This window comes from Mercenaria mercenaria, chromosome 8, assembly GCF_021730395.1.
Source record: "Mercenaria mercenaria strain notata chromosome 8, MADL_Memer_1, whole genome shotgun sequence".
Taxonomy (NCBI): domain Eukaryota; kingdom Metazoa; phylum Mollusca; class Bivalvia; order Venerida; family Veneridae; genus Mercenaria; species Mercenaria mercenaria.
In genome coordinates, this window is record NC_069368.1 from 30,217,025 (window position 1) to 30,277,972 (window position 60,948).

Sequence of the window (60,948 nt, forward strand, 5' to 3'; positions counted from 1 at the left end):
ATATTGTTCCAGCATTTACTTATTTTCATGTACTCGAACACATGAATGATTTAATCGTTTTAAATATGTAATCTTGCGATGAAAAACCTATCAAAAGTGTTAAACTGTTTAAAATCATATATACTGAATTGATGATATTAGAACAATATTTATTTTCATTTAGATAAAAGCCGACTCAGAGTCATTAAAAGTTCACATAACTTTAAGTTTCTGTAACCTTTTTCTCGCCCAAAACTGATCATTTCACACTTTTTAAACAACTATTGAAAATATATGAAAGAAGCTAATATTGTATGTTTTAAAGCTTTAGATGTCTATTTATACAGATATAACGTTTATATTTTAAAACGTTTTGTACAAATTTGAATTGTCACGGCCAATGAGAAGAGAAATGTCAATAATAACTCGTATAAATATTTTAACCCTATGAAGGCCGCTTTTAAATAGAAATACACATTCACTTAATAATACGTGACCTTTCACCAGTCCAATTTAAAAAAAAAAAAAAAACATCATATGAAAGTTTGACTTAACAGTTGAACTATAATACTATTATACTATTCCTAAAAGATCTTAATTGGTACCAATGCTGACTTTATGGCCTTTAATCACCCTGACATTATAGTTTTAGATCAAATATTTGAAATCTACATCAAAAAAAGAAACTATACAAATGAACAACATGTCGGCCAAACTTTCAAACTTTGAAATATATCACTTGACTGTGTTTTTATAAAGATATTAGCGGAACATGTTTAGGTATCCAGCGGTCAGACATGACTGAAAACTTTAGTTGAAAGGTTGCTAAATATCTCGCAAAACCCTATACAGTGCAATTTATAAAAGTTGAAGCTTACAATAATTTTTACTCTATTTACTCTATACGTAAATGTATTAAATATGCATCATTATTGTAACCTGATTTCAAACTTTGATAAAGATAAAGAATTAGTTGGTATTCAGTATCTCTGTTAAAAATGGTTGTTAATCCTAGCTTTAAAACTGTATAAGTTAACGCAATATCCATATATTTGCTGTGAAATAACATTAGAGCTTATCACCTATTATATCCATTTTAGACCATGATATAAGTTAGCTACAAATTTCAGCCCAGAGATGTTTAAATGCTGTCATAGATCTCTGATGGACGTGACCATCAGAAAATATAAAACAGCATCAGTTAAGTTATGGTAGCTAGAACTAGATATAGGTGTGTAATGAATTAACAGGTGATAATTGAGCCGCGCCATGAGAAAACCAACATAGTGGGGTTGAGACCAGCATGGATCCAGGCCAGCCTGCGCATCCACGCAGTCTGGTCAGGATCCATACTGTTCGCTTTCAAAGCCTATTGCAATTAGAGAAACTGTTAGGGAACAGCATGGATCCTGACCAGACTGCGCGGATGCGCAGGCTGGTCTGGATCAATGCTGGTCGCAAACCACTATGTTAGTTTTCTCATGGCACGGCTCATATGTAGTCCCATTGGGCCAGGTGTGGTGTAGAATGATCATTTATTGTAATATGTTTGTACTGTATATATATTACATGTCAGGTTAAAAAACAATTTACTTACTTACTATATCAGTCAAATTTAAAGTCTCATAAGACTTTTATTTTACGTTAAAACAGATAAGAGTTTTATAAGTAGAGAGTGCGTTAGAAAACCGCTACTGTCAATATTGTACATGAACTTATACGGTCAGTGCAATAAAGGGAGGTAATCAAAAAGTATTGATTTGATAATATATACCACTATGGGAATCAAATATTTGAATCTTTCACATATATAACACAGGTGGATAATTAGTGGCCTATGTAAAAAAAAACTGTTTTTATTCGAAGACCTCATAATCGAAAGATGTAGTATACAAACATAAACAGATGTAACTATGTAATTTGTAATTGTAATGTGCTTTCCTGTTGTTTTTATTGTTGCTCAATATGCGCTGAAATGCTTCCAAAATTTCTACCCTTACTATTAATTTTCTGACACTAAGATGGCATATAACGTTTTACAAAATTTCATCTGCTAAAGTCTTCAAAAGATTTATCTTTTCGTTATGTCTAGAAAGTACGTAAAGCAATACATTTTTGGAAAGGTATTCCAAATGAAGATTGTTACTGAAGCATATATTATTCACTACATCCACTTGATGCGCGGAGTCAAATTTTCCGTGAACTATAAAATTTCATACCATTCATATCTTGCTCCTGTCGCAGACGACGTACTCTGGTTGCCTGCTTGTCTTTGTAGTTCTTGTAGCAACATATTATTATAGCTGCCACCAGTGCTAGGAGAACCAGCCCACTCACAATACAGGCAACAAGCAGAACGCTGGTAGATATCCTGAAATATTGAATAAAAGGTAAACGTAAATTACTTTTGAAAGTACCAGTCATTTTGATTTATTCAGTTCGATATTAGAGGTAAATGAACATTTTCATTTTTACCTAAGTGGCCTGTAAATTCAGTCTGGTTACTTTTAAAACATGAGTTGTCGGAGGACAGCTACGCTCTACTATTCAACAGCGGAAACAGTCGAAAAAGCATAATTCTGAGAAAAAGCAAAATTATGACAGTGGACAAATATGTGAAGTTTCAATTCATTCCTATTAGTGGGTACTGAGATAAAAGCTTACATACAAAAACTTAATCAAAAACTGCTAAGTCGAAAAAGAAGCATAATTTTGTAAATATGTAAACTAGAGTTATGAAACCTGTGCAAGACATGTTATATCATCACAGCGAACAAGTGTGTAATGTTTCAATCTATTCCCATTAGTGGGTTGTGAGATACAGCTTACATTAAAAAACTTAACCAAGCATTTTGTTTTCATTTTTACCTCAGTGGCCTATAAATTCAGTCCGATAGGCTATAGGCTGATAGGCTATTACTTTAAAACATGGGCTGTCGGAGGAAAGAAACGCCCGACGATACTGAGATACCGGCTTACATACAAAAGCTTAACCAAACAGGGACGCCGACACGAACGCGGACGCCGACGCACGGGCGAATCCAATAGCTCTACATATTTTTGTTTTGAATAATCGAGCTAAAAATCATAAATGTCTTTAGTTCTATTTATCGCCAATTACAATGTGTGTTTAATGAAGATAATATCTATTGAGCATGCTTTACAAAAAAGGTATAAATTATCATCTTCCAAGGCTGTTGCTAGTTTTGGCCCAGTTTTAATAAATCAATAATGTGTACAAATACTTTTCTTAAAAGCATTGTAATATCTTACTCTTAACAGTAGTATTTTGTAACGCCAACATGTTAATTAACAGTTGTAAAATGCACTTAAATATTGATTTTCTATAGATCCAATTGAAATATAAAATATTTCAAACGACTCAATACTTTTTTTCTTTTTTAAACATTCTTTGTGTCAAAAAGGAGGACTGATCCTATTTCTATCCTAGTTACAAGTGATTTCCATTTCGCAATAACGCCGCAAGACTCGCACAGGCATGAAGAAGCCTTCTCCATTTTATGCAAAAATGAACTTTCAAGGTTTCTAATTCATACCTGAAACATTTTCAAATGCATCAAGTCTACATTTTTTTTCATAAACGTCAATACAACAAAAAAGGAGGTGTCTTATAGATAAAGTTTTGGGTTAGGGTACACTGAAAAAAAAAGTTCCAGGTTGCACGATAGTAAATGAATTTGGTCAGTCGGTTTATATATATAACTTGTCCATTAAAAAGACCTTCTTGTCTTATAAACAAACTTGCAGCAACAAAATAAGAATGATGTTTACATTTTATGCCATATATTTCCCTTAAAATACGTGATCTAATAAAATAAAAAAAGTCAAAACAGGGACTAACTCCAAAACGCCTGATATGAAAGCTTTGACATTTTTTCATGTTCACTCTAAACCATGGCTTAACTATTTACTGTTTTACTTCAGACTTCTGTTGAAAGTTTCAAACGAAAAGAAATTGACGTAACAATGTAGAGTAAAGCAGAAAAAAATAGGATATAGGTGTTTCAGGAGAATAACAAAGGGAGAATACTCACGAGCAACATGATTCGTTTCCGGATCCGCAACACCCGTATTCGCAGTATTCTTGTACACGGTGGCTACCTTCCATATGCGAACATGTTTCACCACCATTTACGTAATGTACTAAAGAAAAAAAAACACAAGAAAAACAATTCTGCATGAATATTTTTTATATATTATTCATAAATTATTTACAGAAACATTATTCTTTGTAATTATATTCTGTTTTCTTTTTGATAAAAACGATTCTTCATAAATATATTTATAAAAATCTATACTTAATGGGTCATTCACACAAAACCGTATAGCGCTAACGGACGTCCAACATATTATACAAAATTTCAATTCGTTCGTGTCCGTTCGCATGCGTTCATTTCCGTTTCTCGTGCGGCGCCTGCGCTCCTTGTCCGGCGATGTTCGTTCCATCCAGTGGCAGGTTTTTAGCATGTTCAAAATTTGGAACGTACACCACGGGACAAAGTTGTCCGTTAGATGTACGGTAGCAATGCGCTGGTATGCATTTTGTTCGTTACTGGTACTTTCCTTATTCTGTATCCGGTTTGCATCCGTTCTTGTCCGGTGGACCTGATTCACGGCCGGACTACTATGGGACATGCAACGGATGTAACGTATGTCCAACGGACGATAACTGGCAATACATTCGTCAAACGTTCGAAGAACTTTTTGTCACTTTCTCATGCGTTATCCTTACGTTTTACGCGGTACAAGTACGTTACTATAGTACCCATCGCGAGAACACCGCGCAGCAGCGGGGGATGCCACCGTATAATTTTCCGCCGCAATTTTTCTGTACGTTGGGCGTCCGTTAAATACGGTGTAGTGTGACTGACCCCTAAACAATAAAACATTGTCTTGCCATTCAGTTAAACTTAGAATAAATATAGTTCTCCATTGCATTAGAGGGTAGAAAAAAATAGTTTTTCCTAATTGTAGTGATCATAAGTTTACAGAAAATAAATCGTATAAAGATATAAGAGATGAGAGGATGGGGGAGGTGTCCTATGTTTTCCATTTCCGCTTAACCAGTGTACTTTCAGGTTGGACCATAGTAAATAAATTTATAATTTGATCTATATAAAATATACAAACTTCCCAGAACTTGTGTACATATATACGTGTGTTTGATGTTCATAAATGATCGTTAATCAACACAAGACAACACCAAGGACAGTAGGGGTTATATGTTTTCTAAGAAATAGTCTTGTTTGACAGGCGTTACCATGGAACATTTTTACAAAATGTCAATAATTTAGCTGTCAGTTTAGAAGACGCTCCACCTGTCTCACCTGGCAGCTTAAAAGATACATGGCACCTACTTTTCTTGAGCTTTTTTTTTGCAGTTTATAGGGCATGTATGAACATTCGGTTAGATAGATTTAAAAATGAACTGGTTAAGTAAGATAAAGTAAAGGTCTTGTTTATTAAAGTGTGACCCCTACTGAAATGGCAGCCAATTTGGCTTATGAGACACCTTTATTAAGCGTTCCAAATAACTCCCAACTCCTACCACTATGCCAGGCGCCCGGTAACCATTCATTCAACTAGCTCGCGGCTCACGAACCGGCCTTTTCGAAACAAGTCCTATGACAAACTTCCCCCATGGGGCTCAAACCTTCGACCTCCCAATCTCGAGGTGGACACCTTAACCACTGGGCCATGATGACCGGTTTATCTATGTATGACAGCTCTCAGAAGAGTGTTTATTTTATATAGAACAGAGAGCAAAATTTGCTACTGTCCTACATATTATCTGGAACCCAGAAGTACTGTTTGTTTAGATATTTTGGCCGGAAGTGCTGTTTGATTAGCTATTTGCTTTCAGGCCTTTTGAAGGCTGCAAAGGTGGCTAAACCTAATATTGACATGAGCATTGAAAACAAAGTGTTTCAAAAGCGTAAGATAGTCCGAGACGCTTTTGAAATCATTCACAAAATCATTCTACAGTTTGATATCGATTTGAAAACAAATTTGTCGTTATTTCGTGGTGACTGGATAAACATTCTTTAATTTGCCCTAACCTGTCAAGAAGTAAACACAAAACTAATGCTACATTTAGAAAATCTGTTCACAATACAAATAACTTTAAAAGATATAACTATGTTTGAATTCTAATTTACATAATTGACAGTAATTGCTGGCGAATTCTCTTGTTTAGATAACAGAACAGAAAAATAATAATTATATCAACCAGTATGAACTAATAATATAGCGACTGTACGATTAACAGGAAGCAGTTAAGTTGGGAAATAATTTTTGAAAAGGCCTATGCTTTCCAGATCTAGCATAAAAAAGTTTGCCCTTTCATCATTAGATTTTGGGCGATTTTTTGATATCGTATAAAAAGCATGATTAATTCCTAAGTGAAAAAGGCCGATGTTTCTAATATATAAAACATTTGCCCTATAAGGTCTTTTTCTATCATTAAATATATATTAAAAAAATAAGATGAAACATGTACATGCATATAAACCATGATAAAAAGGAAAAAAAGAGTCGTTTCCCAAAGAAACAATATTTATATTCATACTTACTGCTGTTTAAAACAAACAGAATTACCAGAAACGCAAATAACGCATTTATACGCTTAATTTCCATATTTAATAATTCATTTACAATCCAATTATATAGAATTAAATAAAAAAAAATCCAAAATAATTATTAAAATCATGGCAAAAATCCCATGATTTAATACACGCCATATTTTTCCGATAGTTTACCAAACTATTTTGTTGAACTTTGATTACGTTTTTATTGTTAAAAGAATTATCATGCACGAACAGTTTTCAAAAGACTTTAAAGGCAAACAATGCGCCTTATCTGTCAAAGGTTTATTAGTCTCTTCTATCATTCTTCTTGTTATCAAGGTTTATATATTTAAATCGGGTATATTTACCTTTTTTAAAATTAAGCACATTTTATTATTGTTAAAATGTAATAAGATACTTTGGTCAAGATTAATTTATACTTGACTGTACAAAATTAACAAATGAAGTATTTTTTGATTCTGCTTTTTTTTTGATATTAGAAATAAAATAGAAATATTCTTTTATTCATTTTGTATGTGTTCGGCGTTAATACTGCTTGAATAAAAATGTCAAAGCACAAAGTAAAACTGCTTTAACAAACAAGACACTCAAAAGATGCTAGAATGTATAACACACATCTCTACCAGAAAAAAAAACCTATGAAAGCGTTTCTAAGGCATGAATGCAGAATTCATTTTCAAGTGTAATATTTATTCTAAGCGCTTTCTTCTAATTACAAAACAAAAAGGACTTTGGTGGCTGATGTGAAAGAACTGATACCCGAGTTAATCTGCGGTACCCTGTACTGAAACAGTAATACACATGCGGATGTACAGTGCCCGGAACTGATACCCGTGTCGGTGAACAGTGCCCAGTACTGATACAGTGGTACCCGTGTCGGTGAACAGTGCCCAGTACTGATACAGTGATACCCATGCTATTGTACTATACCCTGTTCTAATACAGTGATACCCGTGTCGGAGCATAGTGTTCTGTATTGATATAGTGATACCCCTGTTGGTGTACAGTACTCAGTACTGATACAGTGATACCCGAGTCAGTGTGCAGTACCAAGTACTGATACAGTGAAACCCGTGTCTGTGTGCAGTACTTAGTACTGATACAGTGATACCCGTGTCAGTATACAGTACCCAGTTTTGATACAGTTATACCCGTGTCGGAGTACAGTGTCCTGCACTGATATAGTGATATTCCTGTTGGTGTACAGTACCCGGTACTGATACAGTGATACCCTTTCGGTGTGCACTGCCCAGCACTGGTACAGTGACACCTGTGTCGGTGTGCAGTGCCCATTTCTGATTCAGTAATACCCGTGTCGGTGTGCAATACCAAGTACTGATACAGTGATATCCGAGTCGGTGTGCAATACCAAGAACTGATACAGTGGTACCAAGTACTGATACAGTGGTACCCAAGTCGGTGTGCAATACTATGTACTGATACAGTGATATCCGAGTCGGTGTGCAGTACCAAGTACTGATACAGTGATACCCGAGTCAGTGTGCAGTACCAAGAACTGATACAGTGATATCTGTGTCGGTGTGCAGTACAAAGTACTGATACAGTGATACCCGAGTCGGTGTGCAGTACCATGTACTATTACAGTGATATTCGAGTTGGTGTGCAACACCAAGTACTGATACAGTGGTATCAAATACTGATACAGTGGTACCAAAGTCGGTGTGCAATACCAAGTACTGATACAGTGATATCCGTGTCGGTGTTAGTACCAATACCCGGGTCGGCTTGCAATACCAAGTACTGATACAGTGATATCCAAGACGGTGTGCAGTACCATGTACTGATACAGTGATACCCGAGTCGGTGTGCAATACCAAGTACTGATACAGTGATATCCGAGACGGTGTGCAGTACCAAGTACTGATACATTGATACCTGAGTCGGTGTGCAATACCAAGTACTGATACAGGGATACCCGAGTCGGTGTGAAATACCAAGAACTGATACAGTGATATCCACAACGGTGTGCAGTACCAAGTACTGATACAGTGATACCGGAGTCGGTGTGCAATACCAAGTACTGATACAGTGTTACCCGAGTCGTTGTGCAATACCAAGTACTGATATAGTGATACCTGAGTCAGTGTGCAATATCAAGTACTGATATAGTGATACCCGTGTTGGTGTGAAGTACCTAGTACTGATACAGTGATACCCAGTATGTGTGCAGTGCCCAGTACTGATTCAGTGATACCAGAATCGGTGTGCAATTTTAAGTACTGATACAGTGATACCCCTGTCGGTGTGCAGTACCTAGTACTGATACAGTGATATCCGAGTCGGTGTGCAGTGCCAAGTACTGATGCAGTGATACCCGAGTTAGTGTGCAGTACCAAGAACTGATACAGTGATATCTGTGTCGGTGTACAGTACAAAGTACTGACACAGTGATAACCGAGTCGGTGTGCAATACTAAGTACTGATACAGTGATATCCGAGTCGAAATACAGTACCAAGTACTGATACAGTGATACCTGAGTCAGTGTACAATATCAAGTACTGCTACAGTGATACCTGTGTCGGTGTGTAGTACCAAGTACTGATATAGTGATACCTGAGTCAGTGTGCAATATCAAGTACTGATATAGTGATACCCGTGTTGGTGTGAAGTACCTAGTACTGAAACAGTGATACTGTGTATGTGTGCAGTGCTCAGTACTGATTCAGTGATACCCGAATCGGTGTGCAATTTCAAGTACTGATACAGTGATACCCGTGTCGGTGCACAGTACCTAGTACTGATACAGTGATACCCGTGTATGTGTGCAGTGCCCAGTACTGATACAGTGATACCCGAGTCGGTGTGCAATACCAAGTACTGATACAGTGATACCCATGTATGTGTGCAGTGCCCAGTACTGATACAGTGAAACCCCGAGTCGCAGTGCAGAACCAAGTACTGATACAGTAATACCTGAGTCAATGTGCAGTGTCGAGTACTGATACAGTGATGCCCACGTTGGTGTGCAGTACCTAGTACTGATACAGTGATACCCGTGTATGTGTGCAGTGCCCAGTACTGATACAGTGATACCTGAGTCGGTGTGCAATTCCACGTACTGATACAGTGATACCTGTGAATGTGTGCAATGCCCAGTACTGATACAGTAAAACCCCGAGTCGCAGTGCAGTACCCAGTATTGATACAGTGATACCAGAGTCAATGTGCAGTGCAGAGTACTGATACAGTGATACCCGTGTATGTGTGCAGTGCCCAGTACTGATACAGTGATACCCTCGAGTCACAGTGCGGTACCCAGTACTGATACAGTGATACCCGAGTCAATGTGCAGTGCCGAGTACTGATACAGTATTACCCCTGTATGTGTGCAGTGCAGAGTAGTGATACAGTGATACCCGTGTACGTGTTCAGTGCCGAGTACTGATACGTTGATACATGTTTAAGTGTGCAGTGCCCAGTACTGACACAATGATATCCGAATCGGTGGGCAGTGCTGAGTACTGAAACAGTGATACCCGGGTCGTTGTACAGTACCCAGTACTGATACCTGATACCTGTGTCGATGTGCAGTGTCGAAAACTGATTCAGTGATACCCGTGTATGTGTGCAGTGCCCAGTACTGATACAGTGATACCCGTGTCGGTGTGCAGCACCCAGAACTGATACAGTAAAACCCATATTAGTGTACAGTGTCCAGTACGGATAAAGTGTTACCCGTGTCGGTGTGCAGTACCCAGTACTGATACAGTAAAACCAGAGTCAGTGTACAGTACCAAGTACTGTTACCGTGATACCCCGAGTCGGTGTGCAGTGCCCAGTACTGATACAGTGATGCGAGAGTCGGTGTGCAGTGCCCAGTACTGAGACAGTGATATCTGTGTCGGTGTGCAGTGCCTGGTAGTGGTACAAGTGATACCCGTATAGGTGTACAGTGCCCAGTACTGATACAGTGATATCCATGTTAGTGTCAAGTTCCCAACTCTGATACAGTGATACCCGAATAGGTATACTGAGTGCCCAGTATTGATTCAGTGATACCCGTGTCGGTGTGCAGTTCCTAGTACTGATATTGGCGTGCGTTTCTAATTCTGATAGTGATACCCGTATAGATGTGTAGTGCCCAGTACTGATAGTGGTACCAAAGTTGGTGTACAGTTCCCAGTTCTGATACAGTGATGCCTGTATAGGTGTACTGTGCCCAGTACTGATACAGTGATACCCCAAGTTGGAGTACAGTTCCCAGTACTGATACAGTGATATCCAAGATAGTGTACAGTGCCCAGTTCTGATACATAGATAACTGATACAATGTTTACTTCCCAGTTCTGATATTTGATTCAATGTGTAGTACCAAAGACTGATATTCCATTCAGAGTGAAATACCCGATGTGTATGTGTATGCCCAATAATGATACCCTGTGTCATTGTACAGTTCCCAGTACTGGTACAGTGACATCCAAGACAGTGTACAGTGCCCAATTCTGATACAGAACTAACTGATACAATGTTTACTTCTCAATCCTGATATTTGATTCAATGTGTAGTACAAAAGACCGATATTCCATTCAGTGTGAAATACCCGATGTGTATGTGTATGCCCAATAATGATACCCTGTTAAATGTTTATTAATTTAATCCAATGAAAGTATGCTGTAAACTGACTGATGTCAATGTAATGTTTAAATTCATTACCTAAACATCTCTTATGTTACATTTCATACTATGAATACAAATATAGCCGAGGAAAAATCTTTTACTTTACATGAAAACAAAAAGGAAAAATCAGAAAAGATTAAAGAAATGGCAAGTACCACAACATATATATCTCAGTGGTCTCTGTTGCAGAGTGGTCAAGGTCGCAGATTTCAAATCACTTGCCTCTCACATGTGTGTGAACAGGTCCTGCTCTGACCGTCATGTAAGGAAACCATCCGCCCAGCTTCTTGAAGGCTATTGTTACTGCCTATAATAGTGCCAAGCCACGCTTGAAGTAAAGATTTAGGTCCAAAGGGGCATCTGAGATTTATAACAGTAGACTCTGTAGTCCTGTGGTAATTACGAGTTTGACCCACTGCTCCAACTAAAATTTACAAACATTAGAAGATTTCTGTGCATTAAGGCTTTACACCTAGCATGATAAAAAAACAGGGAGGCTTTTGGAATGGACCATCTTCTGTATCTTTCACCATCCTCCGACTTATATTATTTGCAAACTTATGGACTGAGAGTCACCCATATAATTGACCACTAGCAAATATAAGTATCTAATTTAAAATATACACAGGATTTTCCTCAATCGTGTACAAAATGTCATTGCAATTATGAAATAAACCCAAAAGGATATCGGCTCACACAGAGAAAAGGCACAAACTCATTTTTCATCCTTTATTAATAACATATACAATTATTCTTCGCAAAATTTATACAACATACATAATTAATACAATGCAAATACACTGCAAATAGGAACATCCCTACACTCCATGGACATTTGGCTTGCAGTTTGTTAGAAAAGAACTAGTTTGTAGACAGAAAGGTTTAGGGAGATTCCACTGTACAAGTATATTTGCAAACATTAAACCTATTGCACTTTCCCTGACCGATCACTACAGTCATTACAAATAGTTCCCATTAAGCATCATTTTAAAGGGGCAGGCATTCAAATGTACATCAAGTTTTAAGCATTTTAATGGGACATGTCTGCAGACGTACAATAAAATCTTAAGCATTTTGAAGGGACATCCATGTATTCAAATGTACATCAAAATTTTAAATCCTTTAAGGGGCATGCACTCAGATGTATATCAAAATTTAAGTTAAATTTTAAGTTCTTTAAAGGTGCATGCATTCAGATGTATATCAAAATTTTAAAACAGAAACTTCTATGAAAACTGAGAAATCATACATGAATACTATTTGGTACCAGCTGGTACTGTAAAATCATTAAACTAGGGTAAGGAATTTAGTGGCTTTGCCTGCGAAATAATTTACAGGCAAATAATTTTGTTGATTTAAACTTCTGAAGAAAAAAATGAATGGATATTTTATTTAGTGTTGGGATTATATTTCACGAATCAAGCAGACTGCAAAATCCACACAAAAAGAGCACTGCCTGCAAGTACCATCGCTCGTCTGCAAGTGATGGACAATACAAAAGAACATTGTGTCGGAAATCATTAGTCCTTCACCTCTGATTCATGTGGGGAAGTTGGCAGTTACTTGCAGAGAACAGGTTTGTACTGGTACAGAATCCAGGAACACTGGTTAGGTTAACTGCCCACCGTTACATGACTGAAATACTGTTGAAAAACGGCATTAAACAAACAAACAAACAAAGTATTAAAGAAAACTAAACTTAAACCAAATACCAACCAAGGAATACCGATTTTCTAGGCTCAACAAGGGCTATAATTCTGACAAAATGCAGGTTAGAGTTATGGTTCTACATGTGGTGTTCACTTACTGAAAGAAATTTCGGCTTTATGTTAAAAATAACAACTTTTCTCTGTATCTTTATGTTACCGAAGTCCATATATTTTTTTGCAATTTCCTGAATAGCATAAGATAAGACTATGAGATCAAGTGCAGAATAGCTTTGTTGATTTCACTAAAATGTCTTTGAGAGAATGTCGATATTGCTTGAAGTTGGAATAGAATATCACAGATATTGCTGGGTCCAAAACTGTACATCATTTTCTCCAGTACTGAAATAAACAAAAAATAAAACAAATGTAGAAACAATATATGAAAACAAGAATAATGTCAACAATGTACATGTATGACAAATAAAATCTTTGAGAGCATATTATTATAAGTTCTTACCCTAAAAAATGAAACTGGACATGAAACTCCCAGAACTATTCTCATGTCTACTTCATATTTATGATGTATACCAAGTTTCAAGTGAACAGGATGGAAACTGCTGGAGCAGATGAGTACAGAATGTAATAATGTTAAGTCAAAGAATGGGGCATAACTCATGAAAAATATTTGGATGTGAAATTCAAAATATATGAGCATGTCCTCTTCAAGTTGATAATTTATATATAAATTAAGTTTCATTTGAATTGAATGAAAACTGCTGAAAGGAATGACAACATAAGAAATGTCATCACCATCCATCTTGCTTTCTGGAAGTCATTGGTTCTAACCACATGCTAGTCCATGACATCTAAAGCAATGCCTTGGAGGGGGCGCATGGGTTCTCACTTCAGTGTTAAAATCTCAAGATGTCACCAAATGAACGGAACTGTGTTGGTGTCTCTTAAAGTCTAACAAAACAAAACAAAAGCAGATTTCCCCACTGACCTACATTGGCACAATGACAATTTAGCAAAAGAATGTCTTAACATTCAAATAAAGCAGACAAAAATGATAATAAGACCATACCTGTGCCATTTTATGTATCTGTTCCACTAGTGCCGCCATCATGGCTGACACGCTCTCATCTATCAGATTTTGTAAGTAGGCCACAGCTTCCTCATCTGTTAGGTGTAATACAAACTTGTCTTGTGCCTGTAACAAAAATAGCACACATGAAAAAGGTTAAACACAAACTTGTCTTCTACCTGTAACATAAATAGCACACATGAAAAAGGTGTAACACAAACTTGTCTTCTACCTGTAACATAAATAGCACACATGAAAAACGTGTAACACAAACTTGTCTTGTACCTGTAACATAAATAGCACACATGAAAAAGGTGTAACATAAACTTGTCTTCTACCTGTAACATAAATAGCACACATGAAAAAGGTGTAACACAAACTTGTCTTGTACCTGTAACATAAATAGCACACATGGAAAACGTGTAACACAAACTTGTCTTCTACCTGTAACATAAATAGCACACATGAAAAAGGTGTAACACAAACTTGTCTTCTACCTTTAACATAAATAGCACACATGGAAAACGTGTAACACAAACTTGTCTTGTACCTGTAACATAAATAGCACACGTGGAAATGGTGTAACACAAACTTACATGTATATTGTACCTGTAACATAAGTAGCACACATGAAAAGGTGTAACACAAACTTGTCTGGTACCTGTAACATAAATAGCATACATGAAAAAGGTGTAACACAAACTTTTCTTGTACCTGTAACATAAATAGCACACATGGAAATTGAGTAATACAAAATTGTCTTTTGCCTTCAACATAAATAGGGCATATGGAAAAGTGTACTTGTTTTATTTGACCATTCTGATTTGATCATATTACACAAATTTGACAGGAATATTCTCGCACAAAAATATGTTATTAGACATGAGCTGTGAAATATGCACAAGTTCAGCTGAAAAGATATAGCGAAACTTACATTACTGCACTTCTTTATCTGACTTAGGAACAATATCAGATGTTCTTTGACAACATTAACCTTTATCACTGTTTATAAGATTCTAGGGCAATATCAGGAATAATCTATGGCAAAATTATCTTTTTCACTGTTTTATCTGACTCTAGAGCAATATCAGGTATAATCTATGACAAAATTACCTTTTTCGCTGTTTTATCTGGCTCTAGAGCAATATCAGGTATAATCTATGACAAAATTACCTTTTTCACTGTTTTATCTGGCTCTAGGGCGATATCAGAAATAATCTATGACAAAATTACCTTTTTCACAGTTTTATCCGGCTCTAGGGCGATATCAGAAATAATCTGTGACAAAATTACATTTTTCGCTGTTTTATCTTGCTCAAGGGCAATATCAGGAATAATCTGTGACAAAATTACCTTTTTCACTGTTTTATCTGGCTCTGGGGCAATATCAGGAATAATCTGTGAAAAAATTACATTTTTCGCTATTTTATCTGGCTCTGGGGCAATATCAGGAATAATCTATGACAAAATTACCTTTTTCGCTGTTTTATCTGGCTCTAGAGCAATATCAGGTATAATCTATGACAAAATTACCTTTTTCGCTGTTTTATCTGGCTCTAGAGCAATATCAGGTATAATCTATGACAAAATTACCTTTTTCACTGTATTATCCGGCTCTGGGGCAATATCAGGAATAATCTATGACAAAATTACCCTTTTCACTGTTTTATCTGGCTCTAGGGCAAAATCAGGAATAATCTATGACAAAATTACCTTTTTCGCTGTTTTATTCGGCTCTAGGGCAATATCAGGAATAATCTATGACACATTACCTTTTTCACTGTTTTATCTGGCTCTAGGGCAATATCAGGAATAATCTGTGACAAAATTACCTTTTTCACAGTTTTATCCGGCTCAAGGGCAATATCAGGAATAATCTATGACAAAATTACCTTTTTCGCTGTTTTATCTGGTTATAGGCCAATATCCGGAATAATCTATGACAAAATTAACTTTTTCACTGTTTTATCTGGTTCAAGGGCATTATCAGGAATAATCTATGACAAAATTACCTTTTTCACTGTTTTATCTGGTTCTAGGGGAATATCAGGAATAATCTATGACAAAATTACCTTTTTCACTGTTTTATCTGGTTCTAGGGGAATATCAGGAATAATCTATGACAAAATTACCTTTTTCACTGTTTTATCTGGCTCTAGGGCAATATCAGGAATAATCTATGACAAAATTACCTTTTTCACTGTTTTATCTGGCTCTAGGGGAATATCAGGAATAATCTATGACAAAATTACCTTTTTCACTGTTTTATCTGGTTCTAGGGGAATATCAGGAATAATCTATGACAAAATTACCCTTTTCACTGTTTTATCTGGCTCTAGGGCAATATCAGAAATAATATATGACAAAATTACCTTTTTCACTGTTTTATCTGGCTCTAGGCCAATATCAGGAATAACCTATGACAAAATTACCCTTTACACTTTTTTATCTGGCTCAAGGGCAATATCAGGAATAATCTATGAGAAAATTACCTTTTTCACTGTTTTATCAGGAATAATCTATGACAAAATTACCTTTTTCGCTGTTTTATTCGGCTCTAGGGCAATATCAGGAATAATCTATGACACATTACCTTTTTCACTGTTTTATCTGGCTCTAGGGCAATATCAGGAATAATCTGTGACAAAATTACCTTTTTCACAGTTTTATCCGGCTCAAGGGCAATATCAGGAATAATCTATGACAAAATTACCTTTTTCGCTGTTTTATCTGGTTATAGGCCAATATCCGGAATAATCTATGACAAAATTAACTTTTTCACTGTTTTATCTGGTTCAAGGGCATTATCAGGAATAATCTATGACAAAATTACCTTTTTCACTGTTTTATCTGGTTCTAGGGGAATATCAGGAATAATCTATGACAAAATTACCTTTTTCACTGTTTTATCTGGTTCTAGGGGAATATCAGGAATAATCTATGACAAAATTACCTTTTTCACTGTTTTATCTGGCTCTAGGGCAATATCAGGAACAATCTATGACAAAATTACCTTTTTCACTGTTTTATCTGGCTCTAGGGGAATATCAGGAACAATCTATGACAAAATTACCCTTTTCGCTGTTTTATCTGGCTCTAGAGCAATATCAGGTATAATCTATGACAAAATTACCCTTTTCGCTGTTTTATCTGGCTCTAGGGCAATATCAGGTATAATCTATGACAAAATTACCCTTTTCGCTGTTTTATCTGGCTCTAGGGCAATATCAGGTATAATCTATGACAAAATTACCTTTTTCACTGTTTTATCTGGCTCTAGGCCAATATCAGGAATAACCTATGACAAAATTACCCTTTACACTTTTTTATCTGGCTCAAGGGCAATATCAGGAATAATCTATGAGAAAATTACCTTTTTCACTGTTTTATCAGGAATAATCTATGAGAAACTTACCTTTTTCACTGTTTTATTTGACTCTAGGGCAATATCAGGAATAATCTATGAGAAAATTACCTTTTTCACTTTTTTATCAGGAATAATCTATGAGAAAATTACCTTTTTCACTGTTTTTTTTCAGGAATAATCTATGACAAAATTACCCTTTTCACAGTTTTATCTGGCTCTAGGGCAATATCAGGAATAATCTATGAGAAAATTACCTTTTTCACTGTTTTATCAGGAATAATCTATGAGAAAATTACCTTTTTCACTGTTTTATTAGGAATAATCTATGAAAAAAATACCTTTTTCACTGTTTTATCAGGAATAACCTAAGACAAAATTACCTTTTTCACAGTTTTATCTGGCTCTAGGGCAATATCAGGAATGTTAGCATCTACCATCAGTGAAAACAGGTTAAGTATCAGGTTTGCTGACCTAAAAAAAAGACAATTATCAAAAATTATGTAATTACCAGGTTTTAGAAATGTTTAATATTTAAATCATCTATATTCAGTAAAAGAATTGCTAAATCATCCACATTCAGTAATAAAGTTGCTAAATCATCCACATTCAGTAAATAAAGTTGCTAAATCATCCACATTCAGTAAATAAAGTTGCTAAATCATCCACATTCAGTAAATAAAGTTGCTAAATCATCCACATTCAGTAAATAAAGTTGCTAAATCATCAACATTCAGTAATAGACTTGCTAAATCATTCACACATAGAGTTGCTAAATCATCGACCTTCAGACAGAAGGATTGAAATCCTGTTTTGCTGAAAGTGAATTTCTTGGGCCTAAAAATGCTGCACATCTTTTCATTTTTTTTTTCAAATTTCCAGTTTACCATTAATCTTAAACAAGAAAAAACATTTTTGAGTATCAAGTTACCTTCTGAGAGCAAGGAATGCAGTGTAACAATGTTGTTTAAAGTCCTTGAAATGATCCGACGTGCTTCCACCCATAGTTTAACCATTTCTTTGCTTAATTTCATTGGTGGGGGTAGCGGCTTTGGGTCCCGACCCAGTATGTAACCAAAGTCTACATGAAATAATTTTCCTGCAAGAAAAATATATAATTATATTAACTTAATTACTGAAAAATATTTGTTATCATTACATATATGAGATGATAAGTAGAACTGTACATACATTTGTACATAGCTTTGCAATGCTATATTGTGAAGCGAAGTTAGCTTCTATATTTTGATAAAAAAGCCAAATTATTAAATTATGTTAGCATCTACATTCTGACACAGAAAGCTATATTTGGTAAGTAATGTTAGCTTCTATATTCTGATACAAAAGCCAAATTGTTTAAAGTAATGTTAGCTTCTGAGTTTGTAAGAAGCAGGCTGTCTAAATGCTTATCTCTCACTCCAAGCATGTAAGTGGCATATGACCTACCTAAGTTTGTAAGAAGCAGATTCACTAACTGCCGATCTCCCACTCCAATAAGTCACCATACATGACTTAACTGAGTATGTAAGAAGCAGATTGTCTAAATGCCTATCCCCAATTCCAAGTAAATAAGTTGCCACACACGATAAGAAGCACAGATTGTCCTAATGCCTATCTCCAGTTCCAAGTAAATAAGTTGTCACACATGATAAGAAGCACAGATTGTCCTAATGCCTATCTCCAGTTCCAAGTAAATAAGTTGCCACACATGATAAGAACCCATGCAAAAACAGGGCCTTTGCAGAATATACTTTTTACCTTTGCCAAATATTTGCCATAACCTTTGCAGAACAGTTGCAGCACATGATTGCTGAATATATTCTGCAGACGAGTAGAAATGGAACGAAACGTGCAACTATTCTGCAAAGCTTTTGCAAATATACACAACGCACACAGAATGCAAATACTTCGCAAACAATTTACAATTCGCAGCTGAAACTTTGGCAAATAAATCCCAAAGTGATAGCAAAGTAATCGCAAAGTGATAGCAAAGTAATCGCAAAGTGATAGCAAAGTATTTGCAACTTGCATGCAAATAATATGCAAAGTATTCGCAAATACGTAACAAACAGCATAAAATGAATTTCTGAGGTTCAAAGAAAAGAATTTTTTTAATATCTGAAAAACAGATGTAAATTCACAAAACCATTAAAATTTTGCAGTTTAAATAAATATTAAAAGTCAATCATTTAAGTGATCATTCAGTAACAATAACTAACATCATGTAATATTTGTAAGTTTTAACAATTGCTTGAGTCAAAAATGTTTTATATAACTATCATTGATTAACATTACCTTTCTACATGCTGCAATATCCTCTGGTTCTTGGAAGTCTTATTGCTTAACAACATGGTATTGCATTATCCTTGTTCAACAAAGTTTATATCCAGAAAAAATAATTAGAATATTATATATAAATAATCTGTTTAACACAAGTTTGCATCACCAAAATATTTCTACTAACTGATGTGTAAACATTTCCTCACAATATTTTCAAAAATCCTGCCATTTGAATATAGACCAATCAGAAAACAGAATGGTTAATTACTTCCTGTACCTAGAGTCTACCAGGAAAGCAAGTTCATCTATGTTAACTATTTGCAAATGCTTTGCTCTTTCATTTCTGTACAAAGTGTTTATTTGCAATACCTTTGCGAAGTAAATGAGCTAAGTGTTTATTTGCAGATGCTTTGCTGTCTGCTAATTTAATAAAGTATTTATTTGCAAAACCTTTGCAGTCTGTAATTTATCTAAGTGTTTATTTGCAAACCCTTTGCTTCAGTGTGATACGTTTTGCAGACTGTTTGCGAAAGTCTGATGCAAATACTTTGCAATCACTTGGAATATAGTTTCTGAGAAAACAAATATTTAAAATATATTCTGCAAATACATGACAAAGGGTTAAATTTGTATGGGAAGCACAGATTGTCTAAATGCCTATCTCCAGTTCCAAGTAAATAAGTTGCCACACACGATAAGAAGCACAGATTGTCCTAATGCCTATCTCCAGTTCCAAGTAAATAAGTTGCCACACATGATAAGAAGCACAGATTGTCCTAATGCCTATCTCCAGTTCCAAGTAAATAAGTTGCCACACATGATAAGAAGCACAGATTGTCCTAATGCCTATCTCCAGTTCCAAGTAAATAAGTTGCCACACATGATAAGAAGCACAGATTGTCCTAATGCCTATCTCCAGTTCCAAGTAAATAAGTTGCCACACACGATAAGAAGCACAGATTGTCCGAATGCCTATCTCTAGTTCCAAGTAAAAAGGTGACCACACACGACCTACCTGAGTTTGTAAGAAGCAGATTGTCTTAATGCCTCACATGATCTACCTGAGTTTGTAAGAAGCAGAATGTCTACATGCCTATCTCCAGTTCCAAGTAAACAAAGTCACCACATGTGACCTACCTGAGTTTGTAAGAAGCAGATTGTCTTAATGCCTCAAGTGACCTACCTGAGTTTGTAAGAAGCAGATTGTCTAAATGCCTATCTCCCACTCCAAGTAAATAAGTCACCACACAATAACCAGCTGTGAATGAAATTAAATACCAGTTATTTGAAGGAAACAGAATTGGAGTCTGTATATGTATTTTAGTATAATAATTTCCTAGGTAAAATGTCACTGAAACACAAATTTTATAGGTCTTATGTAACATTTCCAGCTTTTCATTGTGAATGAACACCCTGGGTGCCATTCCAAGCATTATTTCAGGCAAAAACACATTGGTAGAACCAATGATCTTCCACTGGGGAACTGGATGGCTTCCTCATATGAGAGAATTCTACACTCCAAGTGAGATTTAAAAACCACAGTAGTTAGGGGCAAGTGATCTGAAGTCAGAGACCTTAACCACATGGCAATGGAGTCCCTTAAATGTGTACTGTAATTTTAGATTATTAGCTTTGTATTGGGAAATATGCACAAGTTCTGCATTGGAAGTATTGCCAGATTTTAGGAGCCCAATATTCTTCAGCTAAAGAACGAGCGCATATCTGCTGATGCAAACATAATAACCTTTTAATTACATACGTATCAACAGGTATAAATATAATGTAGATAATATTATTATGAATTTGTTCAACAGCCTGAATAAGACTGACAATACTGAACCGAATAAAAGAATTAATTCGACGACACACATTGAATTATGTCATGCGCTTAATTTGAAATTCAGGCGTCAGTGTATGGAAAGATATTGACATTTCCGGTTCTGACTGGTCGAAATAAGTGGATGCGCAGGTCTGCAAAAGGCATTATTACATGACTGTATTCTATTGTTTCTCTGATTGGCTTGAACGGTTCCAAAAGTAATGAGTACATATCATATCAACTTATCTTGGGTTATAAATCGTGCGAAAATAAAAATAGATCGAAGTAGGTGCTTGGAAAACCAATATCAACCTGATTTGGTCTAAATTTATTCCTTATTTCTTTATTAAAGATACAATTGTAATAACATGACTGACTATACATTTATTCATGTAATAAAACAATTATTGACTTTTTCATAGGTTAATATCAGGATTTATCAACCCTCAAAAAGTTATATTCACCTCGCCTTCGGCTCGGTGAATATAACTCTTTTCGGGTTGATAAATCCTGATATCAACCTATGAAAAAGTCGATAATTGTATAATACTGACCTGCAAAAGTGATAATGAGTCTTTATGATATCACTTTTTCTTACATGTATGAAATATGGGCCATTCAAATGAATGCATTTGACAAGGGCATATAATACAACAATTATAGACTCAATATGTGTTTTTACACACCTGTAAAAATGATACTGACCTCAGACTGCGTCCTCAGTCAATATCATTTTTACAGGACCGTAAAAACACGTATTGACCTCAACATAAGTCAATAACTGTACAATAAATATATCAAGCCATTTCAATCAGTTCTTAGGAGAAACTTATCAAAATTCTGTTAATATGAGACAGACATCTGAACTAAGCTTCATAATCTCAGACCAACACCTGGGTTCATCATCTTTCTAAATTATCATTACTGTTCATCACCATCACCATTTTCTTCATCTTTCATTTATACAATAAAACAATTGTTGGCTAGTAAGCCAAAGAATATGACATTAAGAAACAGAAGTCATACTGACCTTGACTTTGCCTCAGTAAGTATGACATTCTGTGGGTGAGTATCAGATCATATTCTTGACTAACAAGTTAATAATTGCACTTTTAATAAAAAGAAAAAGCCCTCAGTGCCAAAAGGTTTACTACTGGCCTAAGCTAAAAATAAACTTATCACAACTTTTTACATAGTTGTCCATGACTTCTGGCTGTATGCCATATGGTGCCCCCTCACATGGTTCTTGTTTCCGGAAGTAATTTTGTATAGTTCCTTCCTTATCAAGGACCTCAGCCACTGACAGGGATTCTATGCACTGTACAAAACCTATAGATACAAAATGAAAGATTGTTTAATAACACTATCAGTCTAAGCAGATGTGAAAACTATTGCAATCTTGCTTCTAATTTTCCATATTTTTACCAAACAATTACAAAATAATTTCAAACTTCCTTCCCTTCCATTCTTGTTATAAGTCAACATTTAGCAAGATTTTATTTTGTGAGCAACTTCCGGTAACTTATTCCTGAAACTTACTTTGAAACTTACTCCTTTAACATATTCCTGTAACTTATTGCTGTAACACACTCCTGTAACTTACTGCTGTAACATATTCCTGTAAGTTACTGCTGTAACATATTCCTTTAACTTACTGCTGTAACATACTCCTGTAACTTACTGCTGTAACATATTCCTTTAACTTACTGCCGTAACATACTCCTGTAACTTACTGCTGTAACATATTCCTGTAACTTACTGCTGTACCACACTCCTGTAACTTACTGCTGTAACATATTCCTTTAACTTACTGCTGTAACATACTTCTGTAACTTACTGCTGTAACATACTCCTGTAACATACTGCTGTAACACTCCTGTAACTTACTGCTGTAACATACTCCTGTAACTTACTGCTGTAACTTAATGTCGTAACATATATTCCTTTAACTTACTGCCGTAACATACTCCAGTAACTTACTGCCGTAACATAATCCTGTAACTTACTGCCGTAACATACTCCTGTAACTTACTGCTGTAACACACTCCTGTAAGTTACTGTTGTAATCCTGTAACTTACTGCCGTAACACACTCCTGTACCTTACTGCTGTAACATACTCTTGTAACTTACTGCTGTAACATACTCCTGTAACTTACTGCCATAACATACTCCTGTAACTTACTGCCGTAACACACTCCTGTAACTTACTGCCGTAACTTACTCCTGTAACTTACTGCCGTAACACACTCCTGTAACTTACTGCTGTAACAGACTCCTGTAACTTACTGCCATAACACACTCCTGTAACTTACTGCTGTAACATACTCCTTTAACTTACTGCCGTAACACACTCCTGGAACTTACTGCTGTAACATAATTCTGTAACTTACTGCTGTAACATACTCCTGTAAGTTAATGCTGTAACACACTCCTGTAACTTACTGCTGTAACATACTCCTGTAACTTACTGCTGTAACTCACTCTTTAACTTACTGCTGTAACATACTCCTGTAAGTTACTGATGTAACATATTCCTGTAACTTACTGCTGTAACATACTCCTGTAACTTACTGCTGTAACATATTCCTGTAAGTTATTGCTGTAACACATTCCTGTAACTTACTGCTGTAACACACTCCTGTAACTTACTGCTGTAACATACTCCTGTAAGTTACTGCAGTAGCACATTCCTGTAACTTACTGCTGTAACACACTCCTGTACCTTACTGCTGTAACATATTCCTGTAATTTACTGCTGTAACATACTCCTGTACCTTACTGCTGTAACATACTCCTGTAACGAACTGCTGTAACACACTCCTGTAACTTACTGCTGTAACATACCGTACTTTGGGATATTTTCGTCATGGTTAATTTTTCGACTATTTCGCCACCCATATGAAGTGGCGAAAATATAACGCTCGAAAATATACCAGTCCTATGTCCAAAATTTGAAATCATATAAACGTTAACACTACAATACCTGACATAGGTCATGAAAGGATAATTGCTTTTGTATTACCTGTATTGTTACAAAAACGTGAAACCCGAGATTTTCTCACCTTGACAAATTTTATTGAATATAAAATTATGTAGTTATAATCGGCAGTTAGAAGTTATTTCGATACACTTACTGTACATGGTTGTCACAGTGTGAAAACAAACATGTCTGTTCCCAAATAATTTCAACCGAAAGAAAAAGAAGTTCTTCTACCAGTAGATAAAAGCAGTGAAGACTGTAATTTACGCGATTTGTGTAATGTTGAATTACGAGAAATATACAGTGAAACACGCGGCCGCATATATTTTATCCCCAGATATTTGTGATCATTTTAACGAATTTTATAGCTTTTATATTTCAATACAATTTGCAATAAGTTTCAGTACGTATATACAAGATATAATAAAGTCACATGTACGCAGTTTGTGTTGTTTGATAATCGCAGAAAAGTAACCTCCCTTGGATACTTTTCAAAAATGCCGGTAATGTTATTGGATTTTGATGAAATTTTCAGGCAAGTTTTCGCCACCTAGGTAAGATGGCGAAAAAAACACAGGCCAAAATAAAACCACTACATTTGTGGTTAAAAGGGCGAAAATTTCCCGACACGAAATTATACCAAAGTACGGTGTTCCTGTAACGAACTGCTGTTAACATACTCCTGTAATTTACTGCTTTAACTTACAGCTGTAACATACTCCTGTAACTTACTGCTGTAACACATTCCTTAAACTTACTGCTGTAACATATTCCTGTAACTTACTGCTGTGACATACTCCTGTAACTTACTGCTGTAACATACTCCTGTACCTTACTGCTGTAAAATACTCCTGTAACTTACTGCCGTAACATACTCGAGTACCTTACTGCCATAACATACTCCTGTAACATACTCCTGTAACACACTCCTGTAACTTACTGCCGTAACACACTCCTGTAACTTACTGCTGTAACATATTCCTTTAACTTACTGCTGTAACACACTCCTGTAACTTACTACTGTAACACACTCCTGTAACTTACTGCTGTAAAATATTCCTTTAACTTACTGCTGTAACATACTCCTGTAACTTACTTTTAACTTACTGCTGTAACATATTCCTGTAACTTACTGCTGTAACACACTCCTGTAACTTACTGCTGTAACACACTACTGTAACTTACTGCTGTAACATATTCCTTTAACTTACTGCTGTAACACACTCCTGTAACTTACTGCTGTAACACACTCCTGTAACTTACTGCTGTAACGCTCCTGAAACTTACTGCTGTAACTTACTGCTGTAACACACTCCTGTAACTTACTGCTGTAACACACTCCTGTAACTTACTGCTGTAACACACTCCTGTAACTTACTGCTGTAACATATTCCTTTAACTTACTGCTGTAACGTACTCCTGTAACTTACTTTTAACTTACTGCTGTAACATACTCCTGTAACTTACTGCTGTAACACACTACTGTGACTTACTGCTGTAACACACTACTGTGACTTACTGCTGTAACATATTCCTTTCACTTACTGCTGTAACACACTCCTGTAAGTTACTGCTGTAACACACTCCTGAAACTTACTGCTGTAACACACTCCTGTAATTTACTGCTGTAACACCCTCCTGTAACTTACTGCTGTAACATATATCCTCTTACTTATTCTGTAACATATACTTGTAAGTCATAACTGTAACTGATATCCCTTTAACATATTCCTTTAAAATATTCATTTATCTTAATGCTGTAACTTCTCCTGCAACTTATTACATTAACGTACTCATCTAATTTATCCTGCAACATATGTCTGTAACTTTAATATTATAAGTTACTGTAACATATCTCTAACATATTCCTGCAGCATATTCCTGCAGTAGTTTCTGTAGTTTATTATCAGTTATTTTAACAAATTCCAGTAACATATTCCTATAACTTATCGCTGAAACTAATTCCTGTAACTACGTAGTGGCTTTACTAATGATGTCTGGCTCTTGATGTGTTCTGCCTACTCAATGCTTCCATTGATTCTGATGTTACATTACATTTTCAGGCATCCTAGTGATTTTGCCCTTCAGTAAAATTCCAAGGCAGCCTCAAGTGACTCTGACTGCATGGAGTAGGCAGCCCACACTATGCAGCCAGAGCCACATGAGCACATGTGACTCTTGCTGCATAAAGTGGGCTCACGTGACTGGTTGCATAGAGTAGGCTGATGTGACTCTGATTGCACTGAGTGGGCTCATGTGACTGTTTGCATTGAGTGGGCTCATGTGACTGCTTGCATCAAGTGGGGTCATGCATTGAGTGGGTTCATGTGACTGTTTGCATTGAGAGGGCTCATGTGACTGGTTGCACAGAGTGGGCTGATGTGACTCTGGTTGGACTGAGTGGGCTCATGTGACTGGTTGCATAGAGTGGGCTGATGTGACTCTGGTTGGACTGAGTGGGTTCATGTGACTGTTTGCATTGAGTGGGCTCATGTGACTGGTTGCACAGAGTGGGCTGATGTGACTCTGGTTGCATTGAATGGGCTCATGTGACTGATTACAATGAGTGGGCTCATGTGACTGGTTGCATAGAGTGGGCTCATGTGACTCTGGTTGCATTGAATGGGCTCATGTGACTGGTTACAATGAGTGGGCTCATGCACTACGTGGGCTCATGTGACTGGTTGACCAAGGGAATCATGTGACTCTGGCAACATCAAGTGGGCTCAAGTGACTGGTTGCATCAAGTGGGTTCACATGACTGACTGCATCAAGTGGACTCGTGACTGGCTGCATCAAGTGGACTCATGTGACGGGCTCATGAGACTGGCTGCATCATGTTGGTGCATGCAACTGACTGCATTGAGGGGCCTGTGACTCCGGCTGCATTAAGTGGTGTAATGTGACTGGTTGCATCAAATGGGCTCATGTGACTGGATACATCAATAATCGTCATGTGAGCTATGCTTAATGGATTCTGTTTTTACTTTTTATTTTGCTAGCAATGAAGGATAAGGCTATACAAATGTCCCATTTCATGCAATGACTTATATTATTATAACTCTGCTATGGCTTATCTTACCATGTTTCGTGCTTGTAGCCAGAACTTTATATGGCGTCAATTTCAAATCCAAATTTTCTTGTCTCAGCAGCAATCATAATCATTTATGATGCATTCTAACATGACCGATTTGTTTTCCTATTCAGCAAAGAAGACTGAAAACTTTGTTACTATGTAAAAATTAACTGTTTGTACGTTATTACGTCTTAGTATAAAACTTCATAGCAAATATTTGGTGGGTGTCGCACTTGTTGTAAAAGCAGAATTACTTGCCTCCAGTAGGTTGAAGGTTAAAGCTATCAGCCCACAGTTGGGGAGGAATTTTTCAACAGTCTGGCAAAGGATACATATATAACACTGAAAAATTCTGTAATGAGTGAAAATCAGTGTTTGATATTTGTAAATAGGCAAGTAGTTGATGTTCTGCTGAGAATGTCAGCTTGGACTGATCACGATGACGTCATTTTCTTTCACATTGCGTTATAGGGCCATAACACGTTTCTGCTTTGCCATAGAAAGTGCATAGTTATGATAAGTAAAAAGGTGTGATAACAGCACATTAGATGAAGAATATCTCTGTTAACACACATTTACTCTCTCCTGTTAAAACATCCCCTAAATACGAGAAAAAACAACACCACAATGGGTAAAATATCTGTTTTTCTACAAATGTGTTTGCTCTTCAAAGATTTAACTGTAGGGTTAAAAATTTACCCTATCCATCAGTGTAAACATCTGCAGCATCAACTGATCTTGTCGCAGGTCATCTCCGTGTTTAAATATAGTAACATAACTTTTGTCATCAGCAGTGTGGAATGTCAGTCTACATGGCATCAGGTTACTCTAAAAATATAAACAGATGTCTATTTATAGTAACGTATGTCTAAATATAGTAAGTGCTGTCTAAACATAGCTTCAACTTCATTTGCATGCTAGCACAAACTGGTAGAGACTTTGAGAAATTTCAGGCAGTAACAAAGCCACGCATTTCAGTTAATTACATGGTATTTAAAAACAGGAGCTTGTGTTTAAGGGTAACCTGCATTTCAAACAATAGCTGGTGTCTAAATATAGTAACTGGAACTTGTCTTAAAGATCGAGCAGACTGGCTCCTGTCCGCACATTTGTTCTTTCATATTTTTCACATAACAGTGGCTGTAACTCCAGTGGACTCCAGCAGATTGTTTCTGTATTATCATTTTATTGCCACCTGGATCCTAACATAGGTACAGTTTAGCCATCAGATAAAAATGTGCTATTTCAGAAGCTTAAAATTTATACTTAAAAAATGTTTGCTCTATTTTATAAAAAAAATAACCAAGCAGTCAAGGCAGCCAGGCTAGTTTAAGAGAAGCCTGCATTGCAATATAATAACTGGTAACTTAATACAAATGTACTATAATTTGTATCTAAGTGTACTTAAATTTAAATATAATATGGTATCTTAATACAGGAACTTCTGTTTAAGAGATACCTTCATTTGGATATAACAACTTGTGTCTAAATACTGAAACATGTATTTAAGAGTAACTCTGAGTTTGAATACTATTAGGTTATTTAACATTGTTCTGTACAATACGGAGATATATTTGGACGAGTACCCGGCTGAGAAAACCATATTGGACGAGCCGCTAGGCGTGTTCAATATGGTTTTCTCAGTGGGTACGAGTCCAAATATATCTCGTATTGTACAGTACAATGTTAAATAACCTTTTTATTCTCTATCTATTTTATCTTACTATAATAATAGTTTAAATTAAAAATGTTTCAATGAATATTGTATTCCTGCCTTTTCTAGTTTTTCCCAGCTTGGTATGAGTGCAAATATATATAAATATATATACAGAACAATGTTAGACCTTAAATAACCTTTTTATTCTATATTTATTTCACTTCATAAGTAATATACTTAATTCATTGAATGTTGTTTTTTCTGCGTATCATCATTAAAAAAAGTATATGGTGCAACCTCCCTACAACAGCCATTTGGCGATTTGGGTGGCAATAATACTTGGCTGAGATATTATGCCCACAAACATTGTCAGCAAGTTTGGTGAAGATCGGATGAAAGCTGTTCGACTTAAAAGAGCAGACAAGGCTAAATTCCCCGTTTTTCGAGTAATTCAAGGACTATAATCAAAGAGTGCCTGGTACAATTTGGCTGGTTATTGAAATTGGCCGAGATGTAATGCCCACAAACGTCAGCAAGTTTGGTGAAGATCCGACGAAAACTGAATTATAGAGCAGACATGTTTTGGATGCTGACCGCCCGTCCGCTGCCATTCATAATCTTCTCCATTTTGTTTCTTAACCGTTAAATAAAAACTGCTGTTGTAGCTATTCAGACAGTCAGGGCTGAAACCAATTTCTAGGTTTCGTCCAGAACGGCTTCTTTTAGTGACTTTTCAAATATTCCAACATCTGATGATCCTTTTTACAGTATTTTTAAGTTTTTGATTATTAACAAACGTTTTAATATCTAAATCAAATAGCATTGTTATCCCTTGAATCGTTTTTGTGTGTTGTAAACAAAAAAAACTCAAAGTAAATCCAGATTTCAAGACGCATAATCAAACTCTGTACATAGCGCGCCTACTTCCGATTTACATTCGGAACATTTTCACGCGTTTCGGGCTTTATCGTATGTTTAACATGGGACAGTTGAACCGTCCAATTACAGAAAATACAGAATTTTTTGTACGCACGTGCGTCCAAATACAGAAAATACAGGAGTTTTGTACGCACGTGCATCCAAATACCGTAATATATTGTACGGTCACGTGTTGCAAATGAACGTTCGCGATTGGATAGATAAAATAGGTATAGAATAAAATACCATATCTAAATACAGGAACATATGCTTAAGAGCAACCTGCATTTAGATTTAAAAGCTGGTCTCTAAATACAGTAACTTGTGTTTTCTGTAATTAACCTAGGATCTTACCTTAAACAATGATGCAGATTCAGGATCTATGGCATTCACTTTGACATCAGGATCCAGTGGAAGAGGTAACGCATCAAACTCTGAGAAGTTTATCTTGCATACTTCTTGATCTTGTAGTAACGCTTGTAACTTCTCAATCTATAAAAATACACAATACCAAATACAGTTAAACTTATGTTAAAGACCACTTTCAAATAAAGGCCACTACCATGAAACCTACTTAAAAGGCATCAATATTCTCTTCCCATTTAACAATAAACACGTCCCATGTTTACAAAACATTTTCAGTCTCGGCTGAGTTTGATAACCAAACTTGGAATTTAATCTTAAAGTTATTAATAGTAAAACTGATACTAAATCTACGAAGTCAAAACTCAGCTGAGACTGAAAAATGTTTTTGTGAAGGTAAGGCCAGATAAATTTACCTGTGTTGGGAGACCACCTGTCAACAAAGACATTCATTATAATCTCCGAATGGTGGTCTTTATAACCAGCTAAAACTGTATAAGGCCGAGATCACTGAATCTGTTCCTATACATTACCTTAAGGTGACTTGTTGATATTTTCAGGGTTAAAAAAGTCCCCTGAAAAAGTACTTGAACTACATTTTGTCACTATTCCCTTAAACTGTGACTTTAATTCCTAATTGTTATACAGACATATTCAATGTGAGGCAGTTATCCAAGTGGTTTGTGGAAGGTTGGTGGTTTTATTTAGATGTTTAACGTTAGGAGTTATTTCACAATCCCTGACTGCCTCTGTAGCCAAGTGGTACAGTGAAAATCATAATATGATCTAAATTAGATTAAAGTGTGTAACTTAAAACTTTATTTACAAACACATATATACATTCACCTTTTTCTTCCTGTTTCCACTTTCCCTTGTGACCATTTTAACAAGGTTGACAAGTTTGTCCATAAACGTCTGCTGCCTTATCAACATTGCTCTTCTATGGCGGCAGTCCTGACCTCCCTATGAAACAGAAAGCGGCTAATGAAGTTGCATCTAACACTCCAGTTTCATTGTAATAATGCACCCCAAACACATTTGAACACTACCAAACTAATGAAATCCACATACTGCCATGATAAATCCACTTAATGCCATGATAAATCCACTTAATGCCATGATAAATCCACTTCAACTAAATGTCATGATAAAATCCACTTAATGTCATGATAAATCCACTTCATGACATGATGAAATCCACTTAATGCCATGATAAAATCCATTAAATGCCATGATAAATCCACATCATGACATAAACTAAATGCCATAGTAAATCTTACTCAATGCCGATATAAATCTACTCAATGCCAAGATAAATTCACTTAATGCCACAAACTAAATGCCATGATAAATCCACATTATACCATGACAAATCCATTTAACATCATGATAAATACAAGTCATATATATTACATAAATGCATTTAATGCTTGAGGAATGTACAATTCTAAATGGTGACTTGGTACTGTTGAATTGACTAGATCTGCTAAATTGAATGGTATTGCAATTTCAGCATACACAATGTAGATAGTACAGAGTTTATCAACATGTATTCTTACTTTGACCAGTACATCACTGAACCATCTGAACACACTGTAATACATGTCTTTGGTTTTCAGGTCTTTCTCTGATTCATGGTCCTCATTTTCAACCATCAGGTACCTGCAAAAAGAACATTATTTAACTTTATGCTCTAATTTACTTCAGTGAAATATTTTCTCTGTTTCAAAGCCATAAAGTATCAATTTTATATTTCACTGGTACAAAACGGAACTGGCTGATCATGGTCTGCACTGTTTGCTATTTAGTCAGTAAATTTTCAGTGAAAACCCCTTTGAATAATAAGTGGTATTACGCAAATTAAATGACAGACCAGCCCATTTTAGAAATTTAGTAGGCTTAATGAATATTACACAAAAGAGAAGAGGTACATAACAAAAACTATCAGAGGGCAACAACACTACACTCGTTCATTCACTGTTGCAAAAAATGATTATAATGAACTCCATTGTTCCCTAAGCTGATTGCCTTTCTGCAGGAGGACCCCCATCAAGACAGATGACTATCTTCAGCAAGACAGATGGCTATCTTCAGCAAGACAGATGGCTATCTTCAGCAAGACAGATGACTATCTTCAGCAAGACAGATGACTATCTTCAGCAAGACAGATGGCTATCTTCAGCAAGACAGATGACTATCTACAGCAAGACAGAGGACTATCTTCAGCAAGACAGATGACTATCTTCAGCAAGACAGATGGCTATCCTCAGCAAGACAGATGACTATCTTCAGCAAGACAGATGGCTATCTTCAGCAAGACAGAGGACTATCTTCAGCAAGACAGATGGCTATCTTCAGCAAGACAGATGGCTATCTTCAGCAAGACAGATGGCTATCTTCAGCAAGACAGATGGCTATCTTCAGCAAGACAGATGGCTATCTTCAGCAAGACAGAGGACTATCTTCAGCAAGACAGATGGCTATCTTCAGCAAGACAGACGACTATCTACTGCAAAACAGATGACTATCTTCAGCAAGACAGATGACTATCTTCAGCAAGACAGACGACTATCTTCAGCAAGACAGATGACTATCTTCAGCAAGACAGATGGCTATCTTCAGCAAGACAGACGACTATCTATTGCAAAACAGATGACTATCTTCAGCAAGACAGATGACTATCTTCAGCAAAACAGATGACTATCTTCAGCAAGACAGATGACTATCTACAGCAAGACAGATGACTATCTTCAGCAAGACAGATGACTATCTACAGCAAAACAGAAGACTATCTACAGCAAAACAGAAGACTATCTTCAGCAAGACAGAAGACTATCTTCAGCAAGACAGATGAGTATCTGCAACAAGACAGATGACTATCTTCAGCAAGACATCTGACTATCTACAGCAAGACAGATGACTATCTTCAGCAAGACAGAAGACTATCTTAAGCAAGACAGATGACTATCTTCAGCAAGACAGATGAATATCTACAGCAAGACAGATGACTATCTACAGCAAGACAGATGACTATCTACAGCAAAACAGATGACTATCTTCAGCAAGACAGATGACTATCTACAGCAAAACAGATGACTATCTTCAGCAAGACAGATGACTATCTTCAGCAAGACAGATGACTATCTACAGCAAGACAGATGACTATCTTCAGCAAGACATCAGCAAAACAGATGACAATCTATAGCAAAACAGATGACTATCTTCAGCAAGACAGATGACTATCCTCAGCAAGACAGATGACTATCCTCAGCAAGACAGATGAGTATCTTCAGCAAGACAGATGACTATCCTCAGCAAGACAGATGACTATCTTCAGCAAGACAGAAGACTATCTTAAGCAAGGCAGATGAGTATCTTCAGCAAGACATATGAATATCTACAACAAGACAAATGACTATCTTCAGCAAGACATCAGCAAAACAGATGACAATCTACAGCAAAACAGATGACTATCTACAGCAAGACAGATGACTATCCTCAGCAAGACATCAGCAAAACAGATGACAATCTACAGCAAAACAGATGACTATCTACAGCAAAACAGAAGACTATCTTCAGCAAGACAGATGACAATCTACAGCAAAACAGATGACTATCTTCAGCAAAACAGATGACTATCTTCAGCAAGACAGATGAGTATCTTCAGCAAAACAGATGACTATCTTCAACAAGACAGATGGCTATCTACAGCAAGACAGATGACTATCTACAGCAAGACAGATGGCTATCTACAACAAGACAGATGACTATCTTCAACAAGACAGATGACTATCTTCAACAAGACAGATGGCTATCTACAACAAGACAGATGACAATCTACAGCAAGACAGATGGCTATCTACAACAAGACAGATGACTATCTTCAACAAGACAGATGGCTATCTTCAACAAGACAGATGGCTATCTTCAACAAGACAGATGACTATCTTCAACAAGACAGATGGCTATCTACAACAAGACAGATGACTATCTACAACAAGACAGATGAATATCTACAACAAGACAGATGGCTATCTACAACAAGACAGATGACTATCTTCAACAAGACAGATGACTATCTACAGCAAGACAGATGACTATCTTCAGCAAGACAGATGACTATCTACAGCAAAACAGATGACATCTTCAGCAAGAGAAATGACTTTCTTCAGCAAGACAGATCCTTTCCACAGATAGTCACTTTCTATTTACAGATGGTCATTTTCTAGCAGATGACCACTTTCTGCAAGCTGACCACAATCGGCATAGTGGCTTCTTCAAGTCATCCCGATATATAAAATGATCTCTTACTACAAAATTGACCCTTTCTGCAACCTTGCCTCTCCCTGCGAAATCAATCCTTTCTTAATTGCAAGATGCCCCATATCTGTAGAAGACAGCCAATGATCATTATGGCATAACCTTAATATAGATTGTTACAATGATGATATATTTTACCAATGAATTTGACATAAATGTATAAAACCTTAAAAGAAGAAATAGTTTGCAAGGCTAAGATTGTGACTGGCTCTAGAGATCAAGAATGTTGCCAGGTCCATCTGAAACAGAAAACAGAAACACAGTCTAGGTAAACAAGAGCTGAGTGTGAAACACATATGCTGCCCATGATGACAAGAGGCAAATAGGTAGGTAATCTTGTACACTGCGACCTTGACCTTTTGACAATATGATCTAATAAATAATGAGGGTCATCTACTGACTACAGGCAACAACTCCAAGCAGACTGACAGCCAAAGCAGTCTTAAGTTACTGAGCAGAAACATTTTTCATTCATTGTAACCTTAACCTTTAACCTACCCAAAACAATCAGGGTCATTTACTGTCTACAGGTAATCATTCTATCAATTTTGATGAAAGTGTTCCTTAGTAATTAAGCAGAAACTGTTTTCAGATTCAAGGTCACTGTAACCTTAACCCTTGACCTACTGACCCCAAAACAATAGGAGACATTTCCTCAACACAAGCAGTCATGAGAGCTAAAACACTTTACACTTAATTACAGAGGTAGACATAGTTTCCATATATTTTTAAAAACTTACAAGTTCAAAGTTGTATAAATGTGTAATTTCAAGGCCTCAGAAGAGGATATGAACTAACATTTGGATAAAATAATACGTTTTAGACTCAACTCAGATTTCTTTGACCCATTTTTATTTAAAATATGTTTTTACCCATTTAAACAGTGTTTTACCTCTTTCTCTAGTTTAGACTCTGGACTTACAGAGACCCTGGGAGAGGTTCCCAGCTCATCTAGAATAGAATCATGTGAGGTGGTCCTTTGTAACACTGGAGCTGGGTACCTGGAAATAACAATAGATCATAAAAGTAATGATTTCATCAAAGTCATATTTATATTACTGATTCAAAAGATAAATTACTGTAAGAGAAAACTAAAAGCTAAGGTGCCAGACAAAAGTGTATAACTATTGATATAAACCAAAAACATTAAATTTTCTTGATGTATGTTTTGCTGTATATAATTGTGATGTAATGGGCACTAAATTGCATTCTAGCATAAACTACTGCTTTTATCATTTATTCATAATTTTAACATGTCCAAAACATTGTGGAATGATACTTATTTCACTTGGGTATTGATTACATTTTACTCGGACTTTATCATAGACTCCCTGTGTAAAATCTCAAACTTTTAACTAAAATAAAGCTATTAAATCGATATGATATTTCAATGAAACTTCAAAGTTTTGTCGTTTGTAGCATCATCTGGGACATGAGCAGTGAAAAATCTTAATTTGATTTCTAAAATGCTGTGATATTTGTTTCTAAAGTCACTATATGTTCATTGTAAATATACTTTGTTATACCCAAGTGGAAACTGGCAGGTACTTGAAAATGCAGCTCTCTGATTGGTCAGTTAGAACCCCTAATGTACTGTGATGTCATGATAAAGTTATGAATAGGGTGTATTTTTAACTATTTTAACGGGAGAGTAAACGTGTGTTAACAGAGATTCTCACACTCATGCACTGATAAAACACCTTTTTACATATGCACATTCAATTGCAAAGTGCTAATGCATATCCGTTAATTAAAAAGTTTGTTTGTTTGTTTGTTTTGGGTTTAACGCCATTTTTCAACAGTATTTCAGTCATGTAACAGCGGGCAGTTAACCTAACCAGTGTTCCTGAATTCTGTACCAGTACAAACCTGTTTTCTGCAAGTAACTGCCAACTTCCCCACATAAATCAGAGGTGGAGGACTAATGATTTCAGACACAATTCAAAAGTAAATGAGATCATCATGATGAAACAACACTGGCAGTCCTGCAGTTTCATGAACATTGATGTTGATGGACAATACATGTATACTCATTTCTTAGCTTTTTACACATTTTATGCTGGAAGTGTTAGCGCATTTTCATTTCATGCTATAACATTTGCAGAATCCTTTGGGATAAGTTGGTACCCCCAACACTCCTGGCTCAGGCACTAACCAATCCTCAGGATTCTGCAATTATTATAACATGCAATAATATGTGATAATATATCCGTACACCAACAGAAGTTTTATTTCAAATCATTAAGTGCGTATACTACACTATGCAATTGCATGCATAAATTGCTATATATTAAGTAATCCCAAAAAGAGACTAATTCTGGAATTTTTTCATCAAGTATGTTGAAATCACTCTTTTATTCTCTAGAATGATAAAACAGGTACTTCCAATTTCTATGTAATATTTTAATAACAAAAAATCCATGCAGATTTCCATTAAAACCAGGAAATCTGAATCAGATGTTACGTCCATGTATTTTTTGGTGCCATACTGGAGCCAATAAAGAGTGTTACCGCATTTGATCTACTATTTTAGACAAAAGACGTTTTAGAATCAGAACGATAAAATAGAACGGCTACAATTAAATTTTGCATACGCTGTATGGATTATTATGCATGTAGAATAACTCACCAGACATGTACGCAGTCCTAAGTTATTCCATGGGATGCGTTACTTCCTGTGCTTTAACACTTTTCAAACACGATTATGCATTTACGCCATGTCACATAGACCTACTATAATTGGCGCCATACATGCGCCATGAAATAATGCCTCCCTTTTTATAGACATATTAGAATTGAAATAATATGTAACAGAACCATGTTTTAAGCTATCTAAACAATATGAATATGTTATACTAGTACACATTTTGTGTGCTTGTTTGTTTTGGGTTTAACGCAGGTTTTCAACAGTATATATTTCAGTCATGTAAAGGCAGACAGTTAATCTAACCAGTCCTGTTCTCCCCAAGTAAAACTACCAACTTCCCCACAAGAATCAGAGGTGGAGGATGAATTATTGCAAACACAATGTCTTTTTTTCAAATTCTCATGGAGAACATACGCCCTGCCTGGGAATCAAACTCTAGACCCTGCTATCTGTAGACCAACACTCTCCCTACTGAGCTAAGCATGCGGGCTTGTTATACACGTAGGCATATAACCTCTTTAATTTCTTTTCTTTTGATTCTGCTACATAACATTTCTTAATTAAGGTACTGAATTTTAGAATTAAACACTTTCAACTTCTTCAAAATCAAATTAATCTGATATCAGACTGTTGAAAATTTCTTTAAGGCCTAACTTTCATGATTGTGGTGGTGACATCAATCTATGAAATTAAATCATAATGAAGAAATATAATTCTCACTGGTTCAAAATGCGCATAATTCATACACCGTATTACCTGTAACTAACACCCCTAAATGCGCATAATTCATATACCCTACAGGGTTCTCGCCAGGCTATTATCGCCTGTCGCGTGCGACATGCCTTTAGACTTTGAGTTGTATATTCGACATCCCTTATTTTCCCTGTCATCCCTTAATTGCCGAAGCGACATGTCATAAAATCATCCCAATAAACACCCCGATTAATTCGATAGTGTATTCGAAAAGCTTCCACATGCTACCCCATAGTTTAGGTAAAGCGGTGCCAGTTAAGATAACCGATAAACCAATGACAGCTTCCTATATGTGGAACGTGTGACGTAAATTTCATTGTAGCTCCTCCTTTAAATCCTTTGACAGGCGGCATCTTGTGTGTACATGAAAGTGACTGTTTTCACAAGTTTTAAGATTATACATGTTATTAGATATAATGACAGATGGTTCAACAATTATCGTCCGAATGTTTTTCGCAATCAAGGTAAGACAATGTAAGGAATTCCCTTACAGAAGAAAAAGGCCTGCTGCGTACTCTTGCTGTGTACATACAGCGTATATGATGCGTACATGATGTGTACTGAAATCAAGGGCTTTAAATAGTACGCAGGATATACACCGCACATACACCGATAGTACGTTTGTAGTACACTTTTGACATGCAAATGAGCTCTGCCGTGTACTACTTGCTGCGTACATGCTGTGGACTACATAGTACACAGGATGTATGCTGGGGGAATTTAGTATGCGGGAAATAGTACGCAGCATGTACGCGGCACATACACTTTTCACATGCAAATGAGCCTGCGGTGTACTACCCCTGCGGCGTACATGCTGTGTACTCCTGCGGCGTACATGCTGTGTACTCCTGCGGCGTACATGCTGTGTACTCCTGGCCCAAGTCCTGCGGCGTACATGCTGTGTACTCCTGCTGCATACATGCTGTGTACTCTTGTGGCGAAACTGCTGTGATAATGTAAATTCCTTACCCCACCAACTTTCTTATGCAAATGCTGATCATTTGGACAGAAAAAAACAGAAAAAAGATAAGTGACATGCATCAATAAGTATTTACCCTTACCAAAATAATGTAGATTGATGTTGTCAAATAAATTAGTATGCTTTTCTTCATCCACTTTTCAATGAAATAAATCAATTTTTGTAGCATGTAATTTGGTAAACATCTGAAGAAAATGGCGTAACTGCATCAAGGGGAAACAACTTTAATGCAACTAAATATAAGTGTTATAAATTTCGAAGTATCTGCCGTGTACATGCAGTGTACTATTTTCTTGTACAAGTCCCTCCTGCGTACATGCAGTGTACTCCTTAAATTTTCAGAGTCTGTGCTGCGTACTTGAAGTGTACTAGTGACCTCCTGCGTACATGCTGTGTACTCGTCGAAATAGTACGCGGCATGCGGTGTATGTAAAATGTACTCCTCTGGCGTACTACTGTGTTCGCGGCATATACACAGCAAATACGCAGCATGTACGCCACAGAGGCTTGCTTCTGTAAGGGTTAAGTCAAAAATTGTGCAACACGGTAAAATGCTTTTGAACAATTTTCGCCGTAATATTGATGTTTTTCACATGTATGAAATGTGTTTTCTCGGGCAGAATATCGAAAAGACAATGCAAGAATTAATGTTTTCTGTCATCACTTTCAAAATAGAACTTGTAGAGAAAAGTTTGAAATACCCTCCGTGCATTATTTCAACACGAACGGACACTTTGGTAGAACCACCGACCTTCCGTAAGCCAGGTGGATGGCTTCCTCACATGAAGAACCTCACATGAAGAATTCAACGCCCCGAGTGAGGCTCGAACCCACATCGATGAGGGGCAAGTGATTTGAAGCCAGCGACCTTAATCACTCGGCCACGGAGGCCCCGGTCACAATTTCAGAATCCCTCCCAGCCACGCCAAATGGCCATTGATCCAAAATGGAAACCAGCGTTTCCCTGGATGACAGTCTCAGATTGTGTTGTTTTACATGTATGTACAACAAACAGTTGACATTTTCAAAAACTTAAAATGGATAAGTTTTCAGGAAATAAACTCCGCAGAAATAGAAGACATAAACTTTAAAATACAAATAGATCTGTGTGCAGTGTGCTAAAATTATGTTGTTTTATGTACAATAAATAGTAAATGAACATTTTTAGCAACTTAAAATTGATGAACTTTTAATTGTCATTCAGCAAATAACTCCATAGGATTTTTATGACCTGATATCTTTTCTTGTTGTACATGTAAATGATGCTTATTAATCACTGAAAATACCACTATGTTTTTCACTCTGAAATGCACCAGAATGCACCAAAATGAGTTGTAGTAACACAAAATTTTCTGGGGTGACCCCCATACCCCACATGCAGGAGGCGACACCCCTCCCGCACCCACCCCTTTGCTTGTCAAAAAATATCCTTCTGCAACATGCCTTCAGAAAATCCTGGCTAGAACCCTGCCGTATTACCCGTAACTAACACCCCTAAAGGTGTTACATACTACAAAAAGAGAAGAGGGGGAGAGATTTTTTTCTTTCAGTAAGAGAGCATTATGATGTCAATTTGCCGCATGATGTCAGGTATATTAATTACTACTTGGATAAATGAGGCCCAGCAAAACTTTCATCAAAATATTTCAATTACCATGTAAGAATGAAAACAATCAAGGCCTTCTTGTTGTTTATCCTCTAATTTACAGCGGTTCATCATTCAGATGCTTAGATATTTAACCACTCGGGCTAACATCCTCGTGGTTCAATTCCTGCGCATTTGACCTCTGAACCGTGATAAATTAGACGACAATTAAACCACTCGAAGGCCTTGATTATTTGTTATTATAAGGATGTACGAGCGAATTTTTTCTAATGTTAAGAATTTTTTTATACTCTGTGAGCTTGAAGAACATTAGTTTCTAAGACAAACAAGAGCATAAAAAACATAGGTCACTAAACTCGTTTTAATTTTATAGGGCATTTTCTTCACCCACTGCTTAAGCATTTCTGAAATTTTGTAAAATTAGAAAAATGGTGGTACTACATAAAACATATAATATCCTACTTAATCTTATAGGGATTTCAGGTCTTACAGGTTAATATGAATATTATGGTGATTTCAGTATTATATAAGCATAAATGTCATTAACAAGTCTCTTTAATTTTTACATCTTGACATAATTACCCTACCCACATTATTTTCAATGGAAAAAATGTATTCTCCAAAACAAATTCTGACGTTAAGATTTTCAAAATATTTTGCAGCATTAAAGACACACAAAAATGCTTCAAAATAGAAAGAAAAAAAGTTGGGGTCACCGTGCATCTAAGAGATTTATTACGGAAAAACTGCTAAAAAGTGGTGAATTTTGATTTTTTTTTTGTTTTAATTTACATTTTTTAGATAATATAAAGTGCTGTCTTGAAAACTTTTATTTTATTTCTAGCTTAACATTATATGTATCAGTCAGAAAATTATCAAAACCAAACCTGATCTACTTTAATAGATATTTGAAATTACCTACCCCTACCCCATTGTAAATCTTACGTTAATTTTAGGCAAATGCCAGCCAAAAATAAGGGTGAAAAAATTTTTTTCACAAAAAAAAAAAAAAATTATATTTGGTTAAATGGTACATTTTTAGCCATTTTTTTAAAATTATTTAGCATTAATTTTTGGCAAAACTTTTTGTTAGAATGCAATACTTGAAGAAACATTTTTCAAAATGGCGGATATCCTGAAAAAACGCTCGAACATCCTTAAAGGAATGAACTTAACTTTTAACAATATCATAGTGCTAATATGCTGGTATTCACCTTTGACTAAATTAAAACAAGCAGTTACTTCTTTCTAATTATGCAGGAGGGGTGCATTTATCAAGGGGATGGAGTTAATCTGGGAGTATACGGGATGCCTGTTTCACTTACTTTTTATATAAATGTGCATGCTGACTTTGTATATATATTTGCATGTGCCAGAGGCCTTAGAGCGAAACTAAAATGCTCTTCTGTTCTATATCCCTATGAAAGAGGTGTTTTGGCAAAAACCTTGAACTTTATGGCCACAAAATTTGACAATTTCATAGTAACAGATAAATATATAAAAAGGTGCATTTAACTGATGAAAAAGTAACCTGTAGATACATGCAGCAAACAATAAATTCTTACTTATCTGTTTGTTGTGGAGAATCATCCTGTGACACGGAATCTCTTCTCACAGCAGGAGTCGCGTCCAAATCTTTCTTGATCTGTTCAAAGTTCTCATACTTCAAAGCCTGTACCAGCTGTAGCAGGTACAACAGTAGATCCTGGAAGTCAAAAAAATATTTAAGGGCTTTTTCAACTGATTCATTAGACAGATTTGTGAAAAAAAATGACTATGTCCATGCATTATGTTTAAATCAGTGGAATACATGAATTATTTCATTGTGTGAAATCTTAAAGGTAACATTTTTTTAAATCCAGTTTTGCACATTGTGTATCATTGTTGTTTAATAATTATTAATATAACAAAAGCAATCAATAATTGTACTGATTAATCAACATAAACATTTTTTACAACACTGTCATAAAATCTGCTTTAACCTTTAGCCTCCTAAATTTCTAAAATAGACTGTCCATCAATCAATTTGGGCAGTACCGATATATTATACGAGGGGGGTGTTCACTGAAAACTTACTGACTGATAAGCGGACAGTGCAGACCATGATCAGCCTGCATGTCTTGGTCTGCACTGGTCGCAAAGGCAAATCCACTAAAGGTTAAAGTATAGCTTCTGAATTAAGTTTATTTACGTTTATATTGCAAACTTAATTGTGTACACCAAATTAAAGCTTTATCTATGCAAACTGCAAGTTTATTTAATTTTTCAATGGTTGTGCCATTAATTAATTAGTTCAAAAGTTTTTTTTTCTATTTTGTACTTAGAAATGATTTATATGAGCTTTTAAATTACATGCAAAAACATCAATTGATCCCTGTAGTTACAAAAAATTTGGTTTCCAGAGACTCCGGGGTTTGAGTAAACATGTTACAGGTCCGCTTCGATGCTACATCTTAAATATCTTGACTTGTTTTAGATTTCCTTTTTTAAAGATTTCTTAAGTGTTTCTTAAGAAAATTTATATAAAACATTGGCCATCGGAGCAATTGTACATAACAAAGTTTAAGTTTACGCCTGAGGAAGAAATTGTTTTCAAATGTTTTCTATAGATACTCTATGAAAAACCCTGACAGACCTGTGGCAGCCCTGAATTTGTGCCCATTATCCAAGCCTGAAGAAGCTTAGTACAGAAAAGTAACAGCAACTCTTACTACGAAACTTGTAAGTAATATTCTGAGTTAGTTCCCTTTGGACTGAAAAGTGCTTAGTAACAACTTGTTTACTTTTAAACAGACATGGAAGTAGATAATTGTTGTAAATCGGTTGGTTTAAAATTTACAAATTAATTTTGACTTAATTATTTAAAAACTTATAGTGAGGAAAAATAAAAATAATGAAAATTTAAAGACTTGTGCTATTCTCTGGACTTGTTGATGTTCAAATTACACATTGAAAATTATAAAAATGTAGTAAACTGAAAACAAAAGTAGGACAGGACTTTTTCAACTATTAAAAACAAAATGGCAACTGAGGGGAGTATAAATACAGACATATTATCTGACGAAACTTTTGATCTGCTATGTGGAGTATGTAAACATAAAGAGAAAAACCGAGAAGCAGAAAAATACTGCGTAGAATGTCAAGATTATTATTGTTTGACCTGTGTCAAAGTTCATGAGGACATCCCTTCACTGATCGGGCACAACATTCTTGGCAAAGGGAAGTTTCCATCAGGATCAGTCAAGACCCCATCAGGATCTAGTAAGACTCTGCCAGGGGCACCAACAGAGCCATGTGACCGGCATAGTCATAACTGTGTAGACATGTACTGTCAAAATCATGACGATGTCGGGTGTGGCACTTGTATGGCAGTAGACCACAGGTGAGATTGCTCAATTTAATTAGTTTAAAGTCTGTTCTAGATATACACAGCGTGTTGTGTCAAGGCTTGTCAATTACTTAAAGATATTTAAGGTAGTTCTACACATTTAAAAACATGTAAGTTAAATAGCGTAATGTCATTTATTCACAAAACATAGAATAAAATCCAGATCAGGCATAAAGAAACGTAAATCAAACCACAAATAATAAAAGGCAAACCATTAAGTTAAATGATAAAACTGGCTATGTTTCTGTCTTTCTAGATTTTTTATAGATAGTATTTCAATGATAAATAGCAGTGCAAAATGTTTCATAAACTCCAATGGTTTATAAATCTTTTTATAAATCGATCAAAAAACTCGCTAAAGGTAAATTCAATACCTTGATGTTTTACATTTCTACACTGTTTTTAGTTCATTTTCTTTCCTTCTAGACTGACTTTTATAAAAGTGTTTTTTCCCCAAGATGTTAGGTTTGACTCATATATATTCACTGGCACAGATATTGTACATGGGTCCTTTGAGCAGTCAGGGGTGTAACTGTTTTAAGTTATGTAACCTATTTCAGTTACTTTTTCAAGCATTTTATAACCTATATTAGTTATAAAATATAGTTAACTCAGGTAAGTTATTCAAAAAAAGTCTTTTTCCTGTTCTCACAAAGTGACCTTTAAAGTGAAATTACAAAATGTAGTAGCAAACTTAGGTTAATCAAATTCTCCTTTAGTCTGAGCATGACCTGATAAGCATAATAGGATAATAATGAGATATTAAGAGTTTTATAGCTTGTAAAACTTTATCAGCCTTGCTTAAAAAATTTTACTGCATAGCTGGAAAGATAAAAGGTCAAGGATTCAGGAAAAAATTGCATTAGTCACATTCAAAATGAGGAATTGGCACAGGAGGGCTTTGTAATATTTTATGATAACTGAAACAAGTTATGGAAGTTTAACCAATAACTCAAATGGGTTATAAACTGCGATAAACTGATGAGTTTGCAATTTACTGTATGTGTAGATTTATTCGCAGGATTATAATTTTCACGCATTCACGTAGGCAAGACACACGCGAATTCATTAGTTCATCGAAATTTTGTATCCCAAACTTCTTGAACACGAAACATTTTAATTCAGTTTGTCAATATGATAAGCTTGTTTTAAGTATGTTTATGTTGTTTGTACGATATGTTCTGTTCTGTCTGACAAATGAAATATGTTTAAACTACCAACACATTTGAAGCACCTTTCAACATGTTTATCATGAAAAAGGCGCTATATAAATCTGGTATAATATTTATTTATTTTATTTTGTTGGGTTTAACGTCGCACCGACACAATTTTAGGTCATATGGTGACTTTCCAGCTTTAATGGTGGAGGAAGACCCCAGGTGCCCCTCCGTGCATAATTTCATCACGAGCGGGCACCTGGGTAGAACCACCAACCTCCCATAAGCCAGCTGGATGGCTTCCTCACGTGAAGAATTCTACGCCCCAAATGAGGTTTCGAACCCACATCGATGAGAGGCAAATGGTTTGAAGTCAACGACTCTAACCACTCGGCCACAGAGGCCCCCATAATAATAATAACAAGAGCCATGTTACACATGGCTAATCCCCCCACCGGGAATACTATTATTGAAGGCTAAAGTTCCTTGCAAGTTAGTGCCTGAAAGTATTAATTTTGGGGAAAGCTTTGAAAACCCGTTTAGATGTGGTCCACATCAGGGGTTTTAAAGATGTGGAAGAAAGAATAAATCAGTAGTGAGGTGGTTTACTGCTAAATTTTATTAACTTTCATGAACAGTATAGCTATGATGTTTTTCTCTATGGCTACTGTAAAAAGAAGGAATGGAAAGCTAACGATTTTTCCCTACGACTAGTAATGAAAACGTTTTTTACAATAAATGCTATTTAAAGTAACAACAAAGGGAAGTAATTCTAAACAAGGGAACTGTGCATGACACTTGGTCTCATGATGGTGTATAATTGTGCCAAGTAACATCAAAATCCCACCATGCATGAAGAAGAAATGCTTCAGACAAAGTCATTCTTGTATCTGACCTTTGGCCTCTAAATGTGACTTTGACCTTAGACCTAGGGACCTGGATCTTGCACATGACACTCTGCTCGTGGTGGTGAACATTTGTGCCAAGTTATATCAAAATCCTTCTATGCATGAAGAAGAAATGCTCTGGACAAGGTTTTCATTCTTGTATCTTTTGACCTCTAAGTGTGACCTTGACCTTAGACCTAGGGACCTGGTTCTTGTGCATGACCCTCCACCTCGTGGTGGTAAACATTTGTGCCAAGATATATCAAAACCCCTCCTTACATGAAGAAAATATTCTCCGGACAAATTTTTTAAAGAAAATATGATAAAGGGAAATAACTCAAATAATAGGCAAGGTAGAGTTATTGTTCTTGCACACTGCACTTCCTCCCAATGCGTTTTATTAGTGTATGAAGTTTGAAGAAAATCCCTCCAGTACTTTTGGAGTTACGCTCCGGACAAATTTTTTTAAGAAAATATGATAAAGGGGAATAACTAAAAAAACAGGCAAGGTAGGTTATTGTTCTTGTACACTACACTTCCTCTCAATGTGTTCTATCAGTGTATGAAGTTTGAAGAAAATCCCTCCAGTACTTTTGTAGTTATGCTCTGGACAAATTTTTTTAAGAAAATACGATAAAGGGGAGTAACTCAAAGAGTAGGCAAGGTAGAGTTATTGTTCTTGCACACTGCACTTTCTCCCAATGTGTTCTATCCGGGTATGAGGTTTGAAGAAAATCACTCCAGTACTTTTGGAGTTATGCTCCGGACAAAGACAGTTGCGGACACACAGACAGAAGGACAGACTCACAGATGGAGAGCATTTCTAATATCCCCTTCGCCTTTGGCGGGGGGATAAAATAATAATAACAGTGACTCAATCATAATTACCGAATAATGTGTTTTTTACACATAATGCGAGCCTGTTAATTTTTGCAACAATGCATTGTTTGTTTGGACAATAAAGAATTATGAGTGAGAACTTCTCAGTATTCAGTTGTTTTTTTTTTACAATAAAGGGCTATAGGGATTAACATAACAAAAGAGCGTAGTGTATTTACTGTAAACTTGTGCATCCTAAATACCCCAAATCCTCGGCAATTTCTGTTCGAATTCAATAGAAGTACTCATAACGTTCGTGCGGATTATGAATACAATGTCTCACTGCGCGAATTCAAGTTTGCGCTAATAAATAGTATTTTCTAGACTAGCTGCCAGAGCAAGAAATGTTTGTTGCGCGAAAATATGTACACATACATGAAAGAGAATTTGTTAAACTATATACTGAAATTTTCCAATTTATTTCTACTTTTTTAGGTTATGCCAAGACATTTTCTACATACCAGATTTTTTGAAAATCAACACCACTACCACTACTACAAGGGATATCCAGCAGAAACTAAAATCATTTACAAAGACCCTGGCAGAGCATCATGAAAAGTTTCAAAGCCAAAAACAAAGATTACTCAAATCTAGAGCCGAAACACTGGTCAGTGTGAAGAAGTTTAGAAAGGAAATTAATGACAGGCTAGACGAACTAGAGAAAAACACTGTTGATGATATAGAAGATAAGTACAAAGCCCTGATACATGAGATAGAAGAAGGAATGAAACAACTGGAGAAAAACAAAGCTAATGTTTCCTCAACTCTTGACAAGTTGTTTCCAGCAAGCAAAAATGCAATACAAAACTTTGTAAATGTCAAGAAAGCAGAAACCGCTGCAAGTAAAGCTGCTAAATTTGTACAAGAAACTAAATTACAAACATCCTTTAAAGATGTTGACTTCAATGCTGATGACAAAATCTCTTCCTTTTTAGCAGAGATAAATGTCTTAGGCAAGATAACAGAGAGAATGTCAGTGGATGCTGAATACAAAGGCACTGTTGCTGTTAGTAAGGAAGAGGCTTTACTTCAGGTCAAAGGGTACAAGGAATACTCTGTTAAAGTTCAATCAGACATTAAAACATGTTATATTGTCAGTGAATGTACTCTGGAGGATGGAACAATAATACTGTCTGATAACAACAACGACAAGCTGAAGCGTTTAGACAGTTCCACATACTCTGTTATAGATTACTATGATCTTCCTGATTGCCCATGGCAAGTCTGCTCCACCAATAAGCAAGAAGTTGCTGTATGTTTGCCAGCAAATAAGGAAGTTCACTTCATTTCAACAGGAAACAGAATGACAGCCACAAACAAGATAACAATAGATTTTGGATGTTATTGCCTAGCATGTGCCAATGGCAACCTGTATATTTCAGATTATGGTACATCAGTGTATATATACAGTTTATCAGGAAGAAAGCTGAAGCAGTTCAGTATTGATGAATCAGGACAGGAACTGTTCTCTGACATAAATAGTCTACCTGTCAGTAAGGATGGGTCAAAGATTTTTGTCACTGACATGGATAAAGGACTGATTATACTGGACAATAGTGGAGAAGTTGTTGGAAGATTTAATGGTTCAGAGTTAGCTGGTGCCTTGCATAGTTATCTTACAGGTAGAGGAAGTCTGCTTGTGCTTGGAAGAAATTCCAACAATGTGCTCCAGTTTAGACTGGATGGTAAACTGATAGGCGAGGTTGTGAAATTTGATGATAAATCATGGCATAGTGCCATTTGTTGCAATCAGCAAATGTCAAAGATGATTATTGGTCGATATGGGGACAGAATTAAAGTATATGACTTGATATGAAATACAGTAAATACAGTCGAAACTCGGTATCTTGAATATCAAGGGACCGTGCTTTTTATTTCGAGATAACCGAAATTCGAGTTATGAGGAGGGAAGTATATGGACGAAATGTGTACACATTCCGAAAAGATTTAATAAAAAATAAAAAGTGTTTCCTTGATGTCGTGTATACGCTGTCGGCACTTTACGCGTACACGATCCCGTACAGTTTGTGTTTATCAAAGGTTTCAGTTTTTGAAGAATAAAAATGATACTAACCTCAAATGTTTTTGAGTCAAGTTTCCTGTTTTTGTACCACGTTGCTCCCCCGGTGGATTGACAGCATTTTGATCTGACATTTTGAACGAATTATGCCTTCCCCAAAGAAGTTAATTTTTATACAGTGTCATCGGAATTACCTCTAATCCATATTAAATATTCCCATTAATTCATTAGTTTAAATTAAAAGCAATTTTCATAAGTCTAATAACAAATGACTGCTAATTAAAGAAATCTAATGTTTACATCAAACAATTATCATTATGGCACATGCAAAAATGTATGACATCATCTCACTTTGATAATCGCCGCACCTTTGATATGTCGGCATCACGGCTTTCTGGTTAGGCAATAAACATGTGTTAAAAACCAAACACTTTCACAATGACATGTGTGAAATTTTATCGAATATTTTTCTCACTTCGACTTATCGAGTTTACAGTGCACTTGAATTTTAATGACGGGACTGAAAATCCCTTTCGACACATCCGGAGTCTCGGTAAGTCAAATTTTGACGTAACCAAAGTTGAATTACATGCATAAAGAAGGAAATTTGACGGGACTTGAAAATTCCTTCGACTTAAGCGGAATTTCGAGGTAAGCGAGTTTGAGATACCGAGTTTCGACTGTACGTGTACAGCATTCTGTGGAAGTAAATGACTTATCTGTACTGAGACTAGCTTTGTCATATGCCAAGTATGACTCATACAACTCATGAAAATAATTTACAGGTTTTTACAGGGGATCTGTTATGTGTTTGTGTATCAAATCACAGTACAATTACAACACAGAACAATCTCATTCAACTTCTGAACAGACTCTATCAAACTGATTCAGCAAATATATTGCTTGGTTGCTTTCTTTGCTTCAAAAGGATTCTCATACAAATTTTGTTGATTTTGCTTAACATATGTTAGTTTAACTGTTGTTTTTTCAGTCATGAAAACAAAACCAAATCACACAGTTTCACATAAACTTATTTGATTTCTTTTTAGCAGCTTTCATTTAATATGAGCCATTTAAGAAAATATCGGACAAAATAAACAAATGAATGAACAAGAGTGTCAGAATGTCACAATATACGCCCGTCACAGCAAATTTCTTTACACTAGCACCTGTATTTGCAAATGGAATTTTAATTTTCTAGTTGTTTACATTGTTGTTTTTTTTTTAGAAATTATTGTAATTCTTTTATCTTTTTAAGTCCATAAAAAAAATCCTTACCAGGTAGAGATACCTTAAAATACACCCAAAATTTGAAAGAAACATCAATGTTGTACCACAGAAAAGTGGTCTTGGTTTTTCCCTACGGTCAATTATAAAAAAGTTACAATGTAAGTTATTTATAGTAACAACTAAGGGAAGTTAATCTTTAAAGAGAGAAAAAAAAAATTACAAGTCCATACAAAAATCCTTACCAGGTAGAGACAGTTCAAAATACACCTCAGAATTGGATGTAACATGCATGTTGTACTACAGAAAAGTGGTCTCGATTTTTCCCTACGACTTGTAATGAAAAAGTTACAATATAAGCTATTTACAGTAACAGCAAAGGGAAGTAATTCAAAAGAAGGGACCAGTGCATAACACTCCGTCTCATGATGGTGTACAATTGTGCCAAGTTACATCAAAATCCCTCCATGCATGAAGAAGAAATGCTTCGGACAAAGTCATTCTTGTATCTGACCTTTGGCCTCTAAGTGTGACCTTGACTTTAGACCTAGGGACCTGGTTCTTGCGCACGACACTCCGTCTCATGCTTGTGAACATTTGTGCCAAGTTGTATCAAAATCCCTCAATGCATGAAGATGAAATGCTCCGGACAAAGTTTTCATTCTTGTATCCTTGACCTCTAAGTGTGACCTTGACCTTTTACCCCTAGGGACCTGGTTCTTGCGCATGACACTCCATCTCACGATGGTGAACAATTGTGCCAAGCTACATCAAAGTCCTCTCATGCATGAAGAAGATATGCTCCGGACAAAGTTTTCATTCTTGTATCCTTTGACCTCTAAGTGTGACCTTGACCTTAGACCTAGGGACCTGGTTCTTGCGCATGACACTCCGTCTCATTATGGTGAACAACTGTGCCAAGCTACATCAAAATCCTTCCATGCATGAAGAAAATATGCTCCGGACAAAGTCATTCTTGAATTTTTTATTCTTGTATCCTTTGGCCTCTAAGTGTGACCTTGACCTTAGACCTAGGGACCTGGTTTTTGCGCATGACACTCCGTCTCATGATGATGAACAATTGTGCCAACTTTCATCAAAATCCCTCCATGCGTGAAGAAGATATGCTCCGGACAAAGTCATTCTTGAATTTGACCTTTCACCTCTAAGTGTGACCTTGACCTTAGACCTTGGGACCTGGTTCTTGCGCATGACACTCCGTCTCATGATGGTGAACAACTGTGCCAAGTTTCATCAAAATCCCTCCATGCATGAAGAAGAAATACTCCGGACAAAGTTTTCATTCTTGTATCCTTGACCTCTAAGTGTGACCTTGACCTTTTACCCCTAGGGACCTGGTTCTTGCGCATGACACTCCGTCTCATGATTGTGGACAATTGTGCCAAGCTACATCAAAGTCCTCTCATGCATGAAGAAGATATGCTCCGGACAAAGTTTTCATTCTTGTATCCTTTGACCTCTAAGTGTGACCTTGACCTTAGACCTAGGGACCTGGTTCTTGCGCATGACACTCCGTCTCATTATGGTGAACAACTGTGCCAAGCTACATCAAAATCCTTCCAAGCATGAAGAAGATATGCACCGGACAAAGTCATTCTTGAATTTTTTATTCTTGTATCCTTTGGCCTCTAAGTGTGACCTTGACCTTAGACCTAGGGACCTGGTTTTTGCGCATGACACTCTGTCTCGTGATGATGAACAATTGTGCCAATTTTCATCAAAATCCCTCCATGCATGAAGAAGATATGCTCCGGACAAAGTCATTCTTGAATTTGACCTTTGACCTCTAAGTGTGACCTTGATCTTAGACCTAGGGACCTGGTTCTTGCGCCTGACACTCCGTCTCATGATGGTGAACAACTGTGCCAAGTTTCATCAAAATCCCTTCATGTATGTAGAAGATATGCCCACCCGCCCGCCCATCCGACCGCCAGGGGCGTTCCCATAATACGTCCCGTTTTTCAAACGGGCGTATAAAAATGAAGTCCCCTTCTAGAAGGTGACTTTAATTATCTCAACTACAACAGAACCTGTCAATAATGTATGTACAATATTGTACGGTATGTTATAACACACAACGTATGGATTAAAATTTTGCATATAATAAATCTGTAATTGTTGATTGCTTATAACATCTATAATTATAAAAAAAAAAAACAAGGCTACCGCCTGAAAGGGTCTTGCCCACAGAAGCTTTGAATACTGAAATAGGTACACAATGCGTTTTAAAACCATCTTCCGAAGTTTCAAAGCTATATCTGTAACTATTTTTTAAAATATTGTCATGTTTGTGAATTTTCAAAGGCGTCTAAAAATTTTTAAAAGGTCAAGGTCACTAGTGGGCCAAGACTAACCATTTGGATGTAAAGCAAGTTTTTGAACCAAGCTACAAAGTTTCGAAGCAATATATGTAACAATTTTTGAGAATTTTTCGTTTTGTGAATTTTCGAAGGCATCAAAAAAAAATCTAAAAAATGCTATTTTTTTCAATGTCAAGATCACTAGGTGGGCAGGCCTCACCATGGGGGTGTAAAATGGGTTTCTGAACTATCCTATAAGGTTTCAACGCAATACAGTTTTTGAGAAATTGTCTTTGTGAATTTCCAAAGGCCTCAAAAAAATCTCTTCAAGGTCAGCCAGGACACACCATAGGGGTTTAAAAATAGTTTCTAAATCTTCCTATAAGGTTTCAAGCAATATATATGTAACGTTTTTTGACAAATTGTCATTTTTGTGAATTTTCAAACGCGTCAAAAAATATTATTTCTTCCAGGTCAATGCCACTAGGGGGCCTGGACTCACCATTGGGATGTAAAATTAGCTTTTAAATCATCTTATAAGGTTTAAAAGAAAATATGAAACAGTTTTTGAGTTATTCCAAATTGTTGATGCTGCCATCACCACCTGAAACTGGATCACTTAGTCTCATTTCCACTAAAAGTGGGCGATACAGAAAGTATTTAATTTCGATTCTGATAATATTTCATATTGAAATTTGTAGGAAAATATGGAAAAATGTAAGTGATCATCATATTTAAGGGAAGTAATTCTGAAGAAAGAACACAAACATTTTTGGGGGATCGATACGATATGTCACTTATATTAAAATATTTTACATACTGGAGAGGAAAAGTTCAATGATGACCTTTGACCATCAAGAGTGACCTTGACATTTGAGTTTAATGTCTTGGTAATGTGCATGACACATTTTCTCATTAAGGAGAGCATTTGAGTCAGGTAAAATGAAAATCCCTTTATGGATGACAGAGTTATGGACTAGACAGGGAAAAGTAGATGCCCATGTGCAACATGTCGAGCCCTCCTTTAGACTCATAACTGTGACCTTGACCTTTGAGATAGTGTTTGTCTCATTAAATTAAATATTCATGGCAAATATAAACAAGATTCCTCAATGCATGCCAAAGGTATGAACTGGACAAGATCTGACATGACCTTTGACCTCCAACTGTAATCTGACCTTTGAGATAGGAACCTGGGCTTTGCGTATGGCACTCCATCTCACTGAGGTTAACATTCATGCCAATATAAACAAGATTCCTCATTGCATGTCAAAGTTACTGGCCGAACAAGATCTGACATGACCTTTGACCTCTAACTGTGACCTTGACCTTTGAGATAGGAAACTGGGTTTTGCACATGACACTCCGTCTCACTGAGATAAACATCCATGCCAAAATATAAACAAGATTGCTCCATGCATGTCAAAGTTATGGTCCGGACAAACATATACGTATGCACAAATGGACACACTGATAGACGGATGCCCGTAAGATTTGGTATTAGGTAGTCATTCCATTAATTGAAAACAATAGAATGACCACTTAAAGGACAATAGACATAAGTGGTAAAGAAATGAATACAAAGGATTTTAATTGTCCTAGGCACGCACGCACGCATATACACCAAACAGCCATTTGTACAACCATGCCTTAGCTTCCGCAGGTGTGCTCGACAAAAAACCTATTTCTCTTCAACTTCCAACTGTGACCTTGAACTATGACTTAAGGATAATTTTTTTTTTGTTGGATTTAACGTCGCATCGACTCATGATAGATCAGCTTTAATGGTGGAGGAAGACCCCAGGTGCCCCTCCGTGCATTATTTCATCTTAATACATATGTTACTATATATAGTAACAAAAATGAAGGTGTTTTCAGCAGGTTATTGCTTTCACGCACTGATTATCACTTATCGGCCCGGGCCGAAAACTCATAATCATAATCCGCCCGGTGAACACGTGCGCGTGAAACCAATAGCTACATAAAACGTCATCATAGACGTCATAATGGTCTGTCACTGGTCTACACGTTAAACCGTTGTTTACTGCAGAATTACAATTCTTGGCTTAAAATTAGTAATAAAACATGACATGCACATATTTACTTTGGAGCCAGAGATCCGAGTTTCACCAGTGTTCGAGTAGGCCTATGCGTTGGAAAACAGCATGATTCGCACCAATTTCGACGAAGTTGCGGGTTTCTTCTCAGTGAAAATGCATGACTGCTTTTCATAAACATAGATCGAGATATCTAGCTAGTAGATTCTAATAAAATCGCAGTTTTTTTTTTTCGTTTTTTTTTTTCATGATCTGGCTCAAAGTATGTGTTGTTCCACATTTTTAGAATCGCGATTTGATGAGTTTGATAGATACATTAGATCTACGATTTTACTTTTAGCTCCTGACCGACAAGAAATTCTGTAGATCTAATTTGTCTTAATGTGCAAGAATAAGTTTACTGTAGTACACTCAATTATGACCCCAAATTGCTTCCGGCTACGCACAAACACAAATTTTGAGACAAGAGTACCCCAAACTATTTAGCCATAGAAATCTAGCGACGGGAGTTGTAATTCTACCTTCCTTGAGTAGTGCAACAAAACATATGTATTAAAGACATTAATACACGCAAGAGCCTGGCCGGGAGGTGATAATCGGCCCGAAATTCATAATGGCCCTCGGGCCATTATTCATTTTCCGGGCCGATTATCACCTCCCGGCCCGGCTCTGTCGTGTATTAACCTCTAAATATTGAGCGGGCACATGGGTAGAACCGCCGACCTTCCGTAAGCCAGCTGGATGGCTTCCTCACATGAAGAATTCAACAACTCAAGTGAGGCTCGAACCCACATCGATGAGGGGCAAGTGATTTGAAGTCAGCAACCTTAACCACTCAGCCACGGAGGCCCCGACTAAGGGATAAAGGTTTGTACAATACACAAGGCTTCATTATGTGAAACATTAAATTAAAATCCATTGATGGATTTTGACCAGACAGGTTAAAAATCTATTGACCTTTGACCTCCGTGTAACCTTGACCTTTGAGACTTGGGTCTGGGTGTTGCCTATGACACATCTTTTTATTGGGTTGATTTGTGCCAAGCTATATTAAAATCCCTTTATGGATAGTCGAGTTACACGAACAGACAGGAAAAAAGCCCTGCTGACCATTGACCTCCAAGTGAGTCCTTGACCTTTTAGCTACGGTTCCAGGTTTCGTGCATGATACATCATGTCATCCTGGGAAACAATTTAGCCCAATTATGATTAAATCCTGTTTTACATGACCAAGTTATAAACCGAACAGGCAAAGAACCCTACTGACTTTTGACCTCCAGGTTTGACCTTGACCTTTCAGCTAGGGTTCTGGAAGTTAGGCATGACACATCTGACCATGTACAACATTTATGATAAGTAAAATCTCTTGATGGATGACAGAGTTCTGGAATGGACACAAAATAGACCTTTTTCATCCCTTACAGAAGCAAGCCTCTGTGGCGTACATGCTGCGTATTTGCTGTGTATATGCCGCGAACACAGTAGTACGCCAGAGGAGTACATTTTACATACACTGCATGCCGCGTACATGCCGCGTACTATTTCGACGAGTACACAGCATGTACGCAGGAGGTCACTTGTACACTTCAAGTACGCAGCACAGACTCTGAAAATTTAAGGAGTACACTGCATGTACGCAGGAGGGACTTGTACAAGAAAATAGTACACTGCATGTACACCGCAGATACTTTGAAATTTGTGCAGTACACTTCATATACGCGGGAAAGACTTGTACAATTTCATTTGGCATTTATACTTAGGTTTTTTTTATAAGTTTAAGTCTGAAGTAAACTTCATATACGCGGGAGGGACTTGTTCATTTTCTTTTGGTGTTTATACTTTGAATTTTTTTAGGTAAAAGTCTGAAGTACACTTCATGCAGGAAGGATTTGTACATTTTTTTTTTTTGGAAGCAAGAACTTGATTTCCGAGTAACTTTTATCTTAATAGCATAGAATAGTTCAGATTACCGGTATTCTGAACAATGAAAATTTGCCAAACTATTTGCAATGTTCATTTGTGAAGCTTACATCTTAGTGATTTCTGAGCTGCACCTTGCATGCAGTGTAAAAATATATTCTTTTTCATTTTGAATTAATCCTGGAGCTTTCTAACTTGGATAACTGAAAAGCCTTATTTGAACTTCGTTGCATTACATTTTGTAATACATGAAATAATTACCAAGATAATGCCTCAACAGCGCCCGAATGAGAAGAATTAATAGCTCTCACTGTTATTTGAATACTCTTAAGCAAAACACCATTCTATCATGTTTTATAAAGGCTTTAATGCTCATTATGTTAACTCATTAAGGCCTCACCAAATTAAAAAGTTGTTCATCGGATTTGCCGCTCGTATATTTTCAGAACGTTTTTGGCTACAGTAATTGCGCTCGCCCCATTGGAAAAAATCAATCCAAAATTTTTTGGCGCGCTACTTTTTACGGACATAAAAGTGTATAAATGCTTATATAATTCCAGTCCTAGATTGTTCTCAGATGGATTTTAATCAAAATAGATACATACTACGCACACATCGTCTATAATAAATCATAACACTTATATTTAGTTGCATTAAAGTTGTTTCCCCTTGATGCAGTTACGCCATTTTCTTCAAATGTTTACCAAATATCATGCTACAAAAACTGATTTATTTCATTGAAAAGTGGATGAAGAAAAGCATACTAATTTATTTGATAACATCAATCTACATTATTTTGGTAAGGGTAAATACTTATTGATGCATGTCACTTATCTTTTTTCTGTTTTTTTCTGTCCAAATGATCAGCATTTGCATACGAAAGTTGGTGGGGTAAGGAATTTACATTATCACAGCAGTTTCGCCACAAGAGTACACAGCATGTATGCAGCAGGAGTACACAGCATGTACGCCGCAGGACTCGGGCCAGGAGTACACAGCATGTACGCCGCAAGAGTACACAGCATGTACGCCGCAGGGGTAGTACACCGCAGGCTCATTTGCATGTGAAAAGTGTATGTGCCGCGTACATGCTGCGTACTATTTCCCGCATATTAAATTCCTCCAGCGTACATCCTGTGTACTATGTAGTCCACAGCATGTACGCAGCAAGTAGTACGCGGCAGAGCTCATTTGCATGTCAAAAGTGTACTACAAACGTACTATCGGTGTATGTGCGGTGTATATCCTGCGTACTATTTAAAGCCCTTGATTTCAGTACACATCATGTACGCATCATATACGCTGTATGTACACAGCAAGAGTACGCAGCAGGCCTTTTTCTTCTGTAAGGGATGTCATGTAAACATTTGAAATGCCAAGTGTGATGGACAGACAGATGGACAAATGGAAAAGTACAATCTTATAGTCCCCAGAACTGGTTATCTACCGGTAAAGGACTAATAAGATAATTTCATAGTAGCAATTTGTTTCATATAGTAAACCATTAAAAGCTTTTTTTAATAAATAACAGTGTTGCATCTAGGACGCGCGATTCCCACATAATTCTGGCCGATCGCGCTAAGTTCTTGCCGAATGCGCGACCAACCGTGCGTATATATCGGCTGTTCGTGTGTTTTGATGCTGAATCCATTCCAACCGCCATATAAACAAATCTCAATCATTTTTATCCAGGGCTGTATCTATGCTGTGTACTTGACTGGTCATGCTAAACACTGCTAAGACACACAAAAGACGCACAAAGACAGTCAAAAATACATATATTTGAATGCAATAATGTTTGTAGAGTGATTTGAAAGTAAATTTATTTCAAAAAAAATTAAATAAATTATAATAAATGTAAAAAAAAATATGTCTTTGTGTGTCTTTGCATGTCTTTGTGTGCCATGTACTCGTCTCTGTTCAGATTCAGCAGACTTTTTTTGCAATATTTTTACAAAAGAACTACATAAATATCAATATACCGATACACTTTAAAATATATGTCTTTGTGTCTATCTTTGCATGTCTTTGTATGTCGTGTATGCATCTTTGTTGAGATTCAGCAGAAATCTTCACAATTTTTATTATTTATTTACCATTGTTTAATAAACTTACTTTAAAATCACTGAACAAACATTAATATCCATATGTACATTCAAATATATGTCTTTGTGACAGTCTTTGCATGTCTTTTTGTGCCATGTACTCGTCTCTGTTCAGATTCAGCAGATTTTTTGTATGCAATTTTTATTATTTATGTATTTATTTTTACTAAACTTGCTACAAAAGAACTACACAAATATCAATATACCGATACACTTTAAAATATATGTCAGTAGTGATGATCATTACCGGTAAGCGTCTGCGTGTACGAGTAAACAAAAGAAAAGTTTTATGCCGCTCATAATAAGTTTGCTGATAATTAATCAGTGTTAATAAAAAGGTTTGTTATCTTTCTGCATTAGACACCCCATTTTCCGAATCCTAGATGCAACACTGAAATAAATGCATTTTGTAATCTATTACATAATTAATGTATACCCCACCTCATCATCTGCTTGTCTCAGTCTGTTTACGGCATACTTCCTTACTGCTGGATGAGAGAACGTGGGTGTGAGAAGCTCGAGCGCATCTTCCACGTCCATAGGGTTCCATGCACTGAGTAACTCCAGTGCCTGTTTCACTTCCTGCGACTGGCTCCACTTTACACACTTCAAAAACTTGGTCAAAGCCTAAAATATATATTTTTTTTTAGTTTTTAACTTTGTATTCCCAGTCTAGGAGGCACCTTAACAGATACTAACATTAATCCCCTTTACTCCTGATGCAGAAGTATACATGGAAGACGCAAACACCTTTGAAAGAAGAAAAATAACAGCATGAATTCTAGAATCATCATACTTATTAATTTTACCTGCTTAAAATTGCTGTAAATACCTTACTGAATTGTATAAATATTTAGTTTAGGGACTAATGTTTTTAAGGCCGGTACTGAAAAAAGTTTTACAATTTATATTGAGAACTCTTGACTGATAGTGTCCACTGCCACAAGGTTAAGGAGAGATGAAGCCAGTCTCACTTCTAATGCCCCATCTAGCACTTAAGGTAGCAGACCTGTTATGCCAACTGGCAATTTCCATTATTATCTTTATGTAATTTCAGCATAAATTTTGCCATCATGAAAATCCATGTACTTGTGACCACTGAAGAATACCAAAGTGGGATACATGCAATACATAATCGTACTGAAATTAGCTGAGTGCCATTCACTACTATAAATTAACATTTACAAGCATTGGCAGCAACTGCCAACATCTTCATATTGGTAGACAATGTATAATCTTTAATTTTACATTCTAGGGAGCGAAAAAATAATACTTCAACCTTATATAGGAAGTTCAGCCCATAAATTTTCAGACTTGATCACAACAGCCAATAGCAGAAGCCAGAACATTCCTGTAAACATTATTCAGCCTGGAGCATGATAATTACCTTTTTCTGAGAGGCGAGATAAAACCTGTATTTCCAAACCAAATCCTGTTCCTCTGATGTCATCTGCTTGGTGGGTGGGTAGCCAACAATAGTCTGAGACACATCAGTACTGTTTAGAAACTTTTTAGCAACAAGACTCAAGCCAGTATCAGCAAGCGAACAGTCACTAGCTACAACATGTATCCCTTCCCTGCCCTCATCCCCACCCCTCAAAAAAAGGGTGTGAAATTAACAATGCTAAACTTGACCTTCATTACATGAGGTACACTGATTATAAATCTTGAGACACTTTTTCCTGCCACCATACTGCACAAATACCAAAGTATGTCAGGTTAATTCAGGGAGAAAATCAATGACACTATTGTTAGCCAATAAATCTCTGTTATTTTTGTGGAGAAGTTGTCAGTTACTTGTTGAAAACAAATTATTCTGGCATAAAACTGCCGTTCTTGTCACTTTTCGGGGGTGTTTTAACAGGAGAGAAAACGTGTGTTAACAGAGAGATTCTCGTGCTCGCGTGCCGTTATAACACCTTTTTATATATGCCCGATCCGTGGCAAAGCGTAAACGTCATCCGGCCCCAAAACGGATAATTCAAAACAAAATGACGTCAACGTAAAAACAACTTAGATATTCCCGCGCATTTTTCATGGAAATTCAATGACGTTGAGTGATACTGTATTCATTTATCAGTTTTTTACGCGTTTTATGCTAGAATAGCGTTAGCGCATGTTATTTTCGTGTTTTAAGATCTGCAGATTCCTGAGGGATACATTTGTACCCTTGCCCTACGGGCTGGGGCACCAACAAATCCCTCGGGATTCTGCAGACATTATAAGTTCCCCGTACGAAAATATTAACCAGATTCCGCCTTAAAT

General features: G+C 36.3%; 2 protein-coding genes and 1 pseudogene across 2 annotated transcripts in view; 1 reads left to right on the forward strand and 2 right to left on the reverse strand.

The window, feature by feature from the left end:
• The window catches only part of LOC123566688 (uncharacterized), an 11,239-nt gene extending 4,445 nt beyond the window's left edge, over positions 1-6,794 (reverse strand). The window contains exons 1-3 of the mRNA XM_045360996.2: positions 6,573-6,794; positions 4,035-4,143; positions 2,199-2,350 (exon numbers count right to left, since the gene is read on the reverse strand). Coding sequence (XP_045216931.2) covers positions 2,199-2,350; positions 4,035-4,143; positions 6,573-6,636 — 325 coding nt within the window. The 5' untranslated portion in view covers positions 6,637-6,794. The remainder of the gene's footprint in view (positions 1-2,198; positions 2,351-4,034; positions 4,144-6,572) is intronic.
• Positions 6,795-11,940: 5,146 nt separating this feature from the next.
• Positions 11,941-60,298, reverse strand: LOC123565433 (phosphatidylinositol 3-kinase catalytic subunit type 3-like; annotated as a pseudogene).
• LOC128558999 (uncharacterized) lies at positions 43,519-52,778 on the forward strand. The gene is made up of 2 exons (XM_053549656.1): positions 43,519-44,104; positions 47,469-52,778. The coding sequence occupies exons 1-2, from the start codon at positions 43,743-43,745 to the stop codon at positions 48,847-48,849; spliced, it is 1,743 nt and encodes a 580-aa protein (XP_053405631.1). The 5' UTR covers positions 43,519-43,742; the 3' UTR covers positions 48,850-52,778.
• Positions 60,299-60,948: the final 650 nt, after the last annotated feature.

What these genes read in the sequence shown, in the direction of transcription:
- LOC128558999 (XM_053549656.1), top strand. Translation starts at nt 43,743, where the DNA reads ATGGCAACTGAGGGGAGTATAAATACAGACATATTATCTGACGAAACT. An exon ending in TGTATGGCAGTAGACCACAG is followed by an intron (nt 44,105 to 47,468) that starts GTGAGATTGCTC and finishes CTACTTTTTTAG; the next exon opens with GTTATGCCAAGACATTTTCT.